The sequence below is a fragment of the Helianthus annuus genome, chromosome 4 (assembly GCF_002127325.2).
Source record: "Helianthus annuus cultivar XRQ/B chromosome 4, HanXRQr2.0-SUNRISE, whole genome shotgun sequence".
Lineage (NCBI taxonomy): Eukaryota > Viridiplantae > Streptophyta > Magnoliopsida > Asterales > Asteraceae > Helianthus > Helianthus annuus.
Window position 1 is genome coordinate 15,176,522 of NC_035436.2, and position 72,089 is coordinate 15,248,610.

At 39.2% G+C, this 72,089-nt stretch overlaps 2 long non-coding RNA genes across 4 annotated transcripts; both read left to right on the forward strand.

Moving 5' to 3' along the window:
* Positions 1-8,514: 8,514 nt before the first annotated feature.
* Positions 8,515-26,575, forward strand: LOC110934393. 2 transcript variants are annotated; one of them, XR_004892089.1, is made up of 7 exons: positions 8,515-8,575; positions 8,723-8,864; positions 8,969-9,118; positions 9,314-9,346; positions 25,083-25,864; positions 25,948-25,999; positions 26,110-26,575. It is a non-coding gene; the product is annotated as an uncharacterized LOC110934393 (long non-coding RNA). The 2 variants fall into 2 exon arrangements; XR_002588296.2 differs by lacking the exons at positions 25,083-25,864; positions 25,948-25,999; positions 26,110-26,575 and adding an exon at positions 9,609-9,674.
* A 12,748-nt stretch (positions 26,576-39,323) lies between these two features.
* On the forward strand, positions 39,324-50,431 carry LOC110934401. 2 transcript variants are annotated; one of them, XR_002588305.2, is made up of 2 exons: positions 39,324-39,397; positions 50,123-50,431. It is a non-coding gene; the product is annotated as an uncharacterized LOC110934401 (long non-coding RNA). The 2 variants fall into 2 exon arrangements; XR_002588304.2 differs by lacking the exon at positions 39,324-39,397 and adding an exon at positions 49,937-49,969.
* Positions 50,432-72,089: the final 21,658 nt, after the last annotated feature.

Genomic DNA, 72,089 nt, shown 5'->3' on the forward strand with positions numbered 1-72,089 from the left:
CCACGATGGGTGCACTTGCCCATATGTGTGTTTAGTGTTAGTAAATATCGTGTTTTATAAATTTAAAACTTGGCTAAAAGTGTAAAAAGGGCTTAAAATATATACCTAAAACATATATACACACTAGCACGCATGAAGTTTTTGGCGCCGTTGCCGGGGACACAAGGATTTTAAGAAAGTTGGGAATCAACGGCCTAATCATTTTTATTTTCTTCTTATTTATATTTTTTTAGGATTTTCTTAGTTTTTCAGCATCTGCAGAACTCAGCACGGGTCGTGCCCGCTGAATACGCCCCGTGCCCAATCATTGGAACTGGCAATCCTGTTTTAAGTCAGACAGTAAGCTGAACACGGGGCCGTGCTCACTCAACACGCCCCCGTGCCCAAGATTCAGTTACTAAAAACAGAACCGTTAGATTCCGGCGGTTGGTAATTTCTGACACAAACATGAGTGATGGTAATTCTTTTTACTTTCGGCACTCTTATGGTACGTGGTGTCGATTATGTGGTGGCAACCATAAAGAATTAGAATGTTATTTTCTAAATTACAAGCCCCACTATATAGACCCATCGTCTCCCTATAACCTTAAGAGGGGCGAAAGTAAAAATAATCACTATCTCTCCCTCGAATGCGCCCAACCAGATATTCTAGGAGAAATGTTCCTTGACGAGTTAATTCAATTAGAAAGTCTGATTCTTAATTGGTTAAAAGAGCTTAGGAAGGATTTCATTGATCCATCCCAAGACGATAACCAAGAAGAAATGTTGGGGTCGTATGAAAACAACCTCGTTGTTTCCAATCCCACCTTCATACCTAGCTAAGACATGGACGATAGTCGTCCCTGTGCCGATTGTGCCGTGAAGGACTCCCCATCGACTTCGTTCGGTGCATACATAGACCTGAGCGATTCGGCATATACCTTCTTTAACGAGAGCCCGGAAAAGGGTTGGACTTGTCCACCTAAAATAAACATAGGAATTACCCAAACCGACAACCTATTGTGTTCTCGTCTTAGTCTAGGACAATTAAGGTATCTTAGGCACTTTGGGGTTGTCCCGACCAGTAAGGAACCACCCGATAGGAATGAGTTCCTTAGGTAATAGAGAAACTCCATAAGACAGCTTCCATACACGGGGCCGTGTCCAGGTCAGCACGCCCCCGTGCCCACCTAAAAGATTCTCTGCTGATTTCATCAGAATACGGACAAAATGTGTCGGGATTTTAACTGCACACGGGGCCGTGTCCAGCCAACACGGGGCCGTGTCCAATGCGCTGTCGTTTTCTTTAAATGCAGCCTGATTCCTGCTCATTTTTGACCACTTCAAAAGACAGAGATTCCTGGGATCTTCACTCATACTATCCTAGGTAAGTTCTAAAAGAAGGTTTCCAAGAACCATCTTGTCTTTTCCACTTTTATTCATTACCTTTAGTGTGAAGTTCGTAAGGTTATTATCCAAGGAATCTTACTCAAAATTAGTTGTGTAACTTTGTTTTAAATTATATGTGCTTAAAACTCGGCTAAAAACCATGAAAATAATTTAAAACTCCAAGATTCCTTAGTCTTAAAACCTGCAGACAAGTGGACAATGGGCCGTGCTCAGCGAGCACGGGGCCGTGTCCGATGGTACTTTTTCGTAAAAATTGAGCTCTCTTCGGTCTATTTCCCAGAAATGGCGAGCAGAACAAGCGGAACGTCTTCATCAAGAAATAACCGACAGGGGAGGAGATCATCAACGGCGGAAGACTCTCTTGTAAACTATGTTTATGCCCTAAGAGAAGCTATTGATGAAATGACAGGGGTGGAAGAAGCATTGGTCGACCGTATCAACCATCTAACGGTGGGACTGGAGGGATGTCTCCGAGAGGTAAACCTCTTGCACCAGCGGTTAAACCTCCTCGCCTCTCCTCCTTTGGTACCTATAATAACCCAAAGGGCATGGAACGTGGTCCCCGAAGTCATCATACCCGCCGAATGGTATGCCATACACCCGGAGCCTCCGCAAGGGATAGTACAAGGAGTCCCGGTGGTTGTTCCCCCTCCTCCGCAAGATGTTGAGGAAAATGAAGCCGCCTTCTTCCTCCCAAGGGAGATAGAAGAATGGCTTTAACAACATCTAGGAAGAAAACCATCGGCCAAGAGTCCTACTACATCGGGAAACTATTCCCGAAATTTTCTTAACAAAAAGTAGAACTCTTTATGATAACTTTGTGTACCTCCTGACCTAATTAGTTAAGATTTTTCATTTATTTCTTTTTTCTTTTTACTTTTCTAGGAACGTTATGTAAGATCTCTCTATGGTTTTTAATGAAATGATGGTTTTAAGGTTTGGATGGTGTTGTAATGAATAAAACACACTTGGGATAGTCAAAGATAACAAGGGAAACGAGAAACATGACCCCATGCACGAAAACAGGGCCATCCGACAACAATCTCTTCATTACAGTAAGCTCAGCACAGGCCGTACCCAGCCAACACGGCCCCGTGCTGAACTTCCTGCAGACAAATGCCCAGTTCAGGTAACTGGACACGGGCCGTGTTCACTGAACACGCCCCCATGTCCAGGCTTCTGTTTCTTTTCTTTAAATGTTGTTACTGGCACCTGAACATGGGGCCGTGCCCGGTCACCACGGGGTCGTGTCCAGACTGCCAGTAACATAAAATTTTGCTTTTGACACCATCTTACACATTCAATCAACCTAAAAACTTATTTTTTTGGGACACATTGAGGACAATGTGAAATTTAAGTGTGGGGGGATGCTAAAACCTTGAATTTTGCAAGTCCTAGTAACAAGCCTTACACAAAACTCTATTGGAACCGCTAATCACCCAAAATTTTTTTCAAAAATTTTTCATTTTTTTTACTTGTCTAAGTTTAAGTTGGGAATTCTAAGTCTAACAAGGTTATATTTTTATAATTACAACCGATAGCGTCGTGATAAAAAGAACCAACATAAGAAAATTATGAAACGGCATGAGAAGCTTAGTTAAAATTTGATTATATATACTTGATCACAAAAAAAAACCCATTCCCACAAAAGTGAGTTTTGAGCCTTTATTGAGCATACAAATATACATCTTTACGCTAAATGCTCATTTTTCGTTTCTTGTGTGAATAGCCGGTTGGTTCTTATGACTCTAGAACTTGCCACGACAATTCATTCCCGGTCCTTACCAACTTAAACCCAAGTAAGTAAATGATGGAGGCATTAGGACTAACCCTTTTTCTTTCAACACCATTATTTTTATTTTTCTTTTCACCTACCCAAAAATTCCCCCTAGTTAACCCTTTTGAGCCTAAACCTTTTCATTTCTTAACCCAAAACCCTTTTTACCCACCAAAAAACCTTTTTTTTTATCTTTACCTTTTATTTTAGTAACAAGCTCGGTTTTCGTGTGACTATGAAAAAATAAAAATAAAAAAAAAATAAAAAATAAAAAATTTTTACAATGAAGTTGGAAATAAACAAACAAAGCTTCTCAAACAAAAGCTTGTTTGAATAAATACTTCATTAAAAATAAAAAAAGTCACAAAAACGAAAGGTTTTACGAAAACCGACGCTTTTTACGTTTTTCGCCCTTTTTCTACTAACCACTAAACTAACCCAACTACCCACCTTTAGCCCAAGCCTAACCCTTCACCCCAAAAGTCCTCTTGATATTTACAAAGATATAAAGTTAAAAAGAAAGAGGATTGATTGCTTGGCAAGCCTATGGTAGGAATAAGTTCCATGCCGCTCTCGAGTGATTCACTTAAATACACCTTCGGCTGAGTGTGAGTGATTTCCCCCGTGAGGTATGTGAACTTGTATATAAATGGAATTTTAGAAAGGCATGTTATGCCTTACTAAATAATTTATCTTATGAAAAGTTTTTATAAATCATAACGAATAGGATTGTAAATAAATAAAAATAAAACCTAAACGATCTTGGAAAATCCCGACACTCTAGGAGACGCCCAAAACCTTCTCTTCTACCCATTCCATTTGGGAGTGTAAGCCACATATTAAAGAGTTTTGCTTGAGGACAAGCAAAGATTCAAGTGTGGGGATATTTGATGTGTGTAAAATGCAACATATAAATTACATTAAATAAGGCATAAAACTAACCCTTTTTAAGTACTAATGTTGGAAAAAGTGTACTTTTGTCTTCCTTTTGTATTTTCGGGATTAAATGAGCTCAAATTAACAAAAGAAGCAAAAAGACAGCAAAATCTAACATAAATACTAGAAAAGGAACAAAAGTGGATTGCCCGACCCCTCGACAGCATCCTCCCAAGCAAAACAGAGAAGACATGAGACTGAACACGCCCGTGCTCAGTGAGCACGGGGCCGTGCCCAAGAAGCAGCAGAAAAGACAAACCTGTAGAAGCTTCTATCGCCCACCACGGGGCCGTGCCCAGTGAACATGGGGGTGTGGTCAAAGTACTGCAGGCGCATTTATTGTAATTGCGAATTACAATTAATGAAGAGAGAGAATGTCAGATGGGCACGGGGCCGTGCCCAGCGAACACGGGGCCGTGCCCAGACTTCTGTTCAGCCTATAAATAGGAGTGCTAGGAGCCATTGCAACTCATCCCTTGGCACACCACCTCTCTCACACTTCATCCACCACCCACCACCATCACAACACCATCATCCACCACCCTCATCCATTGTCCATAATAGACAACGAACAAGCAAGGCGTTTAACCTAGATATTTAGAATAATACGCAACGAACTCGTTATTATTTATTGATTAAAATCAGTAATCCTAATATTTAAGTTAGATAATATTCCTCATATTTAAGTTTTTAAAAATGATTAAATATTAGAATTTAACTCATTCATAAAATTAAGATAGTTTGGTAATTTAATTAACTTTAGCGTTTATTATTAAAGAGAAAGAAAAGGAAATATAGAAAATTATTTGTGGTTATCGAGATGGATTATAAGGAATTTTGAAAGAAAAGATTGAAATAAAATTGTTGCTTTTATTTAGAAAAAGGAATTTAAAGTAAAATAAAATAAAATAAAAAAATAATAATAAAAAAACATAACGTGACATGAACATCAAAAGAAAAAAATGTTTTAAACTCTAACTTCAGTCTGTTTGCATTTGTTATTAACTGTTAAAGATCAATTTCATATAACAAAAAAAAAACGAATCGATTTAATCAAAAGAATATACCGAACAGTTGACGTATCGATTCCGTCGTCGTAAAACTCCGGCAGCTTGGTTCACTCCGACGTTTCGCGAATCCGGCGAGACTTGCAAGTTACTCCGACGACTATACAGGGATGTTTATTCTTTCTGAATCGACAAGGTCTAGAGAATGTGTTTATGGTGGGTGTTTTGCGAAACAGAGAGGGTGCTCGAGAGGTGTTCGGTTATTCCGGTGAAAGCTTTATTCTCCGGTGACGTGATATAATCGAGAGTTTGAGAGAGAGAGAGAGATTGTTTTGTAGCAAGGTTTTGATACAGCCAAGGTTTGCTTAAATACACGTTCGCGGGTTTTAGAAATACCGAAATTTCCGAAATCGAAATGGTAAGATTGGTGTCTTCGAAGAATGAGGACGGGATCATGGTCAAGTTCTTGATTGACAAAGAAAAAGGAAACGCGGGATGGCTGTCAATCCCGGCAATTCAGCGAAGAAGAAAAGGAAAGTTTGGTTGTCGTCGTTCTATCCTTGGCGGCAATAAGAAAATGGAAACCGCTAAACTCGCTTAAGAATTAATAAGCTGGGATTATTCACAGCGATGATGGTAGCCCATCCGGTTAAAGCGCGTGTGTGTTTGGTTTGAGTGACAGGGTTTGAATCCGAGCGGATGCCCCTTTTTGTTGTTTTTAATTCTTTTTTTCAGTTTTAATAGTTTCACTTTAGCCCCTGCAGTTTCACTAACTGAGCTAACTGAGTTCCTTTAACATAGTTAATTTGTTTAACTAAAATATATTAACCTTTAACTTAAATTAATCAATATTACTATTATACTTTTTAAACTTATATATTTATTTTACTAACTTCGTAAATTTAGATTTAAACTAAAAATATTAATCTAACTAACTAGGTTACTTTCATAACCTTAATTCTAATTTGAAATCTAACGAGACTAACTGAATTATTAAAAAAAGAATAAAACTTGTAGATTATAAGGTTAAATAAAATAAGAAAAAGTAAATAACCATTTTTTTTATAAACGGATTAAATTAACGATATCCTATCAACGATTATTTATTTCGAGAAAATTTCCGAGGTTTAAAGTTTAGGATCCGTATTTTTAAAACGGGTCGGATTTCGAAACGGGTCGATTTTGACGGGGGTTACACGCAGAGTTCACTTGGGAACTCGAAAGCGACATGAAGACGAAGTACCCACAGTTGTTTGTTACGGCTTCAGCCTAATTTCGGGACGAAATTCCTTCAACTAGGGGAGGCTGTAACACCCCGTGTTTCGAAGTCAAAGTCAAGAATGAAGTCAAAGGAAGAAAAGATTACTAATAGCAATCTGTCTCTCCTTGCTCAATCTCTGTTTTGACTTCTTTGACTTGTAGTTAGTCTATTTTGTGTTTTACATTAGTTGTATTATGTGGAGTAATTAATTATAATCGCAACAATCGACGAATATTTATCGCTACGAATCGCTTTAGGACTGTGAACCAGTCGTCCGATCGAGCTGCCTGGCCGATCGGCCAGCCCTTTCCTCTTTTGGAACTCTTTAAATACCCATGTCACTTTCATTCTTTCTACTTTTGGAAACTCTCTGACCGACCAGCTCGTGCTCCTCGCCTTTTCCTCGATTTCTCTGAATTCCAGTAAGATCTCGTCCTAAATCTTGTACTTTCTTGATCTACATGCATTCCTACATCATTCTATCTTTTGAATCTTAACTTCTAACCGTGAAATCACCAAGATTCAAGGTGTTCTTGGATGACGTCATCATGTGTTCTTAAAGAACTTCATGTTTTGGCCTCAATCCACCAAGAACAACTTAGATCTAACCGATTTCCACATAAACAACAAAGATCTTTCATAGATCTAAACATATTCACGTTAAAAAAAATTTAGAGAACGTTTTCCAACCCTCTTTCAACTCTTTTACACTCAATGCACTCAAAACCGATAGAATCGGAGCTTGTACCGACTTCCTACTCATTCTTGTGGTTGTGTTGGTCCAAGATCCGGATCCCATCGACGAGGGTTACCGATTACGGGTTAAACCTGGAACACCGTCTTGAACGGTTAATTGACCGGATTTGGGTGATTCCTGTCCGACCAGGAATACCAAGTATTGACGAGGTTTCTATTGCTTAACACGTTATCAAAAACATCTCGATAAAACGACAAACAACCAAAACAACCAAGTGTAAGACGAACAGGATGACTAGGACGGGGTGCCGTCCGATCGGACTGCTGTCCGAACGGACAGTCACCCGAACGACCGGTCAGCCGAACGGCTTGCACCTTGGGTGTCACACCCCAACCGATGGCGGAAATATCGGGATGAGACAAACAAATCGCTCAAAAGCATCATAACACTATTGATGACAATATAATTTAAATTCAATTTCATAAATGCTAAATTGTCATACATTGTTCAAACATGATCAAAACAATATTTCAAATTTCAAACATAGTTTATTTCCTAGGTGAGTTTCTAGTCCACCCTAACTTGCTTCTTCATCATCTTGTCTATCAACCTGCAGCATGTATTAAAATAACATCAACAAAAATGTTGGCGAGTATACAAGTTTGATACATAGCATAAAGTAGAATAAAAAGTTTTAACGCTCATATCCAACATGAATAAGATGATACAAGTTACTAATATGCTGAAACAGTGTCACTATATGTCAAACCCAAGTTTCCAACGCAAGCACCCCAAGACTCACTCAAGGGCGGTGCGTACTCCTATAGCATAGGAGTTTAATAAGTATAACAAGTCTCACAAGTCTCGGAAGTTTAATAAGTTTAACCAGGTTAATGAGCACATAGACACAAAAAGTTTACATAGCATACGAGATTAACAAGCATCAAATTGTTTCATATCTAAAAATGGATAGAGTGTGCATATAAACAGTTTCAAGCGTTGTGTGTTTTTGTATAGAATACATGTTGCACCCAAAAGTGACAAAATAAAAATGGGATCAAGTATACTCACATTGATTGCGTTGTGATTTCTTGTAAGTAACGCACGAGTAAAGATTGGAAATCCAAAAGAACGAACAGGAGTGATTAACCTAGGTAATTAGAATGTCACACGTGAATGATCCAATTATCATATGTAAGTTAATAAAATCCTATCATTTATTGTTTAGACTTTAATTAATTAACTTACTAATTTTTTTGGGTTAAATCATAATAACACATCATTAATTAATTAGATTTTGTAAATCTATTATATATAATAAATGAAAGTCATTTGGGCCACGTGTCAACACCAGAGAGCCCCTAAATGCCCTTTTTCCCACCCTGCAGTGTTTTCCCTTCTTTATCTTCTTCTTTTGTCTACTTCTCAATTCAGATTTCATTTCCCTCTTCTCTCTCTTCTCTCTGGCGATTCAAATGACGATTCAAAAACCAGATCTGCGATTTCAGGTACCTTTCATCTAATAACCTAAAATCATCTTGAATCTCTCTTATGTTAATCGTTGATATATGTATAGATCTGTATGTTTTTCATTTTGTTGTTCAACCCTAGGGTCCTCCACATCTTCTAATCTTCTCTGGCGATTCAAAAACCAGGTAAATCTCTGCTTTCAGATCTACACAACTATGCTTCATATTCAGGGCTTTTTATGATCCCGGATGGAAGCTTACTGTTGAGGAGTATTATGATCGGCAGAGTAAGCATATTTTGGATACGATTGTTGAGACTCTGTTGAAGGTGAGTTGTTGTTTTGGTTTGGTTTAAGTTTGTGTGGGTTGTTATGTAATGTGTGTTTGGTTTGATGGTTATTTGGATGGATTGGTTTGTTGTGATGTGTTTAGGATGAAAGGAGGAAGTTTATTTGGGAAGAGATGTCGTATTTGGAGAGGTGATGGCGGGATGCTCCGGATGCGAAAAAGGAGGCTTTGGTTCGGTTGCTGCAGAATGGACAGTTGGAGATAGTTGGTGGTGGTTGGGTGATGAATGATGAGGTAAGATTAAGTTAAATCTCACTTGCTTCTCTATCAATGATTTTGATCGTATAGTTTATGTATGATACATATATCTTACAGTCCCGAAAGATAAACATGTTAGCATGGTTTTGTCAATATATATGCAGGAAGTGATTGCACTTTCTCTTGATCTTTTAGCCTTACTGAATTTTATCTTTTTAATGTCTGTTGCAGGCCAATTCACATTATTTTGCCATCATTGAACAGGTACCGTTTTATCATTCATACTAAATTATCTCAATTAGTTATATTAGCTGATCAAAGTGTCTTATATGATATAAACTGCTAATTTTAGTCTGGTATAACAACTGGAAGTTACACAAAACCTTTTACATGTTATACTTTTTTACATTATAAGATTATAATTTTGTTTTCATGATGAAGTTTGAGTTCAATATCAGGTTATTTTACTTCAGATGATGGAGGTCCAAAACCTTTAACCGTGTTTATTGTTCATTTTGTTTGGTAGGTATGTGATTGGTCAACAACTGTGGATCCAACATAAATGTTGAAATATATATTGATGATTGTTGATGCATTTTTTTTGTGTGTCTGTTACTAGTCTTGTAATTATGTGTATTTTGTACGGTCTTTATCAGTTATCGAGTCTGTATTTGCAGTCGACCGAGTCGGATATCCTCCTATCCGCTTGTGTCTGACGTGTTTGTCTCTTTGTTATGTATTTGGTAGTAAAACTATGCATGTTGCATATTGAGGGTATATCTGTCATTTGTATGAGTATTTGTGCCTTCTCTTTCTGCTGCATGTGGTTTGCAGAAACAGTTAACTATTTGCAGGCCTTGGCGAAACACTCTGTTTCGTCAAGTACATGTCGACGAAACAGAGATGGTGACATTTGGTTCTGTTTCGTCAAGGTGGTCAACGAATCAAATGTGATTCGTTGACTGTTGGGCTTATTATTGGGCTTACTTCTGTTTCGTCAGCCCACTTTCAGTTTCGTCAAGTTATTCAGCGCATCTGCTATATAAGGCACAGGTATGTCACAGTTTAGTCTTAGAGATGAGAGAATACCCTGAAGGTCACTTTGTGTAAACTGTGTTTGTATCAGTTGTGAATTCTCATCCAGTTAATCAAACGATTGTGTTTCTTTGGTTAACCACTGTCTTCTCTTTGTTCTATGTTTGATTTGGCTTAGTTAAGTGGATTCCGCACACTTAACTTTGTTTGTTATAAACAAGGATTTTGTGGTGAAAATCGATCCTCCGATTTAGGGACCTACAAGTGGTATCAGAGCCGTGGCTCTTATCCTTGTTTAAAATCAAACATAGTTCGGTTTGGTTGTCTTGTGTTTGTGTTTTGCTCAAAAAGTGTTCTTGAAAACTTTATATTTTCTGGAAAAAGAAACCTTAAAATTAGTAGATATTGTTTGCTTGTTAAGAGTTTTGCCAAAAACCATGCTAGTTTGAGTGTACACATATAAACTGTTGGTTTTGGTTGAAAGTCTTAAACAAAAATCTGTGTTCGGAAAGTATAAAATTCACCGGTTGTTCTTGTGTTCTTCATATATTCATAAGAAGTTCATAGTGTTCTTGATAAAGTAACTTTTTAATCCAAGTGATAAGGTTTAGGTGTTTTGAAAAGTGTTGAAACATACCCTATTACCCACCATACTTCTAAGTTGGTAGAAAAGCATGGGTTGAAAATCGTGTGACTTGACAGACAGTGTATAAACAATTCACCAACTTTCACCAACCTCTGACAACCTTTTTGACGAATCTGCTCTCGACGAATCAAGAAGTCACCGAATCAAAAAAGTGTTTCGCCAAAGTTTCTTCGACGAATCAAAAGTGTTTCGCCAAAGTTCCCTTCGACGAATCACAGGTGTTTCGCCAAAGGTTCTTTTGACGAATCAAACATCTGATTCGCCAAACTTCTTTGACGAAACAAAATCTGTTTCGTCATCAGTCATTTCGTCAATACAACATTCTGTTTCGTAGAAAGTGTTTCGTCGAGAAAATTGTCAATTTTCAACAGAAGGTTTGCAAGTTCATCATAACAGTGTGTTTTCAAGTGTTTATTCAGGTTTTCCACTAGTATACATCAATCATGAGTTGCACAAGTCCTTGGGACTGGAGTACGGACCCACAGCCCGGTCAAGATCAAACTTCCGCAGCAGCATGGGCAAGAAGTATGTTTCCACAATCAGCGATCAGTGCAAGTCAATGGGCGTTGGTATCCAATCAAAGTCAAAGTATTCAAAATCTTCTGCTTAGTGAAAGTGAAACGGGCAGCAACAATCGTCCACCAAAGTTGAACCATATGAACGATTTTCCATCATGGAAAAGCCGCTTTCACACATATGTTCAAGGGCAAAGCACCGAACTTTGGACGTGTTTCATCAATGCATTCAATCCTGATCTGGAAGTTGCAGCATCCACTTCGGAGGGTTATGCTAATATGCTTGAAGATCAAAAGAAAGCCTATGACTTGGAGAAAAAGGCTTTTGCAATTCTTACACAAGCGCTCACCAAAGAAATTTATCATCAGTTCTCTTACTGCAAAGACACGAAAACTTTATGGGAGGCTTTAGTAGCAAGAGGAGAAGGCAATGCAGCTGCTCGAAAATCTCGCCATGATTTGTTAAAGAAAGAATTTGAATCATTTCAGTTTTTGGAAAATGAGACTCTAAATGATATGACTACACGTTTTTATCACTTGATTAGTGAAATGTTTGCTTATGAGGTTATAGCTTCTCAACAGGAAATGGTGACTAGATTTGCTGATGCTCTACCTCCAAAGTGGAGTTCATTTATTGAACTGCTGAAGCATACGGGTACTCTGAATACAGTCAACATCTATGAATTCATTCAAAAGCTGGAACACAAGAATGATGAAGAAATCCGGAAAGCTAAACGAGTTCCTGCTCCTCAAAATACAGAAATGTATCTTCCCGGTTTCGATGCCTTGGCCAGAGCCGCTGCTGCTCAACAACCAAAATTGCATTTGTGTCCAATACAAGTTCCTTTCCGTTTCCTCAGTCAGCTCCTACTCCGGTTTTTGATCCAAGGGCTTATATTCCAACACCACAACCTGTACCTCAAGCTAATCCTGCACAACCTCAATTCGATCCGAGGGCTTATATTCCAACATCACAACCTTCACCTCAAGTTAATCCCGCACAACCTCAATTTGATCCGAGGGCTTACATTCCTGTCCCATCACAACCACAACAACAAGCTCATTATACCAACAATGCTCAACCTCAAAACCCAAACACTATCCGAGTCGACACTTCAAAACTTTCTCAAGTTAGCATTGAAGTAGCAAAGGAGCATATGGAACTTATCAATACAATGGTCAGTGCTTATTGTGGTTTAGTAGCAGGTCAGATTGGAAATATCAACATGACCCACGAAGATTATCAACAGATCGACAAGGATGAAATGGAGTTGATGGATATCAAATGGGCTTTTGCTAGTGCAATTAGAAGGGCAAAAGACTTCATGGCTCGAACTGGAAGAACTTCGTTGGAAGGGAAGAAAGATACGAAGTACGGGTTTGATAATTGTGGCGAGAAAGGGCACTTCAAACGTGAGTGCACCCGACCGACTAAACAAGGCAATCATAACCCATTCAGAAACCAGACGAGTACTTCAAATGTGAATGCCCAGCAAGAGAATCGTGACAGGAGGATTGTGGCAGTCAACAACAATCAGAGCCAGTCCGGACCATCAAATCCCAATCGGGCTTTGACTGTTCAAGCTGATGAAGGATGTGACTGGTCAGTGCAGTTTGGGGAAGGTGATCAAGGAGGTGGAACAGCATGTTATGCAAAGATTATCAATCACATCAAGCATGTTCATAAGGAAGAGTTTTCTGATAGTGACGACAGTTCTGGTTATTCTGGGAGTTCTGATGAAGAAGGTTCTATTTCTGGGGATAATCAATCTGAGCCTGATGTGAAGGAGGAAGCAGGGTCTGATGTTCAAGATTTATTAAATGAAGCTGAGGAGTTAAAATGTCAGAAATCAGTTCTGATCAAGAAGGCTGCTGCTGTATCTAAGGAAATGGAGAAATTCTTTTCTGAAGATGGATCTTTTTCTTTTCAAACAGCCTTTATGGCAAATGTCTCAGCCTCTTCGAGTCAGGTAAATACTGAAACTCCTGCTCCTATTGTTTGTAAATCATGTGCAGATATGAAGCTTGAGTCAGAAAAGCTTCATAGTCATAACCAAAATTTGCTTGTTGAACTATCTAAATGCAAAGAGGCAAATATGGCTTTAACTCGGAACGAAAAAGAATTTAAATCTGTAATCGAAACATTAAAGAAAAGCGTGTCCGAAGTGAACAAAGTGGTTTACCATAAACAAGTGAGTATAAATGAGTACATAAATATTGTTGAGGAAACCAAAAAGCAACTAGCCATTGCCAAGTGCGAACATGATGCAATCAAACAGAAATTGGAAAGTTATTCTAACTTCCGATTTGTGCTTGATCACATTATCGATGTTCAACAACTGAAAGGAAACAAGAAAGGCGTAGGGTATGAGAAGTGTCCGCCCCCTTTGAGACATAATTATACCAAAATGCCTGATGAAGAAGATATGCCACGGTATGAACCCAGTGTGCCTCTTAATTTTGAGGAATTTTCTACTGGCCTAGGGTTCAAACCGGACAGTTCTTCAAACACATCCTCTAAGCAACAAGAAACCTCAACATCCATGATACAAAGTCCTCCAATTATTGAGGACTATGAGTTATCGGATGATGAATCAGAATTGGATGTAAGTGACCAGGATAAATCACTTGACAAGATGAAAGGAGTAGTAATTCCACTTGAGAATCACATTCTTTGTGATCCTGATACTCGTGTTGTTCCATCAGTTGTAAAACAAGTGATAGATCCTGTCAAAGTTAACAAGACGTCTGTGTCTGCTGTTAAAAGCAGTACTGTGTTGTATACGTTGGTTGGTGGTGATAAAATCTACTCAGATCGCGATTTTCCAATTGAAAATGTCAATCAATCTTTGATTGATAAAGTCTTTGAAGATAACACAAACAAATTTTTGGAAAAACACTTCCGGGAATTGTTGTAACACAATGTGATCCAATTCCTAAGGCTGAGATCAGAAAACAGTTTGGAAATCAAAAATCACCAACCACTCAACAACCTAGTGCTTCTAATGGTAAACAACCTGTCAAGCGAGCTCAAAAGCCTAATGTCTCTCAAATGAAATCTGAAACGAAAGGAGCTCGGTTTCAAAAGAAAGTGAAAGATGTCAAATTTGTGTCATCCAAGGGTACTGATAAGATTGAGACTTTTGAGAACAAATCAAACACCGATTTTGTACAACAAGTCACGATCTTAAAACGTAACAGTGATAACAATTACACTCAACATACAAACGGGTGTGATGAAAAGGTTATTACCTCAGGTTCCACGGGTTCGACATCTTGTGGTCAATCAAATTCTCCTAAATTTGTGGAAAGGAGAACATGCTTTAAATGTGGAGAGTTTGGGCATATCATTAAAAATTGCCCAAACACTCCAAAGGATAAATTTGTTGAGAAAGCACCACCTAAAAAAGTTCACCCTCAACGTCATTCAGTTTCACCAAAACGTGATAAAAGAACAGTTAAAGAACAAGAAACTAAACAACGACGTAAGAACATAAAAACTGTTGAAAAAGCTTTGAAATCTGAAGTTAAAACAGTTAAAAGGGAACCAAGTGTTTCACAACCAGTAAAACCAGAAGCTTCAAAAACTGTTTACAACACTCAATCTGGTAAGCAAAAACAAACTTGGAAACCTAAGACGGGTGATAATTCAGGGGGAGCAGTTGTGCTTGAGAATCATCAAGAAATTGAGATCACGTTTCGTGATGCTCAGGGACGACCCAAGACCACTAAGGCTTGGGTCCCCATCCTCAACTGATCTTTAAACGACATGTGCAGGGTGTTCCAGGAGGAACTATTAATAGTCTTTTGATTGTTGATAGTGGAGCATCCAGGCACATGACTGTCGACTTACGGCTTCTATACGACGTGAGAAATATTAGAGGAGGCTATGTCGCATTTGCGGGAGACAAAGGCGGATACATCACTAGAGAGGGAAGTATCTCCAATGGTATTGTGTGCTTCGATAAGATCAATTATGTTCGTCAAATTGATCATAATCTTCTCAGTGTGTCGCAAATCTGCGATAAAAAGTTCACCGTGCATTTTGATGATGCCGGTTGTTATGTGCTTAAACCTGGGTTCAAAATTCCACAAGAATGGATTCTCTTATTGGCTCTGATAGTTAATGATCTTTATATTCTCGATATGAGCCAAGCGATTACAACATCTGCACAAGTCACTTGCTTTGTCTCGAAAGCCACAGAAAAGGAGTCTATATCTTGGCACAGAAGAATGGGGCACATTCACTTGAGGAAGATGAACCATTTGGTGAAAAACAATCTTGTGAATGGTGTGCATGTGAGAAGTTTTCATTTACAAGATATCTGTGTCTCGTGCCAAAAAGGGAAGCAAACGAAGAAGTCTCACCCTTTGAAGAAAATCAACACTGTCAGCATGCCTCTCGAACGTCTTCATATGGACCTTTTTGGACCTATGAAGCACAAGACAACCTTCGGAGATGCTTATTGTCTAGTGGTTACCGATGACTATTCTAGATTTTCTTGGGTATCCTTCATGGCACACAAGAGTGAAACTCCTGGCATCCTCAAGGATCTTCTTACTATGTTGGAGAATCTCTATTCGTTGAAAGTGAAGAGGATCTGAAGCGACAATGGAACCGAATTCAAGAATCAAGTTATGGATGAGTTCTGTACTTCTAAAGGCATCCTTCATGAATACAGTTCTCGTTACACTCCACAACAAAATGGTGTCACGGAGTGGAAGAATCGGACGATAATTGAAACTGCAAGAACAATGTTAGTAGAGTCGGAACTCCCTGTTCAGTTTTGGGGGGAGGCTGTGTCGACTGCATGCTACACTCTAAACCGAGTTCTTACAGTAAAGAGACATGGCAAAACTTGTTTCGAACTCCTTCAGAAAAGGAAACCGGATCTTTCTTACCTAGAACCTTTTGGTGCTCCATGTACTATGATTGAGCCGGATGGAAAGTTTGGAGCGAAGGCTATCGAGGGTTTCTTCCTTGGATATGCTACTCCGAATTTTCGTGTTTGGAATCTGGCTACCAAAAAGATTGAGCTATGGAGTGAAGTCAGAGTTCAAAGGTACACGAGTCCTGTTAGGGCTCCGGGTGATCCGTGGATGTTCGATTATGATGGACTGTTTGACTCCTTCAATCTGCCAACCTTTGACGAAGAATCAGCAGCTGCTAGAATGCTATTTGAAAGTGACAACGCTGCTGACTCGCCATTGGTTAGACCCGTTATTGTTGGCCCACAAGGTTCTTCATCGGTTAACAATACGGTACAGAATGAGGTATTTGAAGATGTTGCTGATTACAATGAGTCTTCGGAAGATGATGAATATCATGATGCAGCAGAAGGATCTTCAGCTCCAGTTGCTCCTGTTCAAGGTGCCTCTGTTGATACACCTCATGTGCAGAATATAGACACTGCTGAAGGGAATGCATCCACTTCTACACACATTCCTGGTGTGGAGTTGGTTGTTGATCTTAATTTTAACAATTTGGGTATCAATTCACGTGTTTCTGAAAATCCTGAAATGAGGATTCACGATATCCATCCACAGCAGAACATTATAGGAGATGTCCAACGCGGTGTGCAGACGTGTAATCAGCTGAGAAACAACCAGAATGATGGTTTGTATTCAGCCATTAGAGAATCTGGTCTTCAGAATGATTGGTCCTTCGCGTGTTACGTGTCACAAGAAGAACCAAAATCGTGGAAAGAAGATTTGAAGGATAATGCTTGGGTTGAAGCCATGCAGGAGGAACTGCAGCAATTTCAAAAGCTTGGTGTTTGGAAGCTTGTTGAAAGACCAGAAAACTACAAGAAAATTGGCACGCGATGGGTTTTCAAATGCAAGAAGGATGATCTTGGAGTGGTTATTCGTAACAAGGCAAGATTGGTCGTTCAGGGCTTTTGTCAGATCGAGGGGATTGACTACAATGAAGTTTATGCACCAGTTGCACGTCTGGAAGCTATTCGGATCTTTCTTGCTTACGCTTCATTTAAAGGATTCAAAGTCTATCAGATGGATGTCAAAAGTGCTTTTCTTCATGGGATAGTTCAAGAAGAGGTGTATGTCGAACAGCCTCCAGGTTTCGAAGATCCTGTCCATCCTGATCGGGTTTAGTTGCTCAACAAAGCTCTTTATGGTTTACATCAAGCACCTAGAGCTTGGTACGCAACCCTATCCAACTATCTTCTGGAGAATGGATTTCGACGAGGTCTTATTGATTGCACCCTCTTTATCAAAGAACAAAATGGAGATCTTCTGCTGGTGCAGGTATACGTTGATGATATCATATTTGGTTCTACTAACGAATCTTTGTGCAGGCAATTCGAGCGTATTATGCAAGAGAAGTTCGAGATGAGCGCTATGGGGGAGATGAATTTCTTTTTAGGCCTACAAGTTCAGCAAACCGAGTCTGGGATATTCATCCATCAGACTAAATATGTTGGTGACATCTTGAGCCGGTTCCAGATGTCAGATGCAACGCCCATTGGTACCCCACTTCCGCAAAATCACGGGATTACTCCGGATTTGAAGGGTGAAAGCGTCAACTCCTCCTATTATCGTGCCATGATCGGATCTCTCATGTATCTTACTGCTTCGAGGCCTGACATCATGTATCCAACGTGCCTGCTCGCAAGATATCAAGCTAATCCGAAGGCCTCCCATTTGTCAGCTGCAAAAAAGGATTTTTCGCTATTTGAAGGGATGCCCAGACACCGGTCTTTGGTACCCTAGGGATGATAGCTTTGATTTGACTGCCTACAGTGATTCTGATTTCGGCGGTTGCAAAATTGACGGCAAATCAACAACAGCAGGATGTCAGTTCTTAGGAAGTCGCCTGGTTACGTGGCAGTGCAAGAAGCAAACATGTGTTGCTACATCAACCTGTGAAGCAGAATACATTGCTGCCTCCAGTTGTTGCTCCCAAGTCTTGTGGATACAACAACAAATGCGTGACTACGGTTTTGAATTCCTATCTACTCCTATTTTTGTTGATAATAATGCTGCCTTACAGATCACTAGAAATCCTGTGCAGCATTCCAAGACCAAACACATCGAAATTAAATATCACTTCATACGTGATTATTTGGACAAAAGATTAATCGATGTTGTTCATATCCCCACCGATCACCAACGTGCCGACCTGTTTACAAAAGCATTTGATAAATCACGGTTTGATTATCTACTTTTGGTCAACGGCATTAAGGTGATACCCGAGTAAACCACTTTGGCTAATCGTTTTCGTAAATATTTTCTTTCAAAATTCGAAAAATACAAAAAGATTTTCGTTTTCGTAATCTTTTAGCATTTTAGGGGGAGAAAATTTCAAGAAAATACAAAAACATTAGAAAAACTCAAAAATCCAAAAAGATGTCTTTATGATTCTGCCTTTTCATTAAAAAAAAAAACCAAAAATGAGTTTCTTGGAAAAAGGAAGGTGATGATATTCACTGGTGTGGTCGGTCAACATGTTTAAAAATCGTTAAACAAATGATAAGTATCTCTTCTAACGATATATTGATAGGCTCACAATGAAACTAAAATGTGCAGGATGATACAAACCTAACAGACTTCAAGTCAGGTGGGAACCATTCATTGGCATATGGTCTTGGTACCGAAATGATATTCGGTCTTTATGCTGCTAATCATCTGGGTATCATGGTTGTATCTTTTACCGAAAAATAACGGGGACGCAAGTATAGATCTTCCATGATACCATACATACGTGTACATATTGCATCCGACCTCAATAAGTGATAAACAATCACATGTCCAAACAAATAAGTGATAAAATATCACATTTATCCGGGAGTCAAGTTCGTCTCTCTGCTGTACGAAAGTACTGACCTGTTCACGGACTTGCTCCTGTGCCCTCATGCATCGAAAATCAAGTTCCTCATCAATAAGTGATTCTATCACATAGGGCTTGGTTTTCAAATCAAAATAAGTGAGTATCTCACATCTTATACGGTCAAACAGATGATAATCGGTATACTCACCGGTAAGATGAATTCTCGTGCATACCTTGATACGGGAATGTGTCGTGAAGTGGATTCACATCGACTTGTAAGTATAACTCTTACCGTAAAGCGTATCTCCTAAGTGTGATTACGTTTGATAAGCATGAGTTTATGTGGACAACAATATCGATAATCGAGGTAGTATACTTATCAAGAACTTTAAATAGAAATCAAATCATGTTGACTAAGATTGTAAGCTGGTATGATTCCTTATCCTTGAAACTCGCAAAAGTTGCATCTGTACAGTTGTTTATCTTGTCAATTTCAATTGCATTTTGTTTAGTTTTCAGCATTTTAAGAATTACTTGTCGTGTAGTGTTTAAGCTTGTTTTTGATTATGCCAAAAATGTTGCTTGGTGTTTATGACCGGAAGCCTGAAGCCTACTTCATAAATCATTCTTGTTTTTGAAAACTCAAACTAATGTCAAAATGGTTAATTGCTAAAACCTGTGTGCAGTATGCAAACTGTTTCATGCCTTGGTGATTTTGAAAAGGAAGTTGATGAATCAAAATATAGTCGACGAAACAAAGTATTTTTGACGAAACTGAAACTGGTCAAAGTCTAAATGTGAGACTTGGTCAGTATTTAGTCAACCTGTTTGGTGGTTGACGAAACAGACAATCTTGTCGAGCTGTTGACGAAACAGAGAGCCCAAAATCTGTTTCGTCATGGGCTAAACATACAAGCCCAAGTCCAGGCCCAAGACTTTGTTTCGTCAAAGCCCATGTTTCTGTTTCGTCAATTTCCGTTTCGCCAAAAAGGGGAGTCGGTGTATAAAAGTCTTTCATGTCAGTAGAGATGGTTACTTTTTTCAAACCACTCAAGTTCAACTGTTCATCTTCTCTCCAAACACACAAAACCCATACTTTCGGTTACCCCATTTTTCTCACAAATCATCCGATTTTCATCAGAATCTCACATATTTCAAAGGTGAAAACATGTTTATAATTATGATTTTCGTATTGTGCACCATCGGTTTTCACCGGAGACCATCGGAAACCTCTTACAGACCTGTTTTCCTTTGATATTATATGCTTTGATATTAAACTTGTTGCGATTTCTTCCTAAAACTGTTAATCTAAGTGCATGTGTGTTTGTTATGCATCTGATTCGGGTTTGGGTTTGTATAGCAAAACAGGGGATTAAGGTTTGTAGTGGATTTATCATATTGAATGGGTTTTTGACTGAAAATCAAACCCTTATCTGTTTTTGGGCATGATTTGTACTCGGTTTGGGATAAACAGATAACACTTAGTAAGTTTTTATGAACTGCACTTCGTTTAAACCCCATTCGGCGAAACGCCCAATTTCAAACCCTAACTCCGGCGAATCAGATAGTCGGCGAATCAGATGTTTGGGGAAACAGACAGTCGGCGAATCAAATGTTTGACGAATCACAATTGTCAACGAAAAGGAAATGGTCAAACAGTCTTCTGTTTCGTCAAGGGTTTGTTTGGCGAATCAGAATGGTCAACGAATCAGAACCGGTCAACAACCAAGTTCTGTTTCGTCAAATGCAATTTCTGTTTCGTCAAAGGATCTTTTGACGAATCACAGTGGGTCAACAAAACAGATTTGGTCAACAATCAGACTCTGTTTCGTCAAACCATTTTCTGTTTCGTCAATGATTCCTGTTTCGCCGACCATGCCTTAGAAAATTTCACAGTTTGAAATTGTTCACAGTGGACATGGATTGACAGTCTGTCTGTCAAGTGGATACATGAATTTGTATCCATACATGTCCAAATGTATATGTAAGTGAGTGTAGCTTATTGTGGACGTTTTCAAATTGCAGATGGCACCTAAAGAAGGTAAAAGGAAGCCGACGACAAAGAAGGAGAACAAAACAGAGGAGGAAATCATGTCTGAAAAACGCCATAACCAGATTGCTTACTTGGATCTGGAGGATAAACTTACTGAATTAAAAGACATTACCAAGTGGATCCGGGAATCTCGTATCAACTATGCGGTTACGTTCTCAACGCCAGTATACAAGTCTCTCGTCAAGGCATTCTGGGATTCGGCGAATGTTGGTCAGGTTGATGGCAAAGAAGTCATCAGTGGACGTGTTGAAAATGTGGATGTGATCGTGTCCCCTGATATTCTAAATGAAGTTCTTCAGCTACAAGATATTCTGGACGCTCCAGTTTCTGTACCGATTATGTGTACGCGAGGGTGTTTATTACGGATGAAATGCACCGGAGATATCTTTAGTATGCAAATTAACAAGGGTGATCTGCCGCTAAGATACAAGTTTCTGCTACACGTTCTGATCCAGTGTTTGAGCAACAAACGGGCCGGTTACGACATGGTTAGCAACGAACTCGTGGGTCTCATGGTGGCCTTAGTGCTAAACAAACCGTTTAGCATCTCAGGGTTCATCTTTGGGAACATGAAGGAGAATCTGACAAGAACTGGAAAGAACAGGACCATTGGAAGCAAGTATTGGATGTATCCACGTTTTCTGCAGATGATAATGAATGTTCAACATCCAAGTCTTCCAAAAGCAGACAATGATGTGCTGAAGATAGAAGCTATGAACTTCAACTCATTACGAATTATCAAGAACTTAGCTCATAAAAGATACAAGGAGAGCGTTCCTCCAAGAAAATTATTTGGTGCTCTTCATAACACAGCGTACGTTGCTCCTGCAGACAACAAGTGGCGTCATGAGGATAGTCAGTCTGATAATGAAGAGCCTGAGCTAAAAAAGATGATGAGTGAGAAGTTTGGTCCAGAACCGGATGTGTCTGATGAATCAGAAAGCGACAGTGATGATGAAGGTGGTAATGGTGGTGATGGTGGTGATGCCGGTACTGTTGGTGCATCAAGCGTAGGAACTACTGGTGGTACTTCAGCTGGTGGTACCTCAGCAGGGGGAGTGTCAGCTGGTGACACATCAGCCGGTGGTGATGATGAGGCTGATTCAGACTATGATGATGATCTCTTACTTGAACCTGGATACAAGATGTATCTGGATGAACGTGGGGTAAGAAGATACAGGAAGATCAGGCAGGAAGATGATCCGGAATATGTTCCTTCTGATCTTGAAACAGAACGTGCAAGAAAAGGAAAAGCCGAAAAATCAGCAGAGCGTCAGAAGAAAAAGAAAGCTCGGAGATACTTGAGTACCTCCTCCCGAGGTTCTGTGCCACAAGCTCCTATTCCAGAACCACCTGTAGTATCTTCTCCTCCTGCAGCTCAAACCGTATCTCCGCAGATTATTCCACAACGATCCATGGCTGCTGTAATCAGAGCAACCACTTCTCAACAACCGAGTAGTGAACGTCAAAGGATCTACTCGGAGATGACTCAAGAAGAAAAGAATGATTTTCTGTTCCGTCAATATGAGGCTGCAGCAGACCGCATTCAAAGACAGACTGATTTTATTCGTATCACGAAGAATGATCAAATCCATCATCAGGTAGAGATTGATAGGCTGAAAGCTACTGTTGGTGAACAGGAAGCTACTATCCAACGCCAACAAGCAGAGATCGATCGTCTTAAAGCTGAAAATGAAAGGATGAAAGCTTCCGAAGCTGAAAGGGATAGAAGGAGTTCGGTTCTCCAAAAATTGGCTGAAGACCTGAGAAATAGATGTGATGTGATGAAAGAGTGGTATGACTCGCGAAATACCACAATACTTGAAGGGGCCAGGAAGATGAGTGCTAACTTCGATTTTCTCCGTAAAAGAGTTGCTACCTTGTGGGAGGACAGGTGTAAGCAGCAAGAAATTCTGCAGAAAAGGGATGAAGATCCTGAGGATCAAGGGAATCCTGATTCAGCTGCTACACCACAGCAACCCCCAGTCGGTACTTCATCTGCTGTAATCGTCTATCAGCCATCAGCACTAGGGTCATCTCAAGGAACATCCAGCGGAACTGTTGGTGAAGAACAACTACTTGAAGCTTTAGCTGGTACACCCTCTGTCCCTAGTTCAGCTGATTTAGCATTGCAGGCTGTGCATCCGGTTATCGGAGAATCTCTTGAAGAGGGTGAGATTGTTGATGATCTCACGCCTCAACAATTGATCACCTTGAAAGCAATGCGAGACGTTGATGATGAAGAAATTGAAAAGATGCCGAGTGAGCCAGAGTCTGCAAATGTGGAGAACGTTGATGAGATTGTCTTCGAGGGTGATGTGAAGAAATCATCGTATGTTAGACAGGATGGTACCGAATTTGCTCCGTTTGATGAAGACTGGTTGAAAGACAACGTTGAAGATATTGATGAACATCTGAAGAACCGTGATACTTCAGAGAATGCCACGGATGCGTTCACTGCGTGGCGTCAACGGTTTCTGTCTAAGGTCTCAAAGCCTGTTCCAGAGGCTACACAAGTTGACTTCTTACAGCTGGAAAAGGCTAAGCCTAGTGGGCGGATTCTATGTTGGATGTTTGTTCAAGAAATCCATTGTGTTGCAATCAAGCGGGAGTTCGGGATGCAGTATTTTAGGTCGCTGCTGAGCATCTTATCTTTGCCATTTTATGATGTGGCTGCCTTGACAAAGATAGATCTCATTAATCGCTCAAAATTTGATGGCGCGACGCTATTTGAACGATTGATTCGAATGAACAAGAAATCGGGGTGGAAAGACAAGTCTTACAAGCCTCAGTTCCCCAGACATCAACAGATAAAGTTCACGCTTGATCCGGAAACCAACACCGGGAGATACAGGCTTGTGTACGAGCCGGTGAGAGTGGTTGAAAAGATTCCGTTAATGCCGATGCAGCAGGATTTTCTTGGTGATATGCGCTTATGGTGCTATGATTCAGACACGCATGAGGCAGTTATTGTTTTCAATGATGATAAGAACTTCAGGATATTGGATCCAATGTGGCTGGTGAATATGTCTGCATCCGACATCGCCAAGTTGTACCGGCACGACATCTTTTATGAGGACAAGGACGCACACCAGGCACTGAAGTTTCAGCGCGTTGCTTGCTATTGCTATTACAGGGGAATCCATTCGGGCAGTTCCTGGTCCGAACGTCACTGAAGAAGAAAGATATGAAGACCGAAGACAAGCAACAGACAAGGGGGAGTTTGTTGATGCATTTTTTTGTGTGTCTGTTACTAGTCTTGTAATTATGTGTATTTTGTACGGTCTTTATCAGTTATCGAGTCTGTATTCGCAGTCGACCAAGTCGGATATCCTCCTATCCGCTTGTGTCTGACGTGTTTGTCTCTTTGTTATGTATTTGGTAGTAAAACTATGCATGTTGCATATTGAGGGTATATCTGTCATTTGTATGAGTATTTGTGCCTTCTGTTTCTGCTGCATGTGGTTTGCAGAAACAGTTAACTATTTGCAGGCCTTGGCGAAACACTCTGTTTCGTCAAGTACATGTCGACGAAACAGAGATGGTGACATTTGGTTCTGTTTCGTCAAGGTGGTCAACGAATCAAATGTGATTCGTTGACTATTGGGCTTATTATTGGGCTTACTTCTGTTTCGTTAGCCCACTTTCAGTTTCGTCAAGTTATTCAGCCCATCTGCTATATAAGGCACAGGTATGTCACAGTTTAGTCTTAGAGATGAGAGAATACCCCGAAGGTCACTTTGTGTAAACTATGTTTGTATCAGTTGTGAATTCTCATCCAGTTAATCAAACGATTGTGTTTCTTTGGTTAACCACTGTCTTCTCTTTGTTCTATGTTTGATTTGGCTTAGTTAAGTGGATTCCGCACACTTAACTTTGTTTGTTATAAACAAGGATTTTGTGGTGAAAATCGATCCTCCGATTTAGGGACCTACAATGATTCTTCATGCTTGATTACTTAGGCTACATGTTGAGGACCGAGATATTGGTTTGTGAATTTAGGGCTTTTGGCTTGCTTTTATGAATGCTATAGACAGCGATACATTGGTTGGGAAAAAATAAATTTTATTTAAATCTGTAATGTACTAAAGTTGGATATATATTAACGGTATGTTCTATTTAGGAAGTACACCTCGATGCTTGAATTTTGAGATAAAGATAAACAAATAACCATGGTGCAACTGGATGGTTTGTTAACACTGGCTGGTCAGGTGGAAGGTAAGTATTGGGAAATATTGTCTGTATAGTTGTGTTAATCCAGTGAGAAAATAATATTGCATACTAAACCAGCCGATTTCGGGTTTTTTTTTCGGTTTCAGTCCTAAACCAGTTTTTTTGTTGGAATTTCTACTTTTACTTTTGTTGTTGAAATGCCCAAATCGAAGCAAGTTGCCCAGTTTGATATCTAAATGTTTCGGTTAAGGTATGGTGTTCCCGGATTAATGATGTGGTTTGGTACTGGCCTTGTAAACTGAATCGGTTGTTTAACTTCTATTCTATTTATATTTTTGGAATATGTAGTTATGTATATGTATATGTATTATAATATTGAATCCTAATTATCAATGGAAAATTTTCATAGTATACTAATGGTTTCTTTTTTTTTAAATACTTGGTTCAAGCCGCCCAAAACGAACCAAGTCGGTTGGTTTGATATCTAAAGGGTTCGGTTCTGGTGGTTTGACAGCTTGGTTTGGAACTTTGAACTAACCGTGTAAACCGAACAAGTTATTTAACTTTATTGGTGAGTTTCATCTCTTTGTCTATGAAGATGTATTGTGGATTTGCTTTATTATTTGTTGACAAAATTTATCATGTTGTTTTCAGGAGATAGCTATGCTGGAGGCAAGGCGTCAGCGTGTTAAAGAAAATGTTGCCCGTAAGTGTCATCTAAGCTTTGCTCATATTCTAATTGTCATCTATTTTTATTTCATACCTGATCATATGAAACCTTTTTGTAATAACTAATAATTACTTTTATATGATAAGTTCTCATTAAGGAAGAGGAAGAAAAGAAAGCGAGGGAAGGCAGTGGTCGTAAAATAACAAGCATGGGTACACTACATTTTCTTTTTTTACTTAAATTATAAATTTTCAACTTTAACCAAATAAATGGATCAATATCCTTTGCTTATTCACCTCGCTTACATTTGTAAAGGTAAAGACGATGTTGTCAAAATGGTTTCGAGTCGGATAATTGGTCAAAATGGGTTCGAGTCTGTTTGAGATGACCTGGGACACCTTTTTGTCTAAAACATTCAGCTTTTTAATAAATATTTTCTAACTGTTGTTCCTTTTCCAGTCCGGAAACATTGAAGATGCTGAAATGAAGCGTACATTTAATATGGGAATCGGTTGTTTAACTTCTATTATATTTATATTTTTGGAATATGTAGTTATGTATATGTATATGTATTATAATATTGAATCCTAATTATCAATGGAAAATTTTCATAATATACTAATGGTTTTGCTTTTTTTTAAATAGTTGGTTCAAGCCGCCCAAAACTGAAGCAAGTCGGTTGGTTTGATATCCAAAGGGTTCGTTCTGGTGGTTTGACAGCTTGGTTTGGAACTTTGAAGTGTAACACCCCGTGTTTTCGAATGTCAAAGTCAAAGTCAAAGTCTGAGTCAACTTTGACTTCTTTGACTGCTAATGTTTCTTTTTACTTTTTGTATTATGTGGAGTAAGTGTTGTAATCAGAAAGAATCGAAGTGATCGAATGTTTAATCAATGCGACCGATTTACGACTGTGAATAGTAGAAAGTAACAATGCGATAAAGTTAATCAATCAATAATCAAGCTAATCGATTCACCAATCAAACTCGAGACTCGAATTATGTGAACTCTGGTATTGTATTACGTGTGTGTGTGCCTTATGTGTTACTTGTGCGTGTTTACTTATATGTTTGGTGTGGTATTCAAGCGAATCAATCGAAACCGACATCGAAACGTGACTTGTAGAAGATTGTATGTAAGATATAGTGGTTGAGACTGAAAGTAATTTGACTAGGAACTCTATCGTATTCGTATCATCGTCCATCGAAATCGAAACATCGAAAATCGTCGCGAAACGCTCAAAGTGGGTCGCGGGTCGAACAGGAGGCATCCTGGTCGAACAAGCCAGCCGATCGGCTAGCATCTTCCTAGCCGATCGAGCAGCCCATTCGATCGGAGCTCCTGGCCGATCGGCTACCACTTTCCTCTTTTGGAGCCTATAAATAGGGCTGTCATTGTCCCACTTTCTATTTTTGGAAAGCTCTGACCGAACCAGCCTTCTTCTTCACCTTTTCTCAGATTTCTCTCAACTTCGGTAAGTTTTCACTCTAATTCTTGTACATTTTTTATCACTGCATGATTCTACACCTTTCTATCTTTCAAAACTTGATTTCTAACCGTGAAATCACCAAGATCTAAGTGTTCTTGGGTGATGTCATCATGTTGTTCTTGAAGAACACCAACTTTGGCCTCATTCAACCATGAATAGCCTAGATCTGACCGGTTTCCACATAAACACACTAAGATTTGTAAGAATCTTAACATTTTTATGAATATTTTCCAACTTTCTTCAACCTTTTACACTCAAAACCTTAAAACCGGTAGAAACGGAGCTTGAACCGGCTAACTAATCATTCTAACAGTTGAGAGTTTCAAGATTCGGATTCTACATACAAGGTTCACCGACGATGGGTTAAACTCTAAACCGACGTTCCGAACCGTTCACCGGCCGGACTTGGGTGATTCCTGTCTGAGCCAAAGAAACGAGTAGGAACAGAGGATATCATAGTTCAACTCGTTATCAAACTACCTCGATATGACAACAAGTAATTAAACAGCCAAGAGTTAGACGAAAGGCCGACCAGGTCAGACTTGCTGGCCGAACGGCTAGGCTGTTCGAACAGCCCAGCCGATCGGACATGCCAGCCGATCGACCGGGCCAGCCGATCGGCTAGCACACGGCGTCTCACTTTTCAAACTTCCTGAGGTATGGTATTGACGAAGTGATGTTCGGTCGAGTATGCTACTCGATTGGTAAACATTACTCTTCGGATCATGAGATACTATGCTTCAACACTTGATTGATTTTACAACTCGTTCGTAGTAAAGAATGCCAGCCGATTGAACAGCCTGTTCGATCGAGCGACATCCTGTTGAGAATCACTTCTAAGGTTCCCAGCCGATCGGTTAAGCCGGCCGATCGAACGGACCGTTCGATCGATCGACCTGAAAGGTAAGGACATTTTAGTGTTCTCATATACTACAACGAAAACTTCAAAAGTTCAAATCCTCAAACACAAGCACACCAGAGGAAGAAACAATCCACTCGAATGGCCCAACCGATCGAGCCTACCGGCTGATCGAACAGGACTGTCCGAACGGACATACCAGTCGATCGAACAGCCCGTTCGATCGAGCCTGCCGTTCGATCGACCAGCCTATTCGATCCATTCACACTTGTCTGTTTTTCCACGTTACTCATTGTTATGCTATCGAACTATTCAGGCTAACCCTACTCTCAGCGCTCCCTTCAATCCATAACCGATCACTGTGAGTATACTCGATTCCTTTTTGCTTTTAGCACTTTTGGGTGTTACATACGTTGCTTATATCAAAACACAAACGATCACACTACTCAAACTACTTGAACGCTAACCAATATGCATGTATTACGTGACTTAATGAATGCTTGTTGATTGTGTTTACACGTGGAATGCTGTCTACCTGCCTTAACGACATAGTACTATAGTTTGGACTCAGAACCCGTTCACACGGGGGTTGTTAAGGACAATTACTTGCATGGATTACGGAGGTAATCATGTATTGCGAACCGTCTCGGACGGTCAACCCGCAGTCATTGGTATCGATAGGTCCATGTCGATAATTAACATGCTTCGTTTTCCTCTGTGTATGTGCTGGTTATGCGTAAACTATTCAAACTCTATATGCTATTATCAAACTTGTATGCTCACCTTTACATTATATGTATTGACTTTATTTTAACGTATGTGACAGGTGTTTAGGATGCTTACTTGCTCTATCTGCTGTGAAATCGAGGCTAGGAAAGAGTCTAGAAACCAAGACAATTTATATTTATGTACTTAAATATGAGTTGTCGGAACATGTTTTGTTTGAAGGATACCTATGTCTGTAATAACTAAATTTATCTTATGGGTCACGGTATGGGACATGATATTTAAACTATTCGGTAATAATAGTTGTTATGGAATTTCCTTGAACAATCTGTTTCGCTCAGTGCCATGCCCCGATGATTCCGCCATCGGTTGTGGTGTGACAGATTGGTATCAGAGCCATAACTATAGGGAATTAGGTTAGACACGACCTAGTCTGGGTCACTGTCTTAGAGACCTAGACTATAGTTAGGAACCAACAGACCCAGTTTATGTGCCTTATTCTGCAATTCTTCACTATCACTGCACCCGAATTTCCAATTAAAGTCAGGCGATTCAGTCAGGAATAGGTGTGAAAACCGCGAACTCCCGACTAAATTGACTGACTTATGATGATTTTATCCATTACTCATGCTTATCCTGACGTTTTCAATAACATACGAGGAGAATTATACCAAATCAGGAGTGAAATCCCATTTTGATGAAAATTCTCCTTAAATTTTCTTAAAACAAGGAAGAAATTGCTAAGCCAAGGGGTGAAACCCTAACCTTGGCAGTTTGTTCTGGACTTTATTATCTCACCAAGGCCTCGATGGACTCCAACGACCTGAACTCACAAAGTATGACCTAGGGAATACGTGTTCAATGCCCAAGAATCGAGGCAAGGACACGGGCCCGAACATTGAAAGTGAAAACAAGTCCGTTACGAATAGTCGAATCGCTTTGGGTAGTCGATGTCTAGTAGCCGCAGACAATCTACCTCTCGATTTTTATGTGTTTCGATTTTGAGAACCGCAGCCGTGTACTCTGATGACTCGTTGATTTTATGTGTTTCTGTGTGCTTTATCTGTTTACGTGTTTATATTTTGGATATTAATTGACCTTGCTGCCATTTCGATCAACACACACGACTCGCATTTGCTGTTCTATCCCAAATCGACATCCAGTTGTCGCAACTCTAGACGATATCATACTATGTTATGCTATACGACTAAGTTAGGCTATACTATACGATGCTATTCGATATGCTATACGAACGACACGCGAGCTTTGAAGGATAGGTTTCTGTTTTCTGACTGCTTCTGTGATTAAAATACCTAGGTACTTATGTGCTTCTGTGTTCTGTGCTCTACGTGCTTATGTGTTTTAGTGACCTATGTGCTCTATGTGCTTCTGTGCTCCATGATTAGGTGTATCTGTGATTCTGTGCTTATATGTTACGTAATTCGACGTGATTCTAAGCTTTAGATAGTAGTAGACGTGTGAGGTGAGATTCGATTTCGTTATGTTGAGTCTCGTGACGATGTCTAATGCAGACCATGTCGTCATCTGGATCCCGACACCGTCTGACTCGCCAAGAAAAGAGAGACCGACGCCTCGCTGCTATCATCTCCAAACAAGTGGCGAAAGCCGTGAGTGAGGTGTATGAAAATGCCAGCAAAACGTCTGAGGAATCCTGAGCTGAAAACCCTAAGGATTCAAGCAAGGCTGCTTTCAGCTTCAAGCAGTTCAAAGCATGCGGACCCAAAGAGTTCACTGGCGAAGATGGTCCTACAGCCATGTTTCACTGGTTCGACTCGGTCGAAGTCACCCTGCGACAAAGCGGATGCCCCGAAAATCTCCGCACTCTCAATGCTACTGGCGTCTTCCAGTGCCGTGCTTTAGACTGGTAGACTGCTGAACGAAACAAGCGTGGGAATGATGCAACATACGAGCTGACATGGGAGGAACTGAAGGCGATTATGATCGATGAATTCTGCCCTCCTCATGAACGCCAAAAGCTGGAGGATGAATTTTGGGTCATTAAGCAGAAGGACGGGGACAACGCTGCTCTCACTGCTCGCTTCAAGCAGCTCAGTATCATCTGTCCCGATCAAGTCAAGACTCCAGAAATGACCATCAAGAAGTATATCCGAGCTCTGCCAGACTGTGTAGCAGATTTTGTTCACGCCTCCAAGCCAGCAACGATCGAGGAAACCTACCTGCTAGCCGCTGAGATTAACGACAAGCGGGTAAAGGCCGGTTTCTGGGATAAGCAAACCAAGTCTCTGCACCAAGCTACAACAGCATCCACCGACAACACCACTGCTCAACCCTCCAAGTCATCGAGAAGGAAGAAGAAGCACAACAATAACAGCTCCAGCAACAAGAACTGTGCTGTGACAACCGCTGCTGCTCCTCTACAAGCTGTACCAGCTCAACAGCAGCAACAGCACCGCTCAGCTCCAGTGATCAATGCACCGCCAGCGAAGCGTGCATACACAGGCCCTCACCCACTCTGCCCAACGTGTTCGTATCATCACCCGATGGGTCTAGCCTGTCGATTTTGCGCTCACTGCAACCTTTACGGTCATTTCACTGCGAACTGTCGCTATGGTCCCCGTCAAGCCCCAGTTCAAGCCACTGTCAACCAAGCTCTACTCCCTGCCCCTCAAGGCCAACAAGCAGCTCAAGCACCAGCAGCCAATGCTCGAGTCTGCTTTGCATGTGGTGACCCTAACCACTTTGCAAACAGGTGCCCGAACAGAGTGGTTAAGCAGGAGCCCCAGCAGCAACAGCCACAACAGCAGCCTCAGCAACAATAGCAAGCAGCCCTTGCCCGAACCTTCAACATCAATGCCCGTCAGGCTCAGGCGGATAACAACGTGGTTAATGGTACGTTCCTTGTGAATGGTATTTATGCATCATGTTTGTTTGATACTGGAGCCGATAACTGCTTTGTGTCGTTTGAATTCGAGAAGCTCCTTAGTCGTAAGCGCTCTTATCTGTCCTCGTCATTCGAAGTCGAAGTCGCTACGGGAAGAACTATTGCCGTTAATTCTGTACTCCGTGATTGTACTCTCGAACTCAACAATCACATCTTTCCAATCGACCTCATTCCAATGCAACTCGGAAGCTTTGATGTCGTAATAGGCATGGACTTTCTTCGCGAAAACCATGCTGAGGTTGTGTGCTTCGAAAAGATGATTCGATTCTCGCTCGCGAACGGTGATCTATTGTGTGTGTACGGTGAAATAGCGTCGAAGGGTCTCAAGCTCATGTCTTGTATACAAGCCAGCAAGTATCTCCGCAAGGTATACCGAGCCTTCTTGGCCAACATTGTAGTAGCGGAGAACGAAAAGAAAAAGAAAGTTGAAGTCAAAGACGTTCCAGTGGTTCGTGAATTTCCTCAGGTGTTCCCTGACGATCTTCCCGGACTACCACCAAGTCGTGATATCGACTTCCGCATCGACCTCATTCATGGAGCTAACCCCGTTGCCAAAGCCCCTTACCGACTCGCACCATCCAAAATGAGGGAACTCTCGAATCAACTCCAGGAATTACTCGAAAAAGGCTTTATTCGCCCAAGCACCTCTCCTTGGGGCGCGCCAGTCCTTTTCGTCAAAAATAAGGACGGATCGTTCCGGATGTGCATCGACTATCGGGAATTGAATAAGCTAACCATCAAGAACCGATACCCCTTGCCCCGAATCGACGATTTGTTTGATCAGCTACAAGGCGCATCATGTTTCTCTAAGATCGATCTGCGTTCAGGATATCATCAGCTACGGATTCAAGAGGAAGACATCCCCAAAACCGCTTTTCAAACCCGTTATGGCCATTACGAATTTGTTGTTATGCCCTTTGGTCTAACCAACGCACCCGCGGTTTTTATGGACCTGATGAATCGCGTGTGTAAGCTTTATCTTGACCGTTTTGTCATCGTGTTCATCGACGATGTCTTGATTTATTCCAAAATGAAAGCCGAACACGCGCAACATCTACGTTTGGTTCTCGAGTTACTCAAGGGGAACCGACTCTACGCCAAATTCTCCAAGTGCGAATTCTGGTTAGAGGAGGTTCAGTTTCTGGGTCACATCGTGAATAGTCAGGGTATCCATGTCGACCCCGCGAAGATTAAAGCCGTCAAAAGCTGGATTACGCCTAAGAACCCGTCAGAAGTTCGTTCTTTTCTCGGACTAGCGGGCTATTATCGACGATTCATTGAAGGATTCTCCAAGATCGCTGTGCCACTTACCGCTCTTACCCATAAGGACAAGCCTTTTGTGTGGGGAAACGCACAAGAGACTGCCTTTCAAACCCTCAAGAGTATGCTGTGCAACGCTCCGATTCTTACGCTGCCCGACAGAAGCGACAATTTCATTGTCTACTGTGATGCTTCTAACCTTGGTCTCGGCTGTGTCCTCATGCAGCGAGACAAGGTTATAGCCTACGCATCTCGTTAGCTCAAGATCCACAAGAAGAACTATACAACCCATGACCTCGAGCTAGGCGCGATTGTCTTTGCATTGGAGATTTGGCGACACTACCTGTATGGCACTAGGTGTACAATCTACACTGATCACAGGAGTTTACAACACATCTTTAATCGGAGAGAGCTTAATATGCGTCAACGCCGATGGGTAGAACTTCTCAACGATTACGACTGTGAGATTCGTTATCACCCAGGCAAGGCGAATGTGGTTGCCGACGCGCTCAGCAGAAAGAGTTACGTGCTCAGTACACGAAACATCCAGGCCCAGCACAATCTCGAAACCCTTATCGCGAAGCTCAACATGCTTGCTTTAATGAGCGTACATTGAAGAAAGAGAGAATCTATCACGATGGAGCTCAGTTAGTAAGCAAATCCGATGGGATATTCTATTATCTGGACCGAATTTGGATCCCCAAGCGGACCGAATTGCGAAAGATTATCATGAATGAAGCCCACAAATCCCGGTATTTTATTCATCCCGGTGCAGATAAGATGTACCAGGACCTTCGCTATAAGTACTGGTGGCCGGGCATGAAACAAGATATCGCCCTCTACGTTGGAAGTTGTCTAACTTGCGCAAGGGTCAAGGCTGAACATCAAAGACCTTCTGGCTTACTCGAACAACCGCCGATACCTATATGGAAGTGGGAGAGTATAGCTATGGATTTCATAACAAAACTCCCGCCCACGCCATCAGGTCACGACAGTATTTGGGTCATAGTCGATCGTCTAACGAAATCAGCCCACTTTTTGCCGATACGAGAAGACTACAAAGTGGAGCGACTAGCCCAAATCTACGCCGACGAGATCATTTGTAATCATGGTACACCTTGTGACATCATTTCGGACCATGACGCTCGGTTCACTTCACGTTTGTGGGAAACGTTTCAAGCGGCCCTTGGTACGTCGCTTAATCTAAGTACTGCATTCCATCCTCAAACCGACGAACAGACTGAAAGAACGATCCGTACTCTTGAAGACATGCTCCGAGCGTGTGTCATAGATTTTGGTGGTAGCTGGAACAAACACCTGCCATTGGTGGAATTCTCGTACAATAACAGCTATCATGCCAACATCCAAATGGCACCTTTCGAGGCTTTGTATGGTAGAAGATGTCGATCGCCTATTGTGTGGCACAAGATCGGTCACTCGCAACTAACCGGTCCCGAGATTCTACAAGAAACGACTGACAAGATCCACCAGATTCGAGACAGCTTGGTAAAAGCTCAGAACAAACAGAAAAGTTACGCCGATAGAAGACGCAAGCCCCTTGAATTTGACGTTGGCGACTACGTACTCCTAAAGGTATCCCCTTGGAAGGGTGTAGTCAGATTCGGCAAGAAAGGGAAACTCGCGCCTCGATATGTTGGACCTTTTAGGATTCTGGAAAGGATCGGAAAAGTTGCCTACAGACTCGAACTACCGGAGGAACTCAGTAATGTCCACCCGACTTTCCACGTCTCTACCCTCCGAAAATGCCTTGCTGATCATGACCTAATCATACCACTCGACGATCTTCAGGTCAACGAAACCTTACACTTCGTGGAAAAGCCTGTCGAAATCATGGATCGCCAAACCAAGCAACTCAGACGCTCACGCATCCCTATCGTGAAGGTCCGATGGGAGGGCAAACGAGGCGCGGAGTTCACTTGGGAACTCGAAAGCAACATGAAGGCCAAGTACCCGCAGTTGTTTAAATAGATCTGAAGCATCAAATTGGTAAATCACGGCGTTGTGTAGCCTTCGACCTAATTTCGGGACGAAATTCCCTAAACAAGGGAAGGCTGTAACACCCCGTGTTTTCGAATGTCAAAGTCAAAGTCAAAGTCCGAGTCAACTTTGACTTCTTTGACTGCTGATGTTTCTTTTTACTTTTTGTATTATGTGGAGTAAGTGTTGTAATCAGAAAGAATCGAAATGATCGAATGTTTAATCAATGCGACCGATTTACGACTGTGAATAGTAGAAAGTAACAATGCGATAAAGTTAATCAATCAATAATCAAGCTAATCGATTCATCAATCAAACTCGAGACTCGAATTATGTGAACTCTGGTATTGTATTACGTGTGTGTGTGCCTTATGTGTTACTTGTGCGTGTTTACTTATATGTTTGGTGTGGTATTCAAGCGAATCAATCGAAACCGACATCGAAACGTGACTTGTAGAAGATTGTATGTTAGATATAGTGGTTGAGACTGAAAGTAATTTGAGTAGGAACTCTATCGTATTCGTATCATCGTCCATCGAAATCGAAACATCGAAAATCGTCCGAAACGCTCAAAGTGGGTCGCAGATCGAACAGGAGGCATCCTGGTCGAACAGGCCAGTCGATCGGCTAGCATCTTCCTAGCCGATCGAGCAGCCCATTCGATCGGAGCTCCTGGCCGATCGGCTACCACTTTCCTCTTTTGGGGCCTATAAATAGGGCTGTCATTGTCACACTTTCTATTTTTGGAAAGCTCTGACCGAACCAGCCTTCGACTTCACCTTTTCTCAGATTTCTCTCAACTTCGGTCAGTTTTCACTCTAATTCTTGTACATTTTTGATCATTGCATGATTCTACACCTTTCTATCTTTCAAAACTTGATTTCTAACCCTGAAATCACCAAGATCTAAGTGTTTTTGGGTGATGTCATCATGGTGTTCTTGAAGAACACCAAACTTTGGCCTCATTCAACCATGAATAGCCTAGATCTGACCGGTTTCCACATAAACACACTAAGATTTGTAAGAATCTTAACATTTTTATGAATAATTTCCAACTTTCTTCAACCTTTTACACTCAAAACCTTAAAACCGGTAGAAACGGAGCTTGAACCGGCTAACTAATCATTCTAACAGTTGAGAGGTTTAAGATTCGGATTCTACATACAGCGTTCACTGACGATGGGTTAAACTCTAAACCGACGTTCCGAACCGTTCACCGGCCAGACTTGGGTGATTCCTGTCTGAGCCAAAGAAATGAGTAGGAACGGAGGATATCATAGTTCAACTCGTTATCAAACTACCTCGATATGACAACAAGTAATTAAACAGCCAAGAGTTAGACGAAAGGCCGACCAGGTCAGACTTGTTGGCCGAACGGCTAGGCTGTTCGAACAGCCCAGCCGATCGGACATGCCAGCCGATCGACCGGGCCAGCCGATCGGCTAGCACATGGCGTCTCACTTTTCAAACTTCCTGAGGTATGGTATTGACGATATGTTCGATCGAGTATGCTACTCGATTGGTAAACATTACTCTTCGGATCATGAGATACTATGCTTCAACACTTGATTGATTTTACAACTCGTTCGTAGTAAAGAATGTCAGCCGATCGAACAGCCTGTTCGATCGAGCGACATCCTGTTGAGAATCACTTCTAAGGTTCCCAGCCGATCGGTTAAGCCGGCCGATCGAACGGACCGTTCGATCGATCGACCTGAAAAGTAAGGACATTTTAGTGTTCTCATATACTACAACGAAAACTTCAAAAGTTCAAATCCTCAAACACAAGCACACCAGAGGAAGAAACAATCCACTCGAATGGCCCAGCCGATCGAGCCTACCGGCCGATCGAACAGGACTGTCCGAACGGACATACCAGCCGATCGAACAGCCCGTTCGATCGAACCTGCCGTTCGATCGACCAGCCTATTCGATCCATTCACACTTGTCTGTTTTTCCACGTTACTCATTGTTATGTTATCGAACTATTCAGGCTAACCCTACTCTCAGCGCTCCCTTCAATCCATAACTGATCACTGTGAGTATACTCGATTCCTTTTTGCTTTTAGCACTTTTGGGTGTTACATACGTTGCTTATATCAAAACACAAACGATTACACTACTCAAACTACTTGAACGCTAACCAATATGCATGTATTACGTGACTTAATGAATGCTTGTTGATTGTGTTTACACGTGGAATGCTGTCTACCTGCCTTAACGACATAGTACTATAGTTTGGACTCAGCACCCGTTCACACGGGGGTTGTTAAGGACAATTACTTGCATGGATTACGGAGGTAATCATGTATTGCGAACCGTCTCGGACGGTCAACCCGCAGTCATTGGTATCGATAGGTCCATGTCGATAAATAACATGCTTCGTTTTCCTCTGTGTACGTGCTGGTTATGCGTAAACTATTCAAACTCTATATGCTATTATCAAACTTGTATGCTCACCTTTACATTATATGTATTGACTTTATTTTAACGTATGTGACAGGTGTTTAGGATGCTTACTTGCTCTATCTGCTGTGAAATCGAGGCTAGGAAAGAGTCTAGAAACCAAGACAATTTATATTTATGTACTTAAATCTGAGTTGTCGGAACATGTTTTGTTTGAAGGATACCTATGTCTGTAATAACTAAATTTATCTTATGGGTCACGGTATGGGACGTGATATTTAAACTATTCGGTAATAATAGTTGTTATGGAATTTCCTTGAACAATCTGTTTCGCTCAGTGCCATGCCCCGATGATTCCGCCATCGGTTGGGGTGTGACATGAACTAACCGTGTAAACCGAACAAGTTATTTAACTTTACTGGTGAGTTTCATCTATTTGTCTATGAAGATGTACTGTGGATTTGCTTTATTATTTGTTGACAAAATTTATCATGTTGTTTTCAGGAGATAGATATGCTGGAGGTAAGGCGTCAGCGTGTTAAAGAAAATATTGCCCGTAAGTGTCATTTAAGATTTGCTCATATTCTAATTGTCATCTATTGTTATTTCATACCTGATCATATGAAACCTTTATGTAATAACTAATAATTACTTTTATATGATCAAGTTCTCAAGAAGGAAGAGGAAGAAAAGAAAGCGAGGGAAGGCAGTGGTCGTAAAATAACAAGCATGGGTACACTACATTTTTTTTTTTACTTTAATTATAAATTTTCAACTTTAACCAAACATATGGATCAATATCCTTTGCTTATTCAGCCCGCTTACATTTGTAAAGGTAGAGGCGATGTTGTCAAAATGGGTTCGAGTCGGATAATGGGTCAAAATGGGTTCGAGTCTGGTTGAAACCACTTTTGGGTTAAAAAGAGTTTTAAACCGGTGGTTTGAAACCACTTTTGGGTTAAAATAGAGTTTTAAACCACTGTTGGGTTAAAACAAGGGTTGAAAGCACCGTTGGCTTCAAACAATGTTTCAAGCAACTGTTGGGTTAAAACAGTGTTTCAAGCCACTTTTGGGTTAAAACACTGTTGTTAAAGCAGTGGTTTGAAACCACTCTTGGTTTAAAACAGTGTTTCAAACCACTTTTGGGTTAAAACACTATTGTTAAAGTAGTGGTTTGAAACCACTTTTGGGTTAAAATAGTGTTTCAAGCCACTGTTGGGTTAAAACAGTGTTTCAAGCCACTGTTGGGTTAAAAACAGTGTTTTAAAACACTGTTGAGTCAAAACACTGTTGTTAAAGCAGTGGTTCAAACCACTGTTGGGTTAAAACAGTGAGTTAAACTGCTGTTAGGTTGAAACCACTGTCGGGTTAAAACAGTGAGTTAAACCTCTGTTGGGTTAAAACAATGGTTGAAACCACTGTTGGGTTAAAATAGTGAGTTAAACCACTGTTGAGTTGCAACAGTGGTTTAACTTTTGAGTTTTTCTGTTAGTTCATGTAGGATGTTAATCTTTTGAGTTTTTCTGTTGGGGCTTTGATCTTTTTCAAGAAATCTGATTTGGGTATGTTCTAATCTTTTTGTTTAAGGATTTTGTTGATTAAATTTAAGGGCTTTAGTTTCTGCAGATCACTTATACTACCTTCAGATTGCTCATCTTACAAATTTTATCTTTTTGACACGGTATGCTTCTTCAAAAGAGCTATTGGACTATTTCTCCGGTGCGATTTTGTCAGGCTGTTCCAGTTTTGGGTGGCTGTTAAAACAAGTAATAAAGGGTAAGTATTCATCGTACAATTTCATGACTGGCCACCACCAACTGAAAATAGAGAAATGATTAGTCTAAAGATGAATCTTTTTGTTGAAAGGATGAACCTTTTGTGGAAAAGATAAAATTATCATGGAAAAGATAAACCTTTTGTAGAAAAGATGAATCTTTAATATAAAAGATGATTATTTTATAAAAAAGGAAGAATCTTTTATATAAAGCATGAATATTTTTTAGAAAATATAGATAACTAGCTATTTCCAAACATGCAAGAAAAACAATGAACAAGAGCGTTAGTATAACAACCCTCGGTAAAACCGACACCCTCATAATATTTCTGACATCCTAATATATCTTTAAATATATCAATATGTCTTTATATGCACCCCATATGTGAAAACCGAGCCCAAATTAGAATATAATATATAAAATAAAATAAAAACCCTAAAAAGTAAGCTGACGTAGGGCCTCACCTCAACTTAACGTGGGCCGTGTAAGGATGTAACCAGACTCCGCTGAAATCATAAGTTCATGCGGGCCGCGTACAAGATCGCTTAAGTTAAAGCGGGCCGCGAGCGTCCTAAATGGTGGCGCAGCCCTGAGCTGACACGTGTCGAGAGCGTGTCAAGTCTAGAGGGTGATCCGGACGAGCTATGCATTGACTGGAGGTCAACGCGGGCCGCGTAGGCCCTGTGCTCATTGAACGCGGGCCGCCTGGATGTCCAATTTCACAACTATAAATAGATCGCATCAGTGTTCGTTTTCCGTCGCTCACATTCTCAATCTCAAATCACAATTTCTGTAGGAAGTAATTATACGCGGGCATTATACCCCCTAAAATAGCGAGGTTCTGCTACGATGTAAGTATTATAACCCCTGGAGACGTATTAGATACGCTGCCCGATTGATCTAGGGTTCCGTAACGGCTGTCGTGGTTCTGTCCGATGTAGTCGTTGGAATGCCGTCTCGGGGAGGGTATTACTAATGTTAAAATGGGTTATTATACTAACACATTTGCATTTGTGTAAATTATAGATATTCACCAGGAAACCCTAAAGAATAACCTAAAACAGCAATGTGAGTAATCTCCTTTTTGTAAACTGTTTTTACAAAACCTTACATACTTTTCCATGCGAATGACAGTTATTGAGTATTTGTAAGAATACAATTATCGTGGGTATGTTGGGGTTTTGTATACAAAATTGGTTACAACCTGGTTAAGGAGTAACATTTCCACAAGTCGGGTGTCGACAGTACCAACGGGTGATAATTGATATAACTTGGAAACAAATGTAATTGCGGGATCACCCTCAATACTGTTCACTGTGAATTTTATTTAAACTTGATTAAACTGGGATTCACTCACCAGTATTTCCCACTGACAAAAATGTTTTTAAAACGCGTTTCAGGTAACAAAATGTGAAAGCCAAATAGAAGCCAGCTGGACAGCACTGGAGGCTTGGAAAAGTGGCAATAAAGTTACCTAATAATAAAATGGATGTTTTTATTCAATAAATAGGATTTATTCCTATGAAATGTGTGTATTGAAAACTTGGGTTTTACCCATATGTTTAATGTTATAAAACATGGTGGTTTACTCTGATTAAGTATTTCCTAACTACGGTCCTGATGAAAATTTCCGCTGCCAAATTGGATAAATAAATGTGATACCACCGAAACTGGCTCACGGCCGCCCGTTCCCAGGAGATAGGGACCGGGGGTTGTGACAGAAGGTGGTATCAGAGCTATGCCACTAATTCAGCCACAGAAGTGTTCTGCTGACATCGAAATTCAAAGTGTTAGGAAATAAATTATGGAAGTACGTGTATAATTGTATTTCTTGCTATGTGTTATCTGACTATTTGTTAGTTTACAGTATGAGCGACCAAGGACCTTCTGACGCCTATCGTCAACTGTCTGGTTCGCCTAGGAGCGAAGGCACCTCCTCTTCTCAGCCTGCCCTCTCGGGGTATTCTGCTGACACAGAAGAAGGAATCTTTGTGTTTAAGGCTCAGTCTGAAGAGCCATTTCCTCAGAAAAAGAGGGGATGGTTCAGTATGGGAGCGCACGAGCGTAGGAAAAGAATGAAAAAGTTGCAGGAACAGCGAGTGTTAGCCGCAGCAAAAAGAGAGACTGATGCTTATAATCAGGACATGCTCAATAGGGGTATCGCTAATATCCATATTTTAGCAACCACTGCTGCTGACCCAAACCTGGAACAAATGCTAGCACCCCAACCACAAAATCCTGACCAACCCATGGAAGTAGAAAACCAGATAGAAATGCCTGATTACAACCCGAAGGAGATACCTAGGGTACCTGCACCAGATCCCCTAGACCCAAACAATTACGACCCCTGGTGGGACGATGTTAGGGATTACGTGCAACAAAACCCAATACAGGAAAATGTGCCAATGCCCAACCTAGGAGCTTACCCAGGGTTAGATCCTCAAGATCCCTACAATATTAGTGATGCATATGTTAGGGAAATTTTAGAGAATCCATACCCGTACCAGGCCCCTATGCCTCCGTATCAGGAACCCGTACCCCAGTTTCCAAACCCAGTCCTAGAACCTGCACCCCCAATGAGTGCAGAAAATGTCCAAGAACTTAGGACTTTTGGGGAGGAAATTTTAGAAAGCAGTGATCGAATGCGACAGGTGGGAGAACGCCTCGTATGGAAATACGATGAGCGTAATATGGATTTTTGGATGAATCCATATCAGTGAAGGTGATGGCAGAAACGGTAGTAATAGTAATAATAATAATAAAAAAATAAAATATATGTGTGAATGTGTTAGAAAAAAAAAACAATACGGATGCCTACTATTAGTATTGTAGCTTTACATTTTAGTCAGTATTGTAATTTAAATTTCAGTACTAGTGTGTAATGATGCATACTATATAAATAGAGTAAAAGTCGCAATGCTCGACGCTTTTGGTTAAAAGTGCGTGTCATGTGATTGGCTACATTCAAATATTAATTGTGATATTAATATTTGGTAAATTGTTTAAAATTCAGATGGCCGACGAGGAAAATCAGGATAATCTGAATAACGATAACCAGAGTAACATTAACGTGGTTAATGAGAATCCGGACAACAATAACAATGGAAACCAAATGGATAATAGTGCCGTTCAACATATAGTGGCACAAGGAATTATAGATGCAATGCCATTTATTATTCAAACGGTTCAAGAAGCGAATAATAAAAGTAAGCATAGCAGTAAACGACCAAGTGAACCGGAACACAGCGTGAACAATGGACTCGTACTTCAAGCGCCCATTCCCAAAAGAAGAAGAACCATGCCATATGGTTGTTCTTACAAAGAATTCTGGTCCTGTAAACCAATAGAATTCTCGGGCAATGAAGGACCCATTGCAGCCTTACGCTGGATAGAGAAAACTGAGGCTGTTCTAAAAATAAGCAAATGTGCTGAAGAAGATAAGATAATGTTTGCTTCAAATCTGTTTAAAAACGCAGCCTTAGAATGGTGGAACATTATCCTCCAGTCAAGAGGAAGTGATAAGATTTATAACATGGAATGGGAGGAATTTAAAAATATGGTAGAAAGGAAATTCTGCCCTCCCAATGAAAAGGAACAGATAGCAAATAAGTTTCTGAATCTTAGAATGACCGGGGTAGATAGTAAGGGTTACACTACCACATTCTTTGAATATGCTAGGATAGTACCTACCCTTGCGTCACCTGAACCGGTATTAATCTCCCGTTATATCTGGGGATTAATTGGAGAGATTAGACATGTAGTCAAGGCAGCTAGACCCCAAACTATAGAAGAAGCTGTAGAACTAGCCAATACCTTGACAGATGAGTTAATCCGTACTAGAGAAGAAGACCAGAGGAGAAACCTAACCCAAAGGCTTACCCAAGAATTCCGTTCTGGGAATTCCAACCGTAGAAATATAGGTTCTACCTCTGCACCATACTGCAGGAACTGCAAGAAGAAGCATTCTGGAAAATGCTCTACTTACTGCAATTACTGTAAGGCGCCAGGACACAAGGAAGAAAATTGCAGAAGAAAAGCCAGTAATGGAATGTGCTACAACTGTGGAGAAAAAGGTTATATTAAGACCAACTGCCCAAAATTGACTCCAGCTGCAAACAACAAGAATACTAAAAATGCTAGAGCATTCGTTTTAACTGCAGATGAAGCCAGGATGATTCCAGACGTAATTGCTGGTACGTTTTTAGTTAATGATATTTTTGCGAAAGTATTATTTGACTCTGGTGCAAACCAAAGTTTTATTAATACTTCATTTTGCAAACTCCTAAATCAATCATTAACTAAACTACCACAAGAATGTTTGGTAGAAACCGCAAATGGAGAAACCGTTAGAATTTCTGAAATCTTGTAGGAAGCAAGAATAGAAATTTTTAATCAAAAGTTTATTGCAAACCTTTACCCAATAAATCTGGCTGGATTTGATGTTGTGTTAGGTATGGATTGGTTAATAGCCAATAAAGCCAGTATTTTATGTGATAAAAAGGTAATTCAAGTAAAATCACCAAGAGGTGAAGAGATCACAATCAAAGGAGATAAGCCATCTAGATCCACTAAATTCATCTCTGTGATGAAAACTGCAAGTTGTATAAGGAAAGGATCTATAGTGTATTTGATTTCTATAATCACTAACACTAAAGGAAAAGAGTTAAAAGACATTCCAGTAGTGTCCCAATTTTCAGATGTCTTTCCAGAAGAATTGCCAGGACTACCGCCAGACAGGGAAGTTGAATTCAGAATTCATCTGTTGCCAGGGACAGCACCGATTGCCAAAGCACCTTATCGTTTGGCACCCGCTGAAATGCAAGAACTGAAGAAACAATTAGATGAATTGTTGGAGAAAGGATTTATACAGCCAAGTTCATCGCCATGGGGAGCACCGATTTTATTTGTCAAGAAGAAGGACGGATCAATGCGTATGTGCATTGACTACCGTGAATTGAACAAAGTCACGATTAAGAATCAAGAATCGGTATCCATTACCGAGAATCGATGATTTGTTTGATCAACTTCAAGGAGCTCGATTTTTCTCGAAAATCGATTTAAGATCAGGATATCATCAATTAAAGGTACAGGAAGAGGACATTCCTAAAACCGCATTCAGAACAAGGTATGGTCATTATGAATTTACTGTCATGCCATTTGGTTTAACCAATGCCCCAGCCGCATTTATGGACATGATGAACCGAATATGTAAGCCATATTTGGATAAATTCATAATTGTTTTCATAGATGATATTCTAATTTACTCTAAAAGTAAAGAGGAGCATGCAAAGCACTTGAACTTACTTTTAAGTTTATTGAGAAAGGAAAAGCTTTATGCTAAATTTTCAAAATGTGAGTTTTGGTTAGAACAAGTACAATTTCTCGGACATTTAGTTAACCATGAAGGAATTCATGTAGATCCAACAAAAATCGAGGCAATTACCAAATGGAAAACCCCAGAGTCACCAACTGAAGTTAGAAGTTTCTTAGGATTGGCCGGTTATTATAGAAGATTTATCCAAGATTTTTCTAGAATAACCATTCCTTTAACTAAGTTAACCTGTAAATCTGTTAAGTTTGAATGGGGACCAAAACAAGAAGAAGCCTTTAGAATCCTTAAGCAAAGATTAACCCATACACCCACACTAGCGTTACCAGAAGGAACTGAAGACTTTGTAGTCTTTTGTGACGCTTCTAAGTTAGGTTATGGATGCGTATTAATGCAACGTCAAAAGGTTATAGCTTATGCATCTAGACAGCTTAAGAGCCATGAAGAAAATTATTCAACCCATGATTTGGAATTAGGAGCCATAATTTTTGCCCTTAAGATTTGGAGATATTATCTTTATGGTAGTAAGTTTACCATATTCACAGATCATAAGAGTTTAAGATATGTCTTCGGGCAAAAAGAACTGAATATGAGACAGAGACGATGGATGGAGTTACTTAGTGATTATGATTGTGATATCCAGTATCATACAGGAAAAGCCAATGTAGTGGCTGATGCTTTAAGTCGAAAATATCACGAAAAGCCAAAAAGGGTACGTTCTCTTAAATTAAATCTACAAGTAGATTTAAACAATCAGATTAGAAAAGCACAAGAATCAGTAATCAAGGAGGATACTGAAAAATTAAAAGGAATGATTAAGGAATTAGAACAAGGAACAGATGGAATTTGGAAGTTCCATAAAAAGAGAATGTGGATACCTAAATTAGGAAATTTACGTCACCGTATATTAGAAGAAGCCCATAAGTCTAAATATACGATGCATCCAGGAAGTGATAAAATGTACCAGGATTTAAGGAAAAATTTCTGGTGGATAGGAATGAAAAAGGATGTAGCAGCTTATGTTTCTAAATGTTTAACTTGCTCACAAGTTAAAGCTGAACATTAGAAACCCTCAGGTTTGTTACAACAATTAGAAATACCAGTTTGGAAATGGGAATTGATAACAATGGATTTTGTTACCAAATTGCCTAAAACAAGGAAAGGTAATGATACAATCTGGGTGATTGTAGATAGGTTAACCAAGTCAGCTCATTTCTTACCAATGAAGGAAACCTTTAGTATGGAACAATTAGCCAAATTGTATGTAAATGAAATCGTTTCTTTACATGGCATTCCTTTATCAATTGTTTCCGATAGAGATAGCCGTTTTACTTCTCATTTTTGGTCAAGTTTCCAAAAAGCAATGGGAACCAGGTTAAATCTAAGCACAGCTTATCATTCTCAAACAGACGGGCAAAGCGAAAGAACAATTCAGACAATGGAGGACATGCTTAGAGCTTGTGTAATTAATTTTGGAGGTAATTGGGACGAACACTTACCTTTAACAGAATTTTCTTATAATAACAGTTATCACACAAGTATCAATGCTGCACCATTCGAAGCACTTTATGGACGAAAGTGCAGAACCCCAGTCTGTTGGGCAGAAATTAGGGAAAAACAATTATCTGGACCTGAGATAGTACAGGAAACAACTGATAAAATTATTCAAGTCAAGGAACGACTGAAAACAGCACGTGATCGACAAAAGAGCTATGCCGATAACAGACGCAAACCATTAGAATTTCAAGTAGGAGATAAAGTATTATTAAAAGTCTCTCCCTGGAAAGGAGTAGTAAGATTCATCAAAAGAGGAAAGCTTAGTCCTAGGTATATTGGACCTTTCAAAATTCTTAAAAGAGTAGGACCTGTAGCCTATCAGCTACAACTGCCAGAGGAAATGGCAGGAATACATGATGTATTTCATGTATCTAATCTCAAAAAGTGCCTAGCTGATGAATCACTCGTAGTACCTCTCAAAGATATAGAGGTTAATGAACAACTCAAATTTGTAGAAAGGCCTCTACAAATTGAAGATAGAAAAATTAAGAATCTCAAGCATAAGAGATTAGTTCTGGTCAAAGTGAAATGGGACTCCAAAAGAGGATCTGAATACACATGGGAACTTGAATCAGAAATGCAAAAGAAATATCCACACTTGTTCCAGTAGATCTCGAGGACGAGCTCTAAAACAAGGTGGGGAGGATATAACAACCCTCGGTAAAACCGACACCCTCATAATATTTCTGACACCCTAATATATCTTTAAATATATCAATATGTCTTTATATGCACCCCGTATGTGAAAACCGAGCCCAAATTAGAATATAATATATAAAATAAAATAAAAACCCTAAAAAGTAAGCTGAGGCGGGCCGCGTAGGGCCTCACCTCAACTTAACGCGGGCCGTGTAAGGATGTAACCAGACTCCGCTGAAATCATAAGTTCATGCGGGCCGCGTACAAGATCGCTTAAGTTAAAGCGGGCCGCGAGCGTCCTAAATGGTGGCGCAGCCCTGAGCTGACACGTGTCGAGAGCGTGTCAAATCTAGAGGGTGATCCGGACGAGCTACACATTGACCGGAGGTCAACGCGGGCCGCGTAGGCCCTGTGCTCATTGAACGCGGGCCGCCTGGATGTCCAATTTCACAACTATAAATAGATCGCATCAGTGTTCGTTTTCCGTCGCTCACATTCTCAATCTCAAATCACAATTTCTGTAGGAAGTAATTATACGCGGGCATTATACCCCTTAAAATAGCGAGGTTCTGCTACGATGTAAGTATTATAACCCCTGGAGACGTATTAGATATGCTGCCCGATTGATCTAGGGTTCCGTAACGGCTGTCGTGGTTCTGTCCGACGTAGTCGTTGGAATGCCGTCTCGGGGAGGGTATTACTAATGTTAAAATGGGTTATTATACTAACACACGTGCATTTGTGTAAATTATAGATATTCACCAGGAAACCCTAAAGAATAACCTAAAACAGCAATGTGAGTAATCTCCTTTTTGTAAACTGTTTTTACAAAACCTTACATACTTTTCCATGCGAATGACAGTTATTGAATATTTGTAAGAATACAATTATCGTGGGTATGTTGGGGTTTTGTATACAAAATTGGTTACAACCTGGTTAAGGAGTAACATTTCCACAAGTCGGGTGTCGATAGTACCAACGGGTGATAATTGATATAACTTGGAAACAAATGTAATTGCGGGATCGCCCTCAATACTGTTCACTGTGAATTTTATTTAAACTTGATTAAACTGGGATTCACTCACCAGTATTTCCCACTGACAAAAATGTTTTTAAAACGCGTTTCAGGTAACAAAATGTGAAAGCCAAATAGAAGCCAGCTGGACAGCACTGGAGGCTTGGAAAAGTGGCAATAAAGTTACCTAATAATAAAATGGATGTTTTTATTCAATAAATAGGATTTATTCCTATGAAATGTGTGTATTGAAAACTTGGGTTTTACCCATATGTTTAATGTTATAAAACATGGTGGTTTACTCTGATTAAATATTTCCTAACTACGGTCCTGATGAAAATTTCCGCTGCCAAATTGGATAAATAAATGTGATACCACCGAAACTGGCTCACGGCCGCCCGTTCCAGGAGATAGGGACCGGGGGTTGTGACAGTTAGATAGGTGATGCCCGCTCACTAAAATAAAGATGTTTGGTGTGCATTTCGAAAGAGGGATTTTAAGTAGAAGGGCTATCATGTAATTTCACATTTTAATTTTATTTTTGGAATGTATCTTCATTAACTAAAATTCCATGATTTTCGGAATTTTTATTGTTTTCGAATTCAAATATGCAAGTCAATGTGTTTATCTGAAACTATCAGCATGTTCTTGGTGATGTGTTTTACCAGTCAGAGAGGCTGAAGTCAGTGTGTTTTAACAATCTGAAGTCAATATATAATCAGGTTTTGTTTTAGCAGTTATTTTGCATTTTAACACTCTAAATGTGTTTTATGTTGTTGTCTATGTCACATTACATCACATTGTGTTTTTTTGATGATTACATTACATCATAATGTGTTTTACAACAGTTTGTTTTTATACTGGAGTTTAACAAATCTGATTGTGTTTTAAGTCAGCAGATTTGCTGGAGGATTCTTGATATTGTGTTTTAACAGCAAGCAGATTCTTGACATTGTGTTTTAACAGCAAGCAGGCCATTGTATTTTAACAGCAAGCAGATTCTTGACGCTGTGTTTTAACAAAGCAGATTCTTGACACTGTGTTTTAACAGCAAGCAGATTCTTGACGCTGTGTTTTAACAGCAAGCAGATTCTTGACGCTGTGTTTTAACAGCAAGCAGATTCTTGACGCTGTGTTTTAACAGCAAGCAGATTCTTGACGCTGTGTTTTACATGCCTCTCTACAATCATCAATTAAAACAGAAAAAACACAGCCAAGTTACAAGCAGATTAAGACCGAAAACGTATATGCACTTCAAGAACTTTAATCACAACACAAGATATGAATACCTAGTGAAGAAAAGGGGTATCAACAAGCCTTGGAACCGAAATCTGAATGCTTTTGGGGTCCTGTTTTGCGTCGCCAACAGCAAGGGGGAGTAGAGATCGCAGGTTTTATTATGTTTAGGGTTGGATTGGAGAGAGAAAGAGAGAAAATCAAATCAATAATGGAGAGAGAGAGAGGGAAATCCCATGAAAGTAGGGATTGCAGTTATCTAATTGATTTAAAAAACGGCCATTTGACAAAATTGCTCATATTCATTTAAAACAATCAATTAATTAAACTCCAATATTACAAGATTGTCATTGATTTAATCTCAACCCTTAAACACACCAATCAGATGGACCAGATCGCTTCCTAAACTTTCTAGGAAAAACACACTTTCTGTGCGAACCCTACTCATTTAAAAAAGTTAATAGATAAAACGATCAAAATGACGTTTTCCAGTCTCTAATTTAGGTTGAGAAAAGAGTAAATCAGTACTTTTATCTTATTCTTAGAAAAAACAGTTCTGTTCCAGGTATCAACTAAATTCAAATAAAAAATGTTGCATATACTTTAGTGAAGGTCAAACTGTGATCAAGGTCAAAGTCAAGTTTCATGATAGAAGAACACAGTTTTTGCACTCTACGGTTTGCATTTGATCTAAAGAACACAGTTTTTGCACTCTACGGTTTTTGCACTCTACGGTTTGCATTTGAGCGACAGTATTTCCCCTTACCGTCATACGAACAAAGTACAGGCAAGATAAGGTAGTTGACAACTTAACAAGCTACTCTTTTTCTTTCTAATTTTACATTAACCACTAATCTCAAGATTCAAAAGATCAAAGTAACAAAATTTTGATGCAAGAATTTTCGGTCAGAAACTCATGAAGTTACCGTGAATTTAATCTTTTCTTGCAGGAAGCCGGATTATGTATGCCGGTATATACATTCCGATGATGGAGATTTGGTAAAATACAACCTTTTGAGGTCTAATCTGGATGAGGAGCGATGGGTATCTATCAAGGACACTAATCAATAATTTGAATCGATTCAACTCTGGCATGTATCATTTTTAGTTGTTTATGTTGAGTAGGTTTCAATAAATAACTTTTTAAATTTGAGCATGAACTCAAGTACTTCAAAAATACTTTGGCTCTGTTTTCTTGGTTAAATTGTACTTTACTGACGTTATAGTCTATCAAAATCCATTATTATTTTCCTTATGTTTCAAAATAATCATTAATAAAATATTTAAGACAGTAAGAATGCTTATAGCCAACAGATTAATATGTCAATTTGTTTCTAGAATTTTAGTTATGTGTTAATCATTAATAATTAATATAAATAACTTTCTTGTGCATTGAAGTAAACGTGAAAATGATGTTAATCATGTGATTCAGTTGCGTTTTTGATGTAATGAGGTCGTATTAATAACAAATAATAATTAATATAACTAAGTTTCCCGAGCCCGGGAAGCAATCCCGGGTAAAAACCTAGTAAATCATAATCTTAAATTAAATAAATCATTAATTTAGGATAAAACTCATAAGGAAAATACATCCGTTAATTACACACGATTTATTTTATAAATGACTTTGTATTATTTATAGTAGTCATATAAGAACAATAATGATAATGGTTTTAAAAGTTATAGATTATACCAAATTTAGTGCTTTATATTACCCCATATTTAAACCTATATATATTCAATTAAGTGGCATGGGTTTTGATTAGATTAAACAGTAAAAATATATGAAAATCCCATAAGTAAATGAAGTGGCATGGGTTTTGACAGTAAGTCATCTTCTTCCATTATAAAAAAAAACGTAGACTTTAATTTTGAATAATGCATGGTAAAATTCAACCATTAAGTTCCATATATCATTCATAATGTTTTTAAACAGGTTTTATAACAAAAAGGTATGTTACAGCGAAAAGGTCGCGCCAGGGTTTCGAACCCGTGACCTCTACGTCACAACAATAGCGCCAACCCACTAGAGTAGATTAACAGTTTTCATAAGGTTTCGATTTTGATTTCATTTAAACTCAATCTATCTGTCATCTTCTTAATTTAGAAAAAAAAAAAAAGAACATGTGTAACTGTTAGTTATGCATATTACGATCACTTCTTTTTCTAAAACAGAAACAAATTCCCAGCACCAACCTCATCTTTTATTAATAGAACAAACAAAATCAGTTATCTTCTTCATTAATCAAGAACCAAAAATGAAACTGTTAGTTATAAATCCTCGATTTTTAGAACATTACCAGTAGTTAGAATTGGTTAAGCGACTAACAAAACAACAAGGAAAACAAGGATTATACCGAAACACATCGAAGGAACGATCCCGTCGTGTGCTTCGTTCGTCTCCGGCGACGGCAGTGGTAGTGTCGAACAGAGAGGGTGTTTGTGAGTGAGTGAAAGGGTGTCGAGAGGATCGATTGCGGGTGAAAACGGTGACAATGGTTCGGTTTATATAGTTGTTTACAATCCTCGTGAGTTTGGAAACGATTGGAGATTGATTTGTATGAAAGATTATAATAAAGTCTAGGTTCATGATTTGTTAAAAAAGGAAAACGCGTAATCGATTTATATCCCGAGTAATCAGCGAGAAAGAAAAGGAAACAAGAGAACTGTTTTTCTTGGGCGACAAACTTTGAAACAATCAGCGAAACTTTCGTTTAATTAAATTACAAAGGAAATGATGTTAGCCAGATATGATGAAGTGGTGGAGCGGTTGGTATGTTGTGTTTGTTCGTAACGTTGAGACCCGGGTTCGATTCCTATTTCCGCTGTTTCAATTTTGTTACTTATAAGTTTCAACTTTTAAAAGTTACATTTTAGCCCTTTAGTTTTCTCTAACTGTACTAACTGAGATATAACTTTAATTAACCAAAACTCATTCCAAATCAACTAACTAGTTTATATTAACGATTTTAAATTGCAAAATATTTGTTTAATTATTAATTAACTAGTTATAGAAATATATATATAACCACTTTTATATATTAGTTTACTTAGTTAAACGAATAAATGAATAAATAACCATTTTTATAACCGAATTAAATTAGGATACAAATCTTTCAACGATTATTCATTTCGCGAAGGTTTTTGAGTTTCAAGAGTTAGGATCCGAATTACCTTATGGGTTTTAATTAGTTTAACGAGTATCAATTGTCGATCAATAAAGAATCAAGACTAATATATCGTTCAAAAATGTGAATTTGATTACAGTTGCACACAAGTCTAACATGAATACACGAAATGATTAAAATAATAACCTCGTTTTCATTATGATCAATAGTCTCGGATTACAAATTGAAACGAAAGACTACAACGAGAGTACAAGTATCTAAAAACGAGAACTACAACTTGACTTGCTAAAATAAGAAAGTACGAAAATGCAGAGCGTTACATTGGGACCCACACTTCACCACTTTTGCCAACCAATGAAGTTGGGTGTTGAACGAATCGCTGTCCGATCGGACTACCATCCGATTGAACTGCCGTCCGTACCATGAAACACCTAAACTTCCACACTTAATCGATTTTTCAAACATGTTTAATGCACTAAGGATGCCACCCGACCGGACTACTGTCCGATCGAGTAACAACCTGCTGAGAACTTGTTCTCGCTGAAGTGCCCAGCCGAACGGGTTGCCGGCCGATCGAACGACCGTCCGATCGACCGACCTGAAAGGTAGAGATACTTCAATATTTTCAAAATGCTACAACAAAAACTTCAAAAGTTAAACCCTCATATACAAACACATCCCTCTTAAAGGAAGAAACAATCCACTCGAAAGGCCACCTGGTCGGATGACCATTCGAGCGGACTACCAACCGAACGAACGGCTGTCCGATCGGACTATCGTCCGATCGAACTGCTGTCCTACCCACATACACTTGTTTTCGTTTTACGCGTCTGTAACACCTCGAAAATTCATGTCCAGTATTGTATCGACACGTGTCATGGACTTAAAACGTGTAAAGGAATGAATTAGAGGGACTAAAGTTGACAAACGGGGGATCTATGTGTGTAAAAGGATTCAAAATGTCAACAATGAATAAATATGTCTTTCAATAACCCTACATGATGTAAATACCCTTAAACGAATAAATCATGGATCATACGAAGCTAATCGTGAAAAAAGTGAGGAATTACAAACTACAGGGGCTAAATGTGTCAACATGTTTAAAGTATACCTCTGAGTGATCTTTTAGCAGACCCGAAGCTTTGTAATGATAAATTATACTCACAAGAATGTGTGATAAAAATTTCACAAGGTTTCGATAAAGTATGAGAAAGTTATGACAATATTCGTATACGAGGGGTTAAAAGCGTCAATATTGAAATTTAAGACTTTTCGGTGAACGTATGAATAACCGGGGACTAAACAAAGTTGTTTTATGACTTGGGGTCCTTAAAAGTCAAGTTTGGGGGTTTATAGTGCAAGAAATGAGCCAAAAATCAAGTTTGGAAGGACTAGGGACCATTTGTGCAATTATTGAAACTTTGTAACCGGGTCAGAGTACCCATGCGGGGTGCGTAAGATCCTTATGGATCCTTACACGGGCTGCCTCAGGTCCCCAGATACAGAAAATGTTGACAGCTGCCTGTTAAAGCCTTGTAACCGACTTAAAATGGTTGTTTTTGATTCTATGGGCTTGTTTGCTGGTATATTAAGGCCTAGGGACACTTGTAATGATCCCATAACATTCCTAGACTTGTTTGGCATGATCCTAATGATCCAAGAAACCTATATAAAGCCATGAACTTTGGGTTTTCATTTACTCATTCACTTGTAACCATCACAACTCACTTCTTGGAGGTTCCTGGAGCTCAAGCATCTTTTCTAGTGATCATTAGTTGTGCTTAGGACTATTGTAAGTATGCTTAACCTCCTTTAATTCAGTTTTGCTTAGTTTATTAGCGTTTAGTCAAACCGTCGTAATTAAGATTTGACTTCGTCATTAATCTTAATTGCTCCAGTCAAATTTCATTATGAAAGTACCCATGAGTTGGTAATTATGTGGGCATTAAACCCCTAAAAGGTCACCCTCTGATTCCCACTCTAATTAGGTCAATTGTCGAGTCAAACTTATTATAAAAAGTCAACAGAAAGCTAATTTTCGAATAAATGCATAATTAGCAATGTAGAAGCTATGCAACCTGTTTTAACATTAATATAACTTGGTAATTAACATAAGAACATGTCTAAACATGTTCAACTCGACAATTTTCAGTTTAAGCTCGGTTCGGGACCGAAAGTCGCATAGTTTGACTTATGCTTTGACTTTCAGTTCTGACCCGTTTGAGCATGAATTAGGAATGCCTTAGAGCTCTATTAGGACCAAGTTACCTATAAGTATAACTCTCTGAGATTATACAACTTGGTTCATTAGTTATCCGATTCATATGCATGATTCTGTTAAATGCTTAAATGTTGACTATTATACCCTCATGACCTTAAAACATGAATTTTGAAAATATAAAAGAGTGGAAACCTTAGGTACTGATTTATAAACTTGTCCCTAGAATTTGACATCAGTTTGAGGTCTAGATTAAGAGTTATGCTCGTTAGCGTAATTAAGAAGCTTTTAAGTAAATAAACCGCATAATTAGCATATAGCCTATCTAAACCCAATTTTTGATATCAAACTTTTTACCCACTGATGTTATATAATAATTTGGGATTTTTGAAGATTTTTATTTATTTTTAGGCTGAGCATAACATAGGGTTCTAAGCTTGATTCGGTAATTGCCGGTTTTGCCCTTTTGGGCTATAAAATAAGTTTTACAAATCCTTTTGACCCCAAACTTTTTTTCTACTGATCTAATATGATAAATAAAGTATTTTGAGCCTTCTGGAATAATAAAAATATCAGCTTTTCCTTAAAAACCCGGAAATGGCTCCAAATCGCCTTTTTAAGCGTTTTTAACGCGTAGTATGCATTAAAACCATTTTATAAATATAAGGTTTGATGCTTACTGGTATTTTTAATAAATATTTACATTCTGACAGTAAACAAAGGTCTTAAGCTCAGATTTTCGATTTTGACCTTTTAGGCTTATGTGAAATTACCAAAATGCCCTTAAGATGCATAGTTTGGTCATAAAGGATAGATTTCACATATAAGTTATACCTTACTAATATAACTTAGTAAGTTGAGTATTTTTACTGATTACATCAGGTCCGAAACTCAGAATTATATTTAAACTCTTTTATAACCTTTTAAATGACCAAAATACCCTTTCGGGGCGTAATTTGAGTTTAAATTCACTTGGGGCATAATAGAAGATATCTTTCTGATGTCACAACATATTTAAGGCATATTAACTTAGGAAACTTACATATGGCTCTTATGGTTACCCGTTACTCATGTTTCGCGTTCGGATCGGCGTATGTAACTAGTTTGCATATATTAGCCGAAACGGGTCAAACCATATCGTTTTTGTCTCAAAATCCAGAATGTGTTTAAGATACCCATATTAAACAAGCATGCAAGCTTGTCGGGTCAAAACCACATTCTAAACCGGTCGTCGCTTTATCATGCGTTTGAACCGTGTATTTCTTTTGAAAACTAACCGGTCTAACTAAGCTTAATTAAAGACCCGTTAGGATTCTAATAGGTTATTAAAAACCTTCATTCCAGATTAGGAGCCCAGTAAAAGCTACGTGCACTTGCTGTATTTGAATTATACTATTGCTCAGGTAAATACCCTTAACTTATTTTCCCTATACGGGCTTGGGATACGGTACTATAAAAGTGCCGCTTGGTCGGGTGTATGTAGTCATTTAAATCATATTGTGATTTATGTATTTACATAACCTGTTTGATATGTATTATTTGGTGTATGGCCCTTGGGGGTTAAATGACCATGTCCCGGATATCCTTGGCATCATTCATGAAATGGCCACGACCTAAGCACGGGGTGTAGGCGTACACCTGACAGTTGCATTATGTAAAAACTGGTATCCCACTATAAGGAATCGACCTTGTGGGCATTATACCTGTGGCGTGTCAGTTAACTTAAGTCCGGCCCTACAAACCGGCCCTAATGGACGACAAATGAGTAAAACTGTATACAAGATTATTTTGAATAATTGTCCCAAGTTATAAAATATTTTTGCCGAAGTGCATTTAAATCAATTTTCAAACTCTTTTCAAAATGAGTCAGTTAAGTCGTATTTACCAGTGCAAACTGACGTATTTTCCAAAAAGGCTAAGTGCAGGTACTAAACGAAATAGGCTGGCTACTCCAGGCATCATTACTCAAGTCTCGCAAGCTTTTGATGTCAAAGTCTGTTGAACAATTTTTCCTTTTTATTTGATCCGCCTGTGGATCTGTTTCGACTGTTTGTGATACTTAAACATTACAATTTATTCAGTTGAAATAAATCTATATCTTTTGCTTCCGCTGTGCATTTATATGTTGTGTTGTTTGACTATGATGATATCAATTACGTCACGATACTCCCCACCGGGCCCACCGGTGACACGTGGAAAATAGGGGTGTGACAGCGTCACTTATCGTTATGCTGGCAATCTAATCAGGCTAACCCTACTCTCAAGCGCTCCCTTCAATCCATCAACCGCTGTGAGTATACTCGATCCCTTTTTGCTTTCGCACTTTTGGGTGTTACATACGTTACTTATTCAAAATCACAAAGGAACACACTACGCAATACATTAAACGCTAACCGATATCGCATGTTATACGTGACTTAATGAATGCTTGTTTGTTATGTTTACACATGGAATGCTATCTACCTGCCTTAACGACGATAGTACTATAGTTTGGACTCAGCACCCGTTCACACGGGGGTTGTTAAGGACAATTATTTGCATGGACTACAGTTGTGATCATGTATTACGAACTGCCTTGGGCAGTCAACCCGCAGTCATTGGTATCGATAGGTTCATGTCGATAACTAACATGCTTCGTTTTACTTAGTGTACGTGCTGGTTATGCATAAACTATTTCGAACTCTATATGCTATATCAAACTTGTATACTCGCGTTTACACTATGTGTATTGACTTTTATTTTAACGTATGTGACAGGTGCTTAAGGTGTCTGATGTGCACAAAATGCAACATATAAATTACATCAATTGAGGCATAAAACTAACCCTTTTTTAGTACTAATGTTGGAAAAAGTGTGCTTTTGTCTTCCTTTTGTATTTTCAGGATTAAATGAGTTCAAATAAACAAAAGAAGCAAAAAGGCAGCTAAATCTAACATAAATACAAGAAAAGGAACAAACGTGGCATGCCCGGCCTCCCGACAGCATCTTCCCAAGCAAAACAAGAAAACAGAAGACTGAACACGCCCCGTGCTCAGTGAGCACGGGGGCGTGCCCAAGTGTCAGCAGAAAAGACAAAGTTGTAGAAGCTTCTATTGCCCACCACGGGGTCGTGCTCAGTGGACACGGGGCCGTGGTCAACTATAAGATTCGCAAAATCCAGGCAAATCTTGATAGTACAAATACGCTTCTGCACACGGGGTCGTGCTCAGTGGACACAGGGGCGTGGTCAACTAATGCAGACAAACTGCATTTAATGAAGAAAGAGAGAAGGATGGACACGGGGCCGTGCCCAATGGACACGGGGCCGTGCCCGAGCTTCTGTTCAGCCTATAAATAGGAGTGCTTGGAGCTCTTGCAACTCATCCTTTGGCACACCACCTCTCTCACACTTCACCCACCACCCACCACCATCACAACACCATCATCCACCACCATCATCCATTGTCCATCATAGAATGTGTGAGTCGTCTCGGGATCCAAGATTGATCGTAAGAGTTCTTGACAATCAAAGGCCATGTTTGCCTAAGTCTCTTGCATCACTTGGTGAAGACAAGTGTTTAGTGTAATACTTTTTATTTTTAATCTTTTGCACTTTTTAATTGGTTATGTATTAATGACTTTAATAACTAGTTTCTTATGTTGAAGGTGATTCTTCCTTATCGTTTGTCTGTGGTGTCTTGGCATTATTTTACTGTCTATATAAAATAAAAGATTTTCACTATTCATATCTCCACGGTCTATATGGAGGTATGTTGGCTACCTGGTCGGGGGTTAAGGGAACAGTTTGGTAAGAGTCTAGCCATTGTTCAGTGTATAGATCCTGCAAAGGACCTGGGTTAAATTTAGTAGGACTTCCTTCAATACCCACCGGTATTGGATGGCGGGGGTCCAAACTCTTTGATCCCCTCATAAGTCAAACTACTATTAAAACTTTAACCCGGCTACTTAGGACTGTATCCCTGCTGACTCAGACTACTTAGCCGAGGGTAACGCCACCTTCAAAAGAGGGGCCTACCACATTATGTATTAATAACTTAATTAATAATCTTTCAATAATCCGACCCTTTAGGATTATATCCTTGCTGACTCAAACTACTGGGTTGAGGGTAACCTCACCTTTAAAAGAGGGGCCTACTACAATAACTAAGATAATCTCTTCAACAAGTGCAAAAGTGCGAAAATAATCAAAGGTTACACTACATACGAGTCGGATCCAAGTGATTCATCTTGTCTATCTGTTTTTACTTTTATTTTTATTTTCAGCATTTTAGTTAGTTTTATTTTTCTAGTTTAAAAACCTTTTTCTAACATTTTGATTTGATTAGACGTTGAGGATAAACCGGTACTAAAAGCTCTTGTGTCCTTGGACGACCTCGGTATCTTACCAACACTATACTACGCTCACGATGGGTGCACTTTCCCATATGTGTGTTTAGTGTTAGTAAATATCGTGTTTTATAAATTTAAAACTTGGCTAAAAAAGTATAAAAGGGCTTAAAATATACACCTAAATCATATACACACTGACACACATCAGTGTCTATTTGCTTGGAAATCAAGGCTAGGAAAGAATCTTAGTTACCAACAAATAGTTGTCTGTACTAATGAAACTTGAGTTGTCGAAACAGAACAATTTGCCTAGTTTTGTCTGTAATAATTTGTTTACCTTTTGAGACATGGTATGGGACATGTTACTTTAAATTAATTGGTTATGATAATTGTTATGGAAACTTCTGGACACTCTGTTTCGCTCAGTGCCACGCCTCGATGTTTCCGCCATCGGCTGGGGTGTGACACTTTAACTCTATTTTTGACCAAACCACGACACCCGATCAAATTCTGGTGATGTTGCCGGAGAGTTAGTGTGGTTACTATTAGTTAGTTTAGTTGTTTTTCTTGTTTTCTAAAAAAATTAAAAAAAATATTTTTCTTTCTATTTTATTTTATACGATTTATTTTTTTGTTTAGTTCGGTATTACGCTTAGGTGTCTTGTTTGCCTTTGTACATGTGAATTCTTTGGAACATGGATAGAGCTTATCAATCCGAGTCTTTGTTGAACGCGGTCATGAAGGAAATGCTATATGGCTGCTATGGAACATTCACGAGGACCCTGCTTCTTTAAACGAAGGTTCTAGTTTTTTTGTAGATTCATATTTTTCTTTTAGTTTTGAGTCGTAGTTTCTTGCCACATTGAGGACAGTGTAGGTTTCAAGTGTGGGGAGGTTTTTGACGGCTGTTTTGGGGGGAACACAAGAAGAGAGAAGTTCGCCTACTCCTGTTAATTCGCAGATGGCAACCGCCACCGCCTTTTGGTGGTTGTGTACGGAGTCAAGGCAAGAAGGTGTACGTAATCAAGGATAATAAATAAAGATGAGCGGCTAGGTACTCTGTGGCCATGGAGTGCTGGTGTCTATCGTATCAGATAGAGATACACGGTTTACTTCAAACTTTTGTCGCGATTTCCAAGAGCAGATGAGTACTAAGTTGTTCATTAGTACCGCATATCATCCTTAGACCGCTGGACAAAGCGAAAGAACTATTCAAACGCTCGAAGACATGCTACGAGCATGTATTATTGATTTTGGCGGTAGCTGGTATGTTTATCTACCACTGGTTGAATTTTCATATAACAACAGCTATATCATTCTAGTATTGGAATGGCCCCGTACGAAATGCTTTACGGCAAGAAATGCCGAACCTCGACGTGTTGGGATGAAGTGGGTCCGCGAGAATTAGCTAATAAAGATGTAGTCAGGATCACTAATGAAAAGATTGAAGTGATCCGGGCTCATTTAAAAGCTGCCCAAGATCGACAAAAGTCTTACGCGGATAAAAGACGAAGACCGATCGAGTTTCAGGTTGGTGATATGGTTATGCTCAAGGTATCTCCATGGAAAGGGGTCATCCGATTCCGAAAAGGGGGAATTGAGTCCAAGATTCATTGGGCTATTCAAAATCATGGAACGTGTGGGTAAGGTAGTTGTAAGACCCTTAGTAATATTTAACAGTTTTCGTATAATTTGCGTAAAAAATGTGTATTAACGATTACATATACTTATGAAAATACGGGTTTATCTAAACTTTTCTCAATACTAAAACAATACAACATAATGTAAATGAGTTCGTCGTTTAAAATGACAACGTAACAATGTGCGGAAGCTTGTAACTTGATCGTGTTCGGTTGTTCGTTGAGCTTGATCGTCCTTCGGTACTGTAAATTATACCTACAATTCATAAAACATGAATTGAATTAGTCATACGTAGTTTAGAACGTGTTTAAATGAGTTCGCGAGGCAAATCTGATTAAAAAAAACAATTTTTCCAAAACCGAGCTCCGTCGTGCCACGCGCCAGAGCCACATTGCTCCCTCGCGTAAAAAAAAAACAATTTTTCCAAAACTGAGCTCCGTCGTGCCACGCGCCAGAGCCGCATTGCTCCCTCGCGTAAAAAAAAAACAATTTTTCCAAAACTGAGCTAGGTCGTGCCACGCGCCAGAGCCACATTGCTCCCTCGCGTGACGTGAGGGAGACCCTTTTCCAGCAGATCCGTATCTACGACCCGCACTTTGCCAGCTATACTAGTTTTTACGGAAACGACCATAATTTATTCGTTATTGATCTGTTTTACGCGATTCTTTTTCCTATGTGCTCGTAAATTGATTCTCCATCACATGGAGTTAAAATCCGACATCCGGAAAAATAAATTCTTATCTTTAAGCACTCGGCAATCTACTTTTCAACTTAATTGACCCGTTAAGGGATTTAAGCGTTTTACATTTAACTTCGCACATTATTTTCTTGCACCTTATTTCCACACTATGGGTTCTACTTGTTTTCCACCACAACAATATTTGTGGTGGATTTAATGTGATGAACTACTTGTTCCATATTCTAATCTTCGGTTTAGAAATTTTACAAAAGACTTGTTTCGAGGCTTTTAACGAAAAGACTTGTTTTATACTATTAAAAGACCTACTCTATCTTAAAACTTACCTTTAAACAACCCTTAAGGGTCATTTGCCCGGTTTGTCGTTCAAGGCGTTTTGATCGACTTTAGTCCATTCTTTTACGACGAAGGACTTTTAATAACATGTTTGACCAAAATCGCACTTATAGCTATAATCTTATTTGCACATACCTGGCTCGGGTCAAAGTTTTGACCCATCTAAAATACCTTTCACTATTAACTTACTAATTAATAGCGTCGCGAACCTTATATTACTTTCCTGTAATCACCAAAACTCAACAAGCGATCGTTAGTAATTATCGTCAAATGGTGTTAACACACCATTTGACCCGTTTAGTCAAAATGATCATTTATCATCATATGATGGTATTTTGATACCATCTCGCCCCTTGAACCTATTCCGGTTAGCACCATGAGTTCTTATTACTTAAAAGACATTTCTTGAATTGTTTGACCCGTTATGACTTTTACCAAATGGTGTCTTTTCACATCTTTTATTCTATCCGTCAACTTGTGTCCGGATTATTATTTAGCCACTTTTACCGGTTACGATTCACCCCATAACGTATTGTTCAAAATTCCTTATTTGTTAGTCTTCACCCGACTAATCTACCATTTTACCCCTTTTTACCATAATCTTACCATTTTTACTTATTCCAACTTGCATTGTATCATGCCGGAACATCATATTTCAAATACTTAACATACTTCACAATCAATATTCACAAGTAAGTGTATTGTAATTAAAAAGGGGGTGTAAGCTTAACTTACCTCGCATTCAAACTATGCTTTTCTTTTTCTTATTGATTCATTTAACCCGCTTCGTCCCCAAGCCTCCACCTAGCTCGTTTAGCGTCAAACTATTATCATCATTCACAAGGTGATTAGATTAGTCATTAACAATTACGACTATTCCACCTTATGTATATTCTACGTTAAAACCGCTATTCGACTTCATCATTGGTTAGTTTAACTTTTTACAAGTTAACTACCTTTAATTATATGATATGTGTAATTAAGCTAAATCGACATCATAATTAAAATCCGTGTTGTCCCCATATCACACGTAATTAATCAAATTAGGAAATTACGCGTTTCATTCATAGTTTCAACATATGAACATTCATTTAGGCATTTTAACAAACACCTTGTGGGCATAATTTTTTACACATTTACAAACTAGTTCATAACTAGTTATTATTTTTTTTTTGCCAAGATTAACATCTTTTACCAATTCAATGTCTAATTATGCTTCCATATCAAGATTAACTTCATAAAGCCTTATTAACATCCAATTTAAGATCATAATTCTAGTGCTCCTCATTACTCTTCAAAACCCATTAAACACCTAAGTAATGATTATGAGTTTTATTAACATGAACACAAATTCATTAGTTTATTAACTAGGGTTTGTTTCTAATCATGCATTCATCCTATTTTTACCCAAATAACCATCATTCAAGCTCAAATTTCGAACTTCAAGTGTTCATCAAGAATTTGAGATGGAACAAAATAGTGAAATTTGACATACCTTATGATCACTTGTTGGTGCACTGATGTCTGTTAACTTCGTCTTTATAGAGTCTTGTATTGCATTGTATAGACCAGGGCACAGAAATCGAGAAAACTGATTTTTAGGTAATTCCGCATGAAAGTATAATTCCGCATGGAATTATAATTTTGCATGGAATGATAATCTCGCTTGAATGTATTTCCGCATGAGTTAATTCCGCACGGAATTAAGTCTCATGTGAACCGTTCATGCGGAATTACGTATCCTATATATATCTGTTATGCCTGATTCATTTTATACGGAATTAGTGTGTGAGAGCTGAGGTGCTGCCGGATTTTTGTCAGAATTGTTTGTAAAAGCTCAAGAAATCAATATAAGAAGAAAATTAAAGGAAAACAAGCTGTTTGACGTCAATTACATTGATTCCGCCTTTGTATTTGATGATGAACTACTCAGATTGACTGTTTAGGGTCACACGACGATCCAACAAGTGGTATCAGAGCTCAGGACGAGGAGTTCATACCAATTCAGCTTGATTTCATCGGATTCTCTCACTTCTACACCTTCTTTTCTGATTTGAACAAAATTTAACGGTTGAAATGGCTTAAAACTCACATATATCAAGTAAAACACAGTTTTAAGTAATCCTTGAAAGATTTGGACTTAAAATCGATCAAAATTTGATAAAATCTTTAATTCCGCTTGAAATCAGATACGAAAATCATGACGTCATCCTAATTCCGTTTGAAAAGTCCACTATAATTCCGCATGGAATTAAAATGTTTGGATTAATTCCGTTTGAAAAGCATTGTTCAGTTCACACGGAACTTAATTTCGTTTGAAAGTTCAAACGGAATTACTAATTTCGTTTCAAAGTAACTAATTCCGCACCAAAAGACTTAATTTCGTTTGAAGGTGACCTAATTCCGCATGGAATTAGATCTGATTTATAGTTCCGTTTGAAGTCAGTAATCCCGTGTGAAGGGTGATTTCGTTTGAAGCAATTTCGCTTCAAGTAATTTCGTTTGAAACTAAGCTTTTCAAAATTCCAAAAAATTTTTCTAAGTGTTTGTTGACTGTTTCAGGTACGTGAAAAATGGACGAGTTCATGAATCCTTTCAGTGATATGTTTGCCTTTGCGGGAAACACCGGAGATGATAATTCAAGCAATACCAATGAGAACATTCCGAATGCGAAGAAAACTTTGTCGGATGCCTTAAGCGTGGAGAGTGCATACGACACATATAACAAACCTCCAAAGTTGATGGCAATTGAAGAGTACAGTTGGTGGGCCAAGAAATTTGAAGAGTGGTTAAAGGCATTTGCATATCCAACCTGGAAAAGTCTAAAGAATGGATACAATGATGGAGGACAACGTGGTGAAAATCTGACACAAACTGAAGATATAGAGAATTTTGTTGCTGAGCAAAAGTGCATCGCATTGCTGCATCAGTCTGTCAGAGACGACATAATTTCTTTGATTGAATACACAAATGCTGCAGATCTATGGGAAAAGTTAAGAGTAAAATGCGTGGGAAGTGCTGAAATAGTAAAAAACAAAAAGAAATTGTTAAGAAAAGAGTTTAATTTATTTGGTTGTTTAAAAAATGAATCTCTTTCTAAGATGATTGAGAGGTTCGGGCACTTGAAGTTGGAGCTGGCGAGACATGGAATTATATATTCTCGAGAAGAATTAGTCGACAAATTGTTTGACTCGTTGCCAGATGAGATGGATTGGCAATACTTTGCGTTGATGTTGAAGAATATGATCGAGTCGGAGAAGCTTACGGTTGATTTGTTGATTGAAAGACTAGAGAGTCACGAGCTGGAGATAAAGAAATCAAACAAAGTCAATCATTCTTCATATCAGTAAAACTTGGAGCTGTACTATCCAAAAAGTATGATTCCCAAGAATGTGTCTCCCAAGACAGCTTTCTCAGCTGAAAATCCTAACACATCAAGTAAAGAGAGTTCAAGCAGTGGTTTTCACAGTGGTTCTTCGTCAACTTCAAGCCAATCAGCTTCAAAGAACTTATTTCAATGCAACATTGCTGTGGATTTAAAGAACGCTCAAAACTTCAGCGAGGAATCAGCAAAGCAGCAGATGGTGTTCTTAGCTTCTGTGCTAGAGTTATATGAGAGCCATGTGGCAGGCAAGATTGGAAACACCAACCTAACAAAGGAAGATTACGATCAAATAGACCCTGAGGAGATGGAGTTGATCGATATAAGGTGGTGTATGGCTAGTGCAGTGAGAAGAGCACAACGATTCATGGAGATTACTGGAAGACAATCTATTGGTGGACCTTCTACCAAGTTAGGCTTTGACAAGTCAAAAGTGACATGCTTTAAATGTAAACAGAAAGGTCACTTTAAGCGCGAGTGTCGAAATGCTTACACTAATGATACTGCAAATCCGTTTCGAGAAGATTACTACAAAAGAGCAATCTATCATCAGAATAAATCAGAACCGCCCAGAATGAAGCAGCTTGAGGATAATCCAAAGAGAAATCCAGAGCTCTTGCTGTGATTCATGACGACGAAGGTTTTGACTGGAGTGAATTGTTACCAGAGGAGGATGCGGTTGGATATGCGTTTGTGGCAAAATCTGTTCAGCCTGTTCCTTTTAAAGACAACAGAAATGAAAAAGAGAAGTATGTCAACAGAAAGATGAAAGCTCAAACCAGGATGATCAGAATATCTTCTACATTCACTGAAGCTAAAAGGGCGAAGAGATAGGATGCAGACAGAGAATGCTATCTTGACTCCATGGGAAACATTGCTGTTGATCCAAAGACCATCAGCTTTGATACCATGATTCAACAAATTGCTGAAGAAGAAGAGGGTTGGCAAAGATTATGGTGGGGAGGTGGAGAAGAGAAAGTATAAGAAAAAGAGAAAGAAAAAGAGCAGCAGCCAAAGAAGATTGATGATGGGATCATTGATACTTCACAAGAATTTACCGCTGAAAACTTGAAGAAGATGGCAGAAAAAGTTCTTACTGCAAAAGAACTTGAGGTAGATTCTGGTTCTGGAACTGAGTCAAAAGATAAGGTCAGTTCAAATGATACTCACGAGTCAGGTAAGAAAATTAAATCTGAGAACAACTGTAAAAATTGCATGAAAGAGTGCAAAGTTTGTAGTACAATCACTTACCTCAGTGGTAAGAAAGTTGAAGATCTGACTGGTAGAGTCAGAAGTGTTGAAGATCAGATCCTTAACCGTGATAAATTGTTGAAAGCTTTGAATGACAGATTAAAAGAATTAGCTGACAAAATTAAAAATGATAAAAATGACATAGAAAGAGTTAGAAAAGAAAATGAAAAGTTGATTCTTGAAAATCGTCAGATTTCAGAAAAATTTGAAAAGCTAAAACGAACAGTTAAAGATTCTGATGAAAGAAATGGTAAAACACCAAAAGAAAATCTTCAACTGTCAGGAGTTCTTAGAGTGAAAGAAGAGTTAATCAACCAGCAACTGGATGAAATTGCTAAGTTGAAGCTTCAGTTTCAAGAAGCTAAAATTGAAAATGAACGCATCCAGTTGAAACTGAATAGTTACAACTCCGCAAGCTTTGTTTTGCAACACATAGTTCCCAAACCCATCGGGAAAAACAAAGCAGGCGAAGATGTCTTTTCAGATGGAACAGGGGTGGGGTATCATCAAGTTCCACCACCAGTTTTAGACAATTATTCAAAGAAACAATCAGGGTTGGTTAATGATGAAGATGATAATGAAGTGAAACTTCCGGACACGATTGATGTCACATTCACTTCATCTTCCGATGAAGATAATGTCCAATCTGAAGTTGTGAAAAGTGTGGTTGAGATGGTTTTAAAATCTTAAAGTGACACTACTGAGGAAGATGAATGTTTCTTGGACAAATACATTCCGAAACCAAAGTCCAAAAACAACTTAAATGAAGGACCTACTCTTGTCATGTACAAGATGTCGGGATCGGATAAGTTGTATTCGGATTCTGAGTTTCCATTGGAGAATGTTAATGTTGCTAAACTGACAAACGTGTTCAAATTGATTGAAGTCGATATGTCTGAAGTAAAGAGTTTGAAACAAACAAAAAGACAAATGAATTTTGAAAAAGATAAAGCTTACTACAAGAAGCCTATTGTTCCACCACGTTTTCAAAACAAATGGTTGGGTGGATATCAGGGTGTTAAGAGTTATCAGAAAAAGAATGTTCAAAACAAAAGGTTTGTTGAGAAGAAAGTGTTTGTGAAAAGTTCTAGTTCGAGTTCACTTTCTGATGAAGAATCTAAAATCTTTTCAAAATCAAACAAAGAGTTCTTTGAGAAGAAGGCCTCACAGCCTTAGTCTGAAGGCACAAGTCGGGTAGCTGACATTCGAACATGCGTCAAATGTAATCAAGTTGGACATATTGCACGAAAGTGTACCAACTTGAAGCCTAAGACTGAAGTTGTTGAGATTCCGAAGAGGAAAGTTGATGGGAAAGGAAAAGCTCCAATGCTTATTGAGAAAAAGGTTTTGAAAAATGAAAACACCAAATTCAAAACTGAACATGTGAAGAATGTGGTAATTAAAAATGACAAGTTTTACAAACGGGTTGCATCATCTCAACAAACATGGAAGCCAAAAGTTGTTGAAAAGAAAAAAAATTCTTCAAAACCAAAGGTTTCTGAGATGGAAAAACAATCATCTTCTACCACACCGGTAAAGATGAATGTTCCTTTGGATTTTTATGAGAAGCTTGAAAAAGAAAAATCAATTTCTGAAAAGAAATGGGTGGTGAAGAAAGATCAACCATCTGGTCAACCTGAAAAAGATGAGTTTTTCTTATACAAAGAGGTAGAGGTTGGGCCTGAAGAAAACTTGAAAATGAATGATAAAAATTTTCCACCCTTGATCATCAAAAGAACTGTCATTAATGTTAAGTTACCTGAGTCGAAAGAGGCTTGGGTAGCATCAAAATCTAACTAAGTGTTTTCGAATTGTGCAGGAGCTTCCGAGATCCGTTGCGCGATGGATTATGGATAGTGGAGCTTCTCGGCACATGACGGGGAAGAAAACCTTGCTGTACGATGTTAGAGGTTTTAATGGAGGTTATGTAGGTTTTGCTGGTAATCAAGGAGGTAGGATAATTGGAGAAGGAACGTTATCTAATGGGATTGTCACGTTTGAAAGAGTTAACTACATTGCCGAGCTGGAGAACAATTTGTTGAGTATTTCTCAAATCTGTGATAGGATGTATACAATGCACTTCACCGACAAAGAGTGTTTGATCTTGAAACCAGGATTTGTTGTTCCCGAAGAATGGATTATTATGAGAGCACCAAGAGTCAATGATCTGTACGTGTTGGATATGAGTGTTGCTACTACTACCACGGGTCAGGCTCATTCTTTTGTGTCTAGAGCAACAGAGAAAGAATCACAGTTGTGGCACCGAAAATGGGTCATATATATTTGCGAAAAATGAATCACCTGGTGCACAATGATTTGGTTACTGGTGTTCATATAAAAAGGTTTTCATCTGGAAGGGGAGTGCATTAGCTGTGTCAAAGGAAAGTAGAAGAAGAAGTCACATCCTCAAAAGAAAGTCAATTCAGTCTCAAGACCTTTAGAGAGACTTCATATGGATCTTTTTGGTCCAGTGAACGTCAAAAGTATTACTGGGGATCTCTATTGTCTTGTAGTAACTGATGATTATTCCAGATTTTCATGGGTATCTTTTCTGAAGTCGAAAGATGATACGTTTGAAAGTTTGGTGGCGTTATTCAAAAAGATTGAAAACTTGTACCAAGCACGAATCAGAAGAATCAGAAGTGACAATGGTACTGAGTTTAAGAATAGCCGAATGGAAGAGTATTGTGATGAAAGAGGTATACTGCAAGAATTTAGTGCTCCTTACACTCCGCAGCAAAATGGAGTAGCAGAACGAAAGAACAGGACACTAATTGAAACGGCCAGGAAGATGCTTGCTGATTCAAAGCTACCAATCAACTTTTGGGCAGAAGCAGTGTCAGCCGCTTACTATACTCTCAACAGGGTTCTCACTGTCAAGAAATTCAACAAAACATGTTTCGAGCTGATCAATAACCGCAAACCGAACCTGAAGTATTTAGAACCGTTTAGGTCTCCCTGTACAGTTCTAGAGCATTTTGGGAAATTTGGTCCAAAGAGCATCGAAGGCATATTCGTTGGTTATTCAAGTCCATTAAAGCGCGTCTTTGTTCCAAGCTTGAAGCAGATTATTGAAGCACACAATGTTGAATGTCAAGGTTACACAATGCCACCGCAGAACCCAGACGACTCATGGCGATTTAACTATGATACTCTGTGGGATTCGTTTGACATGGAAATAGAAACAGAAGAAGAACCAGAGTTCTTTGATGAGTTGGATATTCTAAGAGAGTATGAGTCATCAGGAGAAAGATTTCCAACTGAATATTCAAGGCGACCACGGCAAATTTCAAATGATGATGAAGCCGGTCCAAGTAATGCTGGTGAACATGATGATAATCAACAATCTTCAGAACAAGCTCCTGAAAATCAGACGACAGTTAATGAAAATCAAGAATCTGATAACATGCCAGTATTTGAACATGGAGATTCAGATTCTGAGGGGGAGCAGTTCCAGATTTCAAGTCAAACAATTCCAGTTGGTGAACAAGATGTAATCCTGAATATTATGAATTTGGAAGGCGAGGTAGATGTTCCAGGCGAGGTGATGCCAAGAACACTTTCATACCATCTAGAGGATTTGATCATAGGAGAATTGCAATCAGGTGTTCGTACAAGACGTCAAATTGACTAAGGGCTTACTTGTTTTTATTCTACAGTTGCTTCTTTACAAACTGATTTTTCACATAGTTGTTTTATTTCGCAGATCGAACCGAGAACATACAAAGAGGCATTAACTGAAGATTCTTGGGTCAATGCTATGCAAGAAGAACTGAGTCAGTTTGAGAAGTTAGGAGTGTGGAAGTTGGTAGATTTGCCTGATGGTCACAGGAAAATTAACACAAAATGGGTATTTAAATGCAAGAGAGACGACCGAGGAGTTGTTGTCCGAAACAAAGCTCGACTCGTAGTCCAGGGCTTTAGTCAGCAGGAGGGTATAGATTTTACCGAAGTATATGTTCCCGTGGCTCGACTAGAGGTAAGTAGGATCTTTCTGGCATTTGCATCGTGGAAAAATTTTAAAGTTTTTCAGTTAGATGTTAAATCGGCGTTTCTTTATGGGAAGGTCAAAGAGGAGGTATATGTCGGACAGCCACCGGGCTTCACCGATCCAATCCACAAAAACAAGGTTTATTTGCTGGATAAAGCGCTGTATGGTTTACACCAGGCCCTGAGAGCTTGGTACGAGACTTTGTCTCAACACCTACTAGCCAACAGCTTCATCCGAGGAAAAGTGGATGCCACTCTCTTCACCAAAGTGGTCGGCGGGCATCTTCTGATCGTTCAGATATACGTGGACGACATCATATTTGGGTCAACAAATGAGAATTTGTGCAAAGATTTTGAATCTGTTATGAAGCAAAAGTTTGAAATGTCATCGATGGGGGAGATGAAATTCTTTTTGGGACTTCAAGTTGAACAACTACCTGAGGGAATTTTCATACACCAGACGAAGTATGTTCATGATATCTTAGAGAAATTTGGGATGTCAGGATCTACTCCAGCTTCAACCCCTCTAGCGACTAATCATGGGATAAACCCAGATCTCACCGGAGACAGGGTAGATGAAACGACGTATCGTTCCATGATCGGATCGTTGATGTACTTAACTGCTTCAAGACCCGATATCATGTATCCAACGTGCCTCGCAACACGGTTTCAGTCAAGCCCTAGAGCTTCGCATATGGTGATTGTGAAACGGATATTACGCTACTTGAAAGGAACTCTTTCATTGGGGTTGTGGTATCCAAAATTAGGCGATTTCACGCTCGAAGGGTATTCTGATTCCGACTACGGAAGCTGCAAAGTTAACGCAAAATCAACAACAGTGGGTTGTCAGTTCTTTGGACCTCGTTTGGTCACCTGGCAATGTAAGAAGCAGACCTCTGTGGCTCTATTTACATGTGAAGCTGAGTATGTATCTGCTAGCAGTTGCTGCTCTCAGATCTTGTGGATCCAGCAACAGATGCGCTACTACGGTTTGCAATTTCTTAACACCCCTATCTTTGTTGATAATGAGGCAGCGATTAGTATAACGAAAAATCCTGTTCATCACGCTAAAACTAAACACATTGAAATTCGTCATCACTTCATCCGAGATTGCTTCGAGAAGAAGTTGATACGAATTGAGAAAATCCACACTGACGAACAGAAAGCTGATTTACATACCAAAGCATTTGACAAAACTCGTTTTAAATATCTTTTAAAACTAAACGGTATGAAGCTTCTCTCAGTCTCGGATGGAATTATTGGCGTTGATGAGGATAACAATGTAGATGATGATGTTGAGAAACAATCTGCAATGGTTTGTCGATTTTTTACTTGTTTTGGTATCTAGGGGGAGTATTATATTTTTAGAAAATACAAAAACAGTAAAAAATTAAAAAAAATCCAAAAATATGAGAAAATTTCAAAATCCAAAAACAATATACAATTGAAAAAGAGTTTGTGTAAAAAGGGAAAATGATAGTACATCGGCTTGACAATTACGGTATGCTAAAGATTTGTAAAGTCTAAAGTTTTTAAACAGTCTCGCTGATGATATGTCGATAGGTTTTTATACATTCAGTAAATTTTGTTTGGGATATAAACTTAAAATTCAAACTTGCTTATTTTTTGGGGAACAAATCTTGAATATATAGGTAACCCCTGAAATCTTGTTTGAAAGGTCCCTCTTTCTGAGATACTAGGTCTTTATACTCAGTGATATTTGGGGTATTATTCCGGGACTTCTGATTTTGCGGAAGCAATGGCCTAGTCCCCGTATAATACTTTCTGCATGCTTTTTAAGCTAACCCTCAGCATAAAAACTAATGAAACACTGAAAAATGCTAATCATGTGCTGTTGAAGAAAAGATTCTCTAAAGGGAACATACCTAAAGTCGAACCGTCATGTCTCTGCTGAACGGAAGTTCTGACCTGAGCTCTCCCGGTT